Below are 72,089 nucleotides of genomic sequence, written 5' to 3' on the forward strand. Positions count from 1 at the left end.
ATTGAGTGTACTGATGTTTTCTTAGACCTTTGATGTTGAGTTATTAAGTTATTGTATTAGAGTTGAGTTATTTTTTATAAGCATTGTGTATTGGGATTTCATACGTGTACAAAGAGAAGCTTAAGTCAGTTGATTAATAAATATGTGCGATGTGATGCAAGCAGCTTTTGGCCACTTAATTTTTTCCCAACCCAAGTAGCTCTCAGTTGAAAAAAGGTTGGATACCCCTGGTTTAGATATGGGGTATGTTACACATCGTCGGAGGTTTCAAATTGTCGGACACTTAACAGTTAAGTCGAACGATTCTTTAGTACTTCAACCAAAGACATCAAAAGAGATTGTTATGTAATCATCACACATTTTTAAATAATCCTGTAAAATTTTGAATCGATTGATGGTATAGTTTTTGAGGAACAAAAGTTTAAAGTTCGAGGTTCTAATTTTTTGTAGTTCAAATTCAACACTTCTGTGATAATATGAAGATATATCCTCTCCATTTGGTTATATTAGAACAAAATTCCCATGTTTGAGTTCAATAGGAGTTTTGACATTAGTATTTCATTTATGTGCTGGATTTTTGTCATATTATTTGCAAAATAATTGCTGTCTGATAATATGAACCAAATAGTTGACAAATTCATATTTTTGTACAGTTTTTTAAATAAAATAAAATAGCAAATAGTTAACAAAATACCCTAAATAAATAGCTAGATACAAAAGTGAAAATTATTCAAATAGCTGTAGATCAGAAAGAAGAAGAGGAGGAAGAGACGTAGAGATTCAACTCCCTCATGCCTCACATCAATCATATTAGTAATTAATAAAAGGGATCAAGTTTATATCCGTGCATCCAACTCCGTCTTGGAAAGGAATATAACGGATACACTTCGGCAAGATAATGTCATTTATCCCATGGATACCTCCAATACATATTTGATTGGCGGTTAAATCTCTCTCCGAATTAGAACTGTCCAAGTATCGTATGGAGTCTCAAAGTTTGAGTCGCTTCACTCCTACTCATCACCTTGGGAAATTATCAACATTTCATTTTCAAGCATAAATAATTGTTATGAATCCCCTAACAGGTGATCATACCAACATTAAGTTTAACTGGATTAACGGATAACTTGAAGCATTGTCAATGTGGGGAGTTGAATCTGGAAGTCATTTGGATGAATTTTATTGAGGGAACAATATGAGAAGACGACAGAAGAATCTTCAACCATATTATGCTCCACCTTTGCCAATGGTTTATTCCCCAATCAAGGGGATATATTCGGACTAGTTAATCAATTAAGAACTCAACTTAATTCCTTTATGAATGGTATATTATTAGATTAATTGATTAATAAAACAATAAATTAGACAATATGAAAACAATCTTTAATCATTGAATCAATGAGAAACTGAATTTAGCAATAACGGATTGACAAATTGTAATTTATTAGTTCCTTAATCCTGTTGGAGCCCAACTTTGTTTTGTCTTCTTAAATACGTTTGAGTTATCGAGGTGTGAGGTAGTCCATTGACTTCCTCGCTTATTAATAAATCGAACATAAATCTTCCTAGTGAAGCCTTCTTAACAAAGAGCATTACTTGGATTTTGTAGAACGTTAATGCAAAGATGTCTAAAGCAGATAGTGATGTTGTAACTAATAATTAATATTGATAAATGTAACCATAGAATGTAAAAGGCTATTAGATCAACATCATCTATCGGAATATAAATGATAACTCTTGATTGTTGAAGGATTTAGAGTTAGAGACAATTCCTCTTCATAATTAATTCAACATATCAGGATTATAATATACATTTTGACATGGAAGAGTCTCAATGAAATATAGGATCGTATTGGAAATGAGGATTTAATTTTCTGGAGTTGACGATAGCAGCAAACGAGATACGAGAATTATAGCACATCTTTGCAAAGTTGATTATTTCCCGAGGTTCCATGAGTTGAAGTGAAGCAACTTGGACTCCAAAAGACTCTATAGATACTTGGCTAGAGTTATAATCCGATTAAAGATTTAACAGTAAATCTGATATTGGAGGTATCCATGGTATACATTGTATCATATCACAGAACTGGGCCCCATTATATTCTTTCCCGATACAAAGTTGGAAACACAGACATTATCTTTTATAAATTATATAAATTATTAATAAAATAAAAGAGTGAGGATTCTCAAGGATTGCCAAATAATCAAGGATTCCCCTGCGTTCAAGAGTAGGTACGTTGAATTTTGAATATTATCTACCCAAGAGATAAATATTCAAACAGCATTTGCACTCTTATGGATATTTAACTCCTCTTTTTTTGCTATTTCATGCTGTCTGAAATTAAGAAACATGATTCGAATAACGTCCAAAATTAAAATTTTGATTTGAAACTTGTCCGAATTTATGAATTTTGGGCATTTTTTGATAGTGTTTCTAATAAACTTTTTATTCGATATTTTAATGAAAATATTTTGATACAAAACTTCTTGCTACCATATTTATCAATGTGTTTATTTTAAAAAAATATCAAATATAACGCACGATGTCTATGTAAAGTATATGAACATAAAGACCTCTTCCATGTGTTTGACGATGCGTAACTTACCCTATATGCAGATAAAATCAGACGATATGAATTCTGAACTAATTGAAAACTGCTAAACGTGTAGTAACTGCTTCACGCTTTAAGTTTAAATAAACAAATTTTGAAGATATAATTAATATAATCAAAGGAAAGTAATCAAATAATGCTTGCATGAATAATTTCCAAGATTTTGACAATTAGATCTAAATCATCCCTAACATAATGTCATTGCCCTAAGATTTTAAGAAACATCTCAAGGACTGGTATCTCTGCTAGCAATGTCGAGCTAAAAGTCCTATCTTTTTAAAGAACAAAAAGTAACTCACCAAGAAAGGGATGAGGAATTATTTAATATAAAAAAAAAATTATAAAAACCAAGAAAAAAAAATATATATGTATAATCTAGCAGACGCCCCGACATTATTTGATGGTTCCGAGAAGAAAAGGCTTTTGTTATTAACCCAAAAACGGGACTGTCTAATATAGAATATATACATATAAACACATATATATGCTTATATATAGGTACATGCCTTCAAGGTGTATGAACACACACATAATTAATGTTACCTTACCTCCATCCCTCTGGTATTGAAGTTATTTTTCCTCCATATTATAATTAATTACTACTCATTTCTCAACATTCGATTATGAAAAATAATATGTATGTACGCATATTACATTGTATGTTGGTAATTTTCCTACAAGTTAAATAATAGCTTCGAATCCAGCTATAGGTATTTTCACTTTTTTGGTGAAATTTTTTTTGTCATTGGGGTATATCATACGGCAAAGCAAAAAAAAAATTATTGTTTTAGGAATAGCTATGGATTTATGATATTTTTTCCTATAATTTAATATTTGAAATATTATTGCAAAAATTCTATTTTTTTGTGAATAGCTATGGATTTTTGAAATTTTTTCCCGAAAAATATTATATTTGAAATATATTTTTGAATTTTTCTTCTAAAAAATTAAACATTTGAAAAAAAAAATTCCAAAAATTAATTTGTTGTAATAAATTTCGATTTTTGAAATTTTTTTCCAGAAAATTAAATATTTGAAATAATTTTCTGTGAATACCTATGGATTTTTCGATTTTTTTTTCCAAAAATTAAATTTTTTACGAATAGCAATGGATTTTGAAAAAAATTTCTAAAAATTATATATATATTTTTTTTTTTTTTCAAAAAAATTCCAAAATGAATTACTAAAATTTTTTAAAATTTAGATTCTATATACACACTGCCCAATATCTAGGGACCTTTAGATCATTTATAGGCCTTAATCTCAAACTTCTTGAATGAGTGGAGATACCTAAGAATGTTGCCTATAGTTCAAAGCCTTAATTTGACTTATGATAATTAATTTGGTCCTGATAGGGTCGCTTTTAAATAAAATTGACGAAAATATTTTGAAAACCATCCTGTAAGGTTAGTGGGACCTGGGCACGTTGTTGATATCGACGAGTCCAAGGTCGGAACGACGAAGTATAATAGAAGTTGGCACCAAGCAGGGCACCACTTAATCTTACAGGATGGTTCTCAAAATATTTTTTATAAATTTCCCGAAAAAAATTATACCAATCTACAACTGTACGTTTAGAAAAGCAGGTTTGGTCTGCTGTAGTAGAAACTGTTGATTATTTCAACCAATAATAAATGATCATAATAGAATGTTTAAAAGAAATGTGACTCTTTTCAAAAAAAGTTTTTTTTTAAAATTTAATATCCTGGCGTACGAACAAATCACGAACGATGGAAGGAGCCCTGAGGCTGGAAGCCACCCAATCGTAGCTTCTTCGGATGCAAAAACATTGATGACATCTGCACGCATGTTTTCTTTACTAAATTCACGAATAGAATGAGACTACGGAGAATTATGAGTATAGTAATGACCGTTGGTGTACTTTGACCGATCCAGATTATCATTTAATAATTATCATGGTGATGTATTTATGTATTGTATGATGCATTTTAATATATGAGGTTCCTGTAGGAGTAATATCAAGTTGATTTTATGAAGAAAAAGTTCTAGGTATAGAAAGAGAGAGAGAGAGAAAGGCAGAATAATTAGAAAGAGAAAGTGGTGATGGTAGATTTTAGTAAGACACAAGTCCAGATTCGAGCACTGGTCTATACATATTTCAATTTCTAGAGCATGAATATAAAACTCAGTTCGGAACTGGAGACAGTTCAAGACCATTTAAACTCCTGTTGGCGAACGTGTAAAAAAATAGAAAATAGGCTTTTATTAATGTCGCAAGTATTTTTTTAAAAAGTGAAGCAGTTAAAATTATATCAGAGGCCGAGAACTGAGGACTTTAAATATTTAACAAAATGCCCCTAATATGAGTCAACCAGAAATAAACTAACCCCCTGAGCACGGAGAATAATTAAATTTTTAAAATTTAAATTTATTAACAGCTGATTATAAATATAGGTATTTTTTTCCTATCCGTAATTAATGAAAAGTTCAACAATAAATAAAGTAAATAATTTTGTTATTTGTTTATGAAATTCCTTAATACATAATAAGTAATCGGATTCGGTTTCGGAATCGTACATAAAGGTAGCACTGGAATCGAAACCGGCCGAAAATTTGGTATCAGTACTTTCCTAAATGAGATATTGCATGTAACTAGTAGAAAAATTCTACACCTCGGTCCTACCGGGTTAATCTGAGTAATTTATTGATCCTAATCAATTTTATGAAAAAAACAAAAATAGTTTCTGATAAAGTCCTTCTATTCGTACCTTGCCTTAGTGCTAACGACCACAGATAGATTACATAAATAAACATTTTTGGATATTTTTTTCAAAAAGTTTAATACTTGAAATTTTTTCCCAGATATGTAATAAAAAAAAATATTCCAAAAACCAAAAAAAATAAATATATATATATGTATAAATATAATCCTGCGGACGCACCTGTTATTTATTTATCCCTCGTGTGAGCCCTATTCTTCTTTTGTAATTCAATATTTCCAAAACCTTAAAATTCTTCAGTTTTGATGCACTCACAAAAAATATATGGAATTGATCATCTTTTTTTCCGTGACCAAGTGAGCGTACATTGTCCTTCACCACCTTCCCGGAAAAATATTGGTTCTTGAAAGGATTTTTTCTTTTCTCTAAAAAGATTATTTATCTCTTTTGAAAATTGCATTACTAAAATTTATAGTTAATTATAACACGTTTTTTCCATCGTGTTCAAACTTTTAGAAGTATATTTAAATGGAATCTTGCATTACACAAGGTACGTTTACTTTGTCAATTATAACTCAAAATTTGTGTGTGTTGTGTATTATATGTACAAATAGTATCATTAAAGTTAAAGATAAAAGGTAAGTCTTGTCAGATTGAAAATATTGTGCATAGTTTGCATAATGTTGGAATCATCCAAAACAATATGTTTTCATATATTTTTACGTTTTAAAAGTCATCCTGCAAACACATTTTCAAAAAAATTGTAAATCAAATGTTTTGTTTTACAATCTTAAACCATTTCAAAGGTTGAGTGCCCCGACCCTCACTCCATCTCCCTTTTGAAATACAACAACAATAAAAAGATGCATAATTACCCTGAGAAAAATCCAAGTCGAGTTACAAGTCTTAACCCACAAGTAAAATTCCTTGAATATTTTAATCGTGTCCAATTCGAGTCCGCAGAAAATAATTTAAAGAGTATTTTATATTCAGTGAAAGTATTGAAATGACTCTCGAGTCAAGTTGAGTCGCGAGTCTTTGATTGTGCGAATCGCAAGTCTCGAGTTGAAGTCCCTAACTCTAGTGATGATCAATGTAAGAAGTCATTACTGGGTGGTCCATTCAAATGTGACCCCTTACTAATTCAATAATTAATGAAGGTTAAGTGATTAAAATTCGTTCATATTTCGTTATATTAAAGAATGAACAATTAATTACAAAGCAAAATAAACCTGAGCTCTCTAGCTTACGTATAAGTCAAGAACATGAAACTTGAGCGTGATTAACGAATTTCCATTTGCACACTTCAAGCAGTTGGAGGTTTCCAGTCTACACTGTCAGCAAGTCCAAAACGTTGGAGAGGAAGAGGGGCTCTGTCAAGAAGACCAAACTTGACACGGAGGAGTGAAAGAAATCCCCTTAGGCCAATCCCCTCAAGTCCTGAGGGACCATACAAACGATATTGGGATTTCACACCAGATTGTCCAAAGAGATATCCAAAAAATTGGTGGAAAGAGCTTTGTGAGAGTAGAGAGGCCACTTTTGACAACAGCAATGAAAGGAACACATCTCCTCCGTTGTAAGATGATTTCAAATGAGTCTTTTAAGTTCTTTTGAACTCTTCTTTGACACTTTTGGGCTCATACAGCCTTGATGCCAAACCTCTCGACTACACATTTTGGGTGCATGCCAAGGGGAAGGTCTTTAGTATCCATCACCCAAACACATTAATAACCTCATTACTACATTAATGATTACGAGAGTAGTATACGAGTATAGTATAGCAAAGTTCTTCAACTTTAACGATTGAATCAGTTTCCTAAACCGTTTAGTAACTTACCCTAATCGTTTTTGGATTCTTACATAATTGAGCTTTTATTATAGTATTTATTATTCTTATAAAACACGGTATAGATGGATTGACGATGATGTCACCGGCTGACATATATGATGGCATTATTTATCAAAGATTGTTCTATGGGAAAACTTTTGTGTCCGATTCGAACGTGTCCATAAAACATATGACAGAAAATCAAAACATTTAAAAAAAGTCGATATTTTTACATTTGTATGCAGATATTTATAAAAACCAGAAACTTCAACCAGAAAATAAGTGATAAGTTTTTATATTTCGGCTCATTCCATTTTAATTATATTAAACATAATAATAACTTCAACCCAACCTCTATTTGTACCCCTCATCATAATACTTTTTTTTTATTTTATAAAAAAAAAAATTCAAATAGGCAAATGTCTGTTTAAATCAACCTTTAGGGGATCTTCTCTCCTCCTCCTTTTCTTCCATCTATCCCTCTTCCCCCCTCTTATCTTCGAAATGACGAGGATAGATGATACTCATAAATCTATGTTACTCATATAAACAAATACATATTGTAATATGTACATACATATTTAAGAAAGCTTCTGGCGTTTATTTATTTATTTCCATGCATAGATCTTAAAAAAACATTTTCTTCGAAGAAAACTAAAAAAAAAAAAAAAAAAAAAAAAAAATACATCTGGAAGTTTAACTTGAAACCATTTGCGATTGGAGAAATTAAGTAATTAATTATTATTTTGGTTTAGACCATATTATATTTAATACAGGCTGAGGGGCCCAAAAATTGCACTACCATGGCTAAATTACGAAAAACGTGATTTTTATTAAATCGAGAGAATACAAATCAAATCCTATGCGGGATATATTTAGCTATACTTTCTATTGAACATGTCCTCCTTCACAAGTAATAACAGCTTTGACACGCCGGTTTACAGATTGATGACAACTCTTGACGACAAAGGTCGTGTTCATGTAGCACCACGCTGTCATGATGGTAACGGTCTCGGCAGCCTTCTTGGTATTTTCACCGCACAGAGAAAATCAAACATGGTTTGTCTTTTTTCTGTTGCTCCAACCAACATTTTTACACTTAAATACACGGGATACGACAAAACTGTGTATTTTTGTTTTTGCTGTTGTTTGCTTGTGTTTTAAAAATTGTAGTTAAAGATAAAATCGTGGTTGAATGTTACTTCAAGTTTTGTACTACAATATAATTTTATAGTCTAAAACTATAAAATTAGTAATAAACTGTATAGTCTGCGTCCCTATAACTTTTCAGTTTGTAGTATTTACCAACTTTATTAATGTTGAGTAATTCATAGTCACATACTCCAATCATCACCCCCACGCCTAATAACAAAGTTGTGATTACAGCACTGCTTATATAGACATGAAATAGGCAGATTTAAATAAGAAAAACCCAATGATAAGCCTAATTCAACACATATCAATTGTATTAAGCTCACTTATTAAGATAAATGGATCATTGTTGGTTGAGTGGTAGTGATATGGTTCTTAAGATCGATATTGATCTCGAATCCTGTAATTTATGGAATATGTAGTCAAGGCTAAAATAAAAAAATTATATAAAAAAAAAAAATGTAATTTTTATTTTGACCTTGATCTTTTATAGTGTTCATCTTTAAGGTAGTCTTGGTAACAGTAGTATTTAGTGGAATTATGACAATTCCACACTGGATGCGGTACATATTTTAATATATAACATTCCTAGCTAATAGATGTGCTAAACCGCCTGTAACAACGAACCAAATTTGATTTGTTAGGATTTTAAAATTAATTTATATTACTCAAATCTTACATAACGGGGCCAAACATTTTTTCAATTGAGATATTGAATAATATGTTACTATGAAAACCACAAGTGACCTAACTGTTCTACAATTTGCCAGTTAAAAAAGTGTGCAACATGTAGAGCATATTCCAATCAACTTGTATAAAGTGTAACGGCTAACCAGGGGCATAGATAGCAGTGGGGTGGGGAACCTGAATCAACATGACATTTTCTCTTTCCCAAACAAGAAAGCTTTTTAATCAGAGAACCTGTTTATTCTGACAGGGAGAGTTGTTGAGGTTTGAAGATTATAAATTCAAAGTTAGGGGAAATAAAAGTGCATGTACACCTTACATATATATAAAAAAAGTTAGCTTGTTGTAGGGATGAATAGAAACAAAGTATGAAGTTAGAAGAAAAGAGACAAAGAGAAGAATGTAAAAAGAGACAGAGGGAGAAGGAGATAAAGGAGGTTTTATTTCGGTGCAAAACCGGCTTTTAATGGCATCGGAAGCTCAAACAAATGCTTCGTTATTTTATACGTCTACTGTCTAAATTTCAGATTGGTCTGTTGGAACTTTTTGGATTCCCTGTGCGACAACACCAAAAATAGTCTTATAAATATATATAAGATATATGCTCCGATAATAAATCTTGAATTCATGCCCTCCCGCAAACTCCACCTATGGTTGTAAGTATTCAAAATGTGGACTCATATCCAAGTCAGTACGCAAATATCGGGTCCAAGTCTCCATATCTGATCTACATATATTAAGATGCTGAGTTATTCCACGTAACTCAGTAAAAATGAATAATAAATCATTCAATTAAGATTTATTGTATATTGATAATAAATATTACCTGATGATGACAACTTAATAAGAATAAAAGAAGAGAGGAAAATGTTTGACACAATGATTAGTGTAGTATCTCAAGCATATTTCATTGAAGATAACTGCTTACCTCTCTCTCTCTATATACAAATGTAGAATCATTAATCATTATTTAAATGATATTTTTAACAAAAACATATGTACTATGTACCTTTAAAATGTTGTGATTTGTCAAATAAAATGTACAGTACGATTAGTGATAGTACAGATCACCGGCCAGAAAAAGCTTGCAAACAGCTAAATAAATAAAGCCCGTTTTTCAAAATACGTAAAAAAATTGGATTTACAAAATGAGCCGATTCAAGAACCGTTAATTTTTAACGCAAAAGAATGAAGCGTCATCATTAGGGATGTGAATATTAGTTAAATTGTGCAAATTTAACAATATATAAAATTTTATTATTGAAATTTTTCTATAAAAAATTAATTTTTCAAATTTGTGTCCAAAAAATTAAAACTTTCAAATTAAAAAAAAAAAGAAAACGCCGAACAAATAGACATACAAGCCGGTGACAAGTTATTTACCAGATTAAATAGCTCACGAAGGTGCATCTCTTTCCTTGGATTCATCTACCTAAGCCTTAGTCTAGAGCACAATATTCATGAAGAGTGCACGTCTATTCAGAAAATACAAAGGTTGACATAAACAATCATCTTTAGTATATCTACATAGCATTGAAAACTGCTTGATTTTTTAAAAGATTATAGGTAATAATCTAATTAATTATTCGACTAAATATTTATTTATTTCTACCAGCGGCGATAAACAAAGCTTATAAAGGTCGACTTATTTTATAAAATATAAAAAATATCGTTTTAATAAAAGTGATGCATTTATAATACAAATATTAAAATATAAAAGACAAAAACATAAACAAAAACAAAAAACGTGACGTGCAGAAGAAAAAACAAAAACAAACAAGTGTCACACAAAAAAAGAATTAAATAAAAATCTCTTGAGGTCAGCCCCCTTCCCCTGGCGAAAGCAGAAAGGTATTTTGTTCCAGAGAATAATTGATCTGTAAAAAAACTATGCATAGAAATGTCACTCTTTCTTTTTGGTAGGTAGATGGTGTTTTGAGTGGAGAGTCTCGTTTTGTGGAAGAGATAGTCTTTATTGAGTATCCAGGCTGGGGGAGATAGGTTAATATTTTTGCTTAAAATTCGGTGTAGTGTAGTTATATGTTTAATTGCACGTCTATGAGGCAAACTGATGAGGCCAAGTCGTTTGATTTTGGATTGGTAGTTCTCGTTATCTCCCGATGAAGGAAATAAACGACACAAACCTGGCTTGCACCTTTTCTAAGGAATCAATCAAGTAGTTTCTTGTAGGATTCCAGATCACAGATCCATACATTAAAATAGGGAGGACATAAAGTTTAATAGTTTTACCATAAACAAAGGGTCACGAGTTTTGAAGCTTCTTTTAATAATTCCTGGGTTACTATTGGCCTTATTTATAATGTATTGTATATGCCTCTTAAATTTAAATCTCGAGAGATGTAGATTCCTAAGTCCAAGAAATAATCTACCACCTTAAGACTCGTGTGGATGAACTCTTTTTTGGAGAAAGGAAGCAGGACACATTTATTAATACTTATAGGCATTCTCCAAGTTACACTCCAGTTAATAAATTTGGTATAGACATCGTCGACAGAGTTTAAAACAGAACATATGATTTTTGTATCATCCGCGTATAAGAATGTGTCTTCTGAAAAATTCACTACTAAGTCGTTAATGTAAATGTAAAAGAGCGTAGGTCCAAGTACACTACCTTGTGGAACTGATGAAGTAACTTCTCTAGGCTCAGAAACTGTGGAATTGATCACTACACTATGTATCCTATTCGTCAGCAAGGAACTAAGCCACTGTAACAACCGACCCTTTATACCGATGTGAGACAAGTTAAAGAGAAGTTCCCCATGAGGGACTTTGTCAAAGGCCTTGTGGAAATCAAAGTATATAACAACATAGTCAATGTGATAGTTACGACGACTCACGATAACATCCCAGAAAGAAATTAGATTCGAGACACACGACATATTAGGACGGAATCCGTGTTGCCTACTAAACGACTTTTTATTTGTGAATCTATCTCATGTATTCATGGACAACATTCGTTTGCCAAGAGGAATCCATACATTTGTCTCCTTGCCTCTTTATTCGTTAAAGAATCCTCATTTAATATTTTAGATGATCCTTTTTTCCTACGCTACGTAATTTTGACTTGAATTATTTTCCCTCAGGACATTTTGCCTTAAAAATTTTTACTTAAAGGATATTTTGCCTTAATATATAAATGAATGAGATTTTTAGTGCGATGTAATTGTTTATTTTCGGTTAAAATTCATGTTCCCTTCGAATTTTCTAATCAAAATATGAAATGTGTATTACTATTAAAGACATTAAAGCGTTGTTTGCTGTTTGAAAAATAAACTTTTAAATTCATACACCAACCCAAATCTCACTATTTAATGAATTTGAACCAGAGACAAAATAAGTAATACAATTAATATAATAAGAAAAACAAAGATAGACAAACACTGCAACAATTCGAATAGAAGAAAGGCTAATCACTTCTACGTTAGTAATTATTAGTGATGTCCTACGAGCGAAAACTCGTAAATTTGGTACTCGAGTTTTATGAAGTAAATAAAAAAAAGTACACAAAAAACTTGGCTCGTGGGCCTAAAAAGCTGAGTGTTACTCAGAACTCGTCAAAATCTAGAAATTTGAAAAAACTCCTAACCCTTCATCACCTAGAAACTCGTCAAAACTTGGGATTCTTTGTTCGTCCTTTTGGAGCACATAAAAAAATTTAGATCTTCCTTTCTCTGTGAAATATAAAATTTAAGTTTTCGCACAGTTGGATATATGTTGATTTTTCTGCAAAGTGTACTCTTAATCCCATTTTGTTTTAAAAGTAATATTTGTTAGTAGGAGTACTCAAATATTGCTGTGTTGACTATATATACATTGTTGTATTACGCTTATGATCACGATTCTAATAATTTAAATTAATTTTTAGATTAATTTGAGCAACATAAATTACAAAAACAATTTTTAGATGACAAGTTCCAATAATTCAGTAAGAAAATATGATTTCTTTTACTGTCAAGAAAAAAATGGTTAGTGTGAATAACGAGTATTCAGGTGAGTAACGAATATTCAAGCGAGTAACGAGTATTCTAACGAGTAACGAGTAAAGCTCATAATTTCTCTAGTGTTTTTTTTTTTTTTTTTTTTTTTAGAAAATCGTTAATACTCATACAGCAAAATTCAGCTCGTGGTACATGACATTAGACATGTCATTCATATTAGAAGAAACGCATGGACAAGCAAAATATGAGTCAAGAGCATAATTCCATAATTATTCAAACTGAAAAGAAACATTTAATGTATTTTATAGTAATAAATATTACACATTTTGATATAAAAAAATTCAATGGCAACATCAATTACAACAAAAAATAAGCAAAAAAGACTTTAAATTCTTATTTATTTATATATTAAGGTTAAAAATTCCTTTAAGCAAAATGTGCTCAGGCGAAATGGCTTAAGGTAAAATGCCCTGAGGCATTTAGTCTAAGCCTAAATTTACGTGTACTCTTTTTTATAACTTATGGACTCGAGCTTTCCGTTAGCAACTCGGATCGGTTAAACACTTGACTCAAGTCGACACAACACTATAACAGACTCTATAGAACAAAAAAAAAAAAAAAAAAAAAAAGGAGTGAGTGGTTTTGCCTTTTTGGTCATAGAAATGACTTTATATGAAAAATAATTTATATTTTACAAAAAACAAAACAAAAAACAACAACTTCCAAACAGGGAACTATTTATTGTTATTAATATAATGATTAATTAATATTCAAGTTTCTATTATGATTATGATTATTTTTTTATTAGTCTTGTATTCTGTCATAGAGAATTAAAAACGAATTAATTTTTCAAAAAAGAGAAAGAAAGAGATTAATGAACATGGATTACATAGAGATATTAATTGTTCTTTTACTTGTGAATGAAGCTGTACACTGAATATATATGAAAAGATAATACTATGAGATAATACATGGATCAAATGATTTTGGATGCCTTTATGGTGTCTTTTTGAAAGCAAAATTGAAGAACTTGGTTTATTATATATATACAAAGTAGTCCAGATAAATTGGGAAAATCTTTAACGGCTTATAACTAGATGGACTAAAACCATAAATTTTTTATTATGTGAAGACGGCATTTAATGACATTCACTTACATATTTATAATGAGATCCACCTCTCATGATATCCTCCGCTACGCAGTGCGGAAGCTTTGGTATGCTCGGGCGACTTTCTGCGGATCCAGCATTGCCATTGAACAGGTTTTAGTTTTGCGATTTTAATTTATATTCCCTAGATGGATGGAGTAGCCCAAGGAAGGAATTAACTACCAACAAGTCAGTACACCAGTCCATAAGGCCAAAAACGTACAAAATGTATTGGCTACAAAATGTCCTTACTTATCGAGACGATATTTTGGCCTGCAAACAGCCCAGACCTGAACCCATACAATGTGTATCTCTAGAGTAGGGTCGAGCATGAAGCGTGGCAAAGTATAATTCGTAAGGCTTTGGAGAGGCCCTTACAATGGTAAAGCTTGATCCGCACGAGGTCGTACTGACCTACTCATGCTTCCAGCGCCGTGTGGCCGAGATTATCAATAAATGTAAATTTCATTTTTAATAATTGAATGTTATTAAATGAAGCTTTCAAATAATACAAAAATTATGGTTCTACCTCATCAACTTTGTTCGTTATAACCCTTTAAAGATTTTCCCAATTTATCTGTACCCGGGCAATTCCTGGACGAGATAGTAAAAATGAATATTTTGAACTTATTTATTTTAAGAAGAAGAAGATAAATTTAGGACTAGCATTATTCATACAAAAACCCTGGGTGAATTGGGAGTACTTGCCCTTGTTATAAAAAAAAAGATTGCCATCAATGCAAAGGATAAGATCCTACATTTTTTCTTTGTAAGAATAAGATTCAAAATTAGTATATGCTTTTTACATTAGAAAAATCCTTACAAAAATGATTTCCAATTAATTTATAATATGTATTTATTCATTTTTTTGTAATATGAATTATATAAAAGAAGCTTATACTATGATATTATTTAATGAAAGATTTCTTGATTATTTTTTGTGTGTGCAAAGCTCTAAGAAATCCCAAAAAAAAATAAAAACAAAAACAAGGTCGTGAGATCCCAGGAGATACACCCTAGCTAATATATACCAAACTAAAAGTCAAGTAACATGGCCAATTGGATCTAACCCATGTTAAATTTCATCTTCTAGTAAATTGATAATTAATTTTAATTATAGTAGTTCTAATATTTAATTATAGAATATACATTCAGTAGAATTCTGGAAGTCAACCACTTCAGTACCCCAGATATTCTTTGTAAGCAAAATATAGCTTGTGTTTGGGTCACCTGTAGCTAGTTCGTGCAGTTGTTACTCCACATTCGTGTTCACCGATTCAGTTCCTTAAAGCTCAGTTTTTAAATAAACACAGACAGATGCAGAGTATTTTCCTTCCAGCTGTATTTCATTAATTTTCATAAGTTGACTCTTGTATTATTTAAAACAGCTATCTCTACGTATTATGAACTAAAAAAAGAGTATTAAATAGGATTTTGATTTATATATTTATTTATATTAATCAAGGCCTTCATTTAGAGTTCTTGTCAATTTATACTCTGCCATTGATAAATATTTAATAAAACTATCTATTCAATGTGTATAATAATTGATAACTATTATCTCGATAATAATTAACAGTTGGTCACAAGCAAAATACAGAAGGGTAGTTACCATATGTTTGTTTTTTCAAATTTTTATGGGGATAAAAAAGCTAGTCCTGCTTATCAATGTTATAGTATGTGTCTTAATATTTACTGTTTTAATGATGACTTTATTACTTAAATTATTTTATTTCATTCTAAGCATATTTCGCTGAAATTTATGAATAAAAAAAAGGCAAGAGTATGGTAAAACTATATGGTTCAGTTATCTCTTATTGAGAAAATTGCTGCGGAACTCAACTGCTGCATCGCTTTTAGACGCTTCTTTTGGAACGAATTAGCGTTAAATTAAAAAAAAAAAAAGTTCCTTTAATTGGTCAGATGGAGTTGAACTGATTAAGTATAAGTAAACATTATGATAATACAACTATTCTATATGACCTAGGAATTGTCTTTCAAGTCCATATATGTACATTAAGTATATTTCCTTTTCTAGGAATGGCCCAGACGCAATAGAATAATTTCTCCTAATCGCGTTTTTCCATTGAGCTACGTCGTTCCATTTAAAATTAGGTGTTCTATTATATAAGCCTAATAACTAAAGGCTTGATATTATGACATATAGTCTATGCTTCATTATGAACTAGAGGTGTGATATCATGAAACATAGACTATATATATTTATAGTTGTTTCTCATTGGATAATAAATTAAGATTAAAGTTAAAGTAACTCGACAAAAAATATTATTAAATGAGGTACAAAATCATTCACTCCAATAATATTGAACTTTCATAAGTAATCGTCCATTCAAAACAAAAAATAAAAAATCGTTAATGATACAAATATTATAAATGAGATATTCAATTTGGACTAAAATATTAACCGTAAATCTGCTATTTGTTTAACAGCAAATATTTACCAATTCGTACATATTTTTCATGTATGCTAAAAAAACCAAAACAAACAAACAAATGCAATTTGCAAAGACTATCGTGAATAAATATTTGTAGATAAATGGCCATTAGCAATATATTTTCTAAAATTTTATATGACAATTAATTCTATAAATAACGCAACATAATTATTTTTTAATTCACGCAACCCATAGCATAAAAAATCTATCTCCCTCGGCAATAAAAAAGTAGGCTAGAATGATTGTTCTTGAAATTGATTGTGGATTACATTTGTATTCCTCGGCAAATAATTCGTCAATTTCTATCCACAAATTATTCACCCTTTAAGTGTGGCTTGCAAGTTTCACTTACAAATAATAGCTAAAAATGATCGTCACAAAAAAATTATTTTATTTGATGGTACCATATTGTGGCCAATATAAGTCTCTAAATCAAAAAAAGGTTCCAAACTATAGATATAATATTGGTTATTTTAATTTATTCTAAAAATTTGACTAAAATATATGAAGTAAAAAATTATTGGGATTAATTATTTCCTCCTTTTCTTGATTTTTGCTCAAGATGGTTTTATATTGACACGCCAAATATATTAAAGGTATAAGTAAATATGGATTTGAGTTATAACTATCGAGTTTGAGTAAAGAAAAATAATTTTCAATGTAATAAAAAAATCTAAGTTTAACAATTAAGGACCAGTATGAAAGTCTTAAAAAGGAAATCAATTATGATAAATCAAATAATATACATTTGTAATTTTAGAAAATGTTTGTTTGCAAAATAGGCAATTATTTAAATGATTTGAATCTAGGTACAATCACTACAAAGTAAATAAATTTAGGTTTCCTTGGACATAAAGCTATTAACATCTCAGCCTCATCCCTCACTTTCAATTATATTTCTTCGATTTGATGTAAATTTGATTTTTGAAAAGATTAATTTATACTCGGATATTTTGCGTTTTGATCTTTCGAGTTTAGGCGAGTTTTTCAAATGAATGAGGTGTAGTAAATATAAATCCATTATTTTTAATGGATTTTTCCCCCATTAATGTTTATATCCTTGGCAATCAAAACAGTGGTTACATGATGATCGAAATCGAAGATTTTGATCATTTTATCCATATTACAAACAATTAACGGAACAGAATCGACAAAACCAAAATACCTTGTGATTACCTGTTACAGTATCAATCCCATAAATACTATTCACACGCCTGGATTACGGTTTCGCCTTGTACTAAGAAAAATTGTAAAATAAGGCGTATATCTCTTTGCTGGTGTCCATCTGTGACGCACGCACTCAAGCAATACTGAGTCAAATAATCAGGAAACTCCCTTAATTTCGGCTTATAAAACGCAAGATACGTATTACTAAAGCCATTTAGTGGAAAAAGTGTTAATTACTTTGTACTACACTTATTATTTCGGGATAATTGGCGTTATTTTCAAAGAATTGTCGACTTTAATACTCATGTTCATTTTTCCTTTCAAATTTGTACAAAACTCGAAACCAAAAGAAATTATGTATAAGACATCCAAATTTTTTCGAAATAACTGGATTACAACTTGATGATATTGAATACTAATAATAATATTATATATTATGATAATAATATTGATTAATTAAATGAATAATTTTCATCACAAAAATCATAAGAAAAAAAAGACGAAATTATCTAGAGTAATAATTACATTGTTTCGACACGACTCCGGCTGAAAAGGTTGGGTTTTGGAAGAAAAAGGGAGGACGAGAATGACAAATTGATGATCCGATGATGTTTTTATATAAGATGAAACAATAATAAAATATTCAAGTATGATTTAAATCTATTTACGCTCAGTAGCTAATTTGTTTTGTGGGATTTTCTTAGAAAAAAATACGAAGATTGTAACATAATAAGATGTTGTGTTTAATATTACTAAATTATTGTCAAGCTCTGAAATATTTGAAAAAAAAAAAAAAAAAAAAAAAAAATTGGGGATAAATGAACGAAAAGAAGGGAAAAATAATCTTATTTTAATGACAAAATAAGACATTTTCTGTAGGGTAGTATATAAAATATGGTTTTACAAAAAATATTGAATTGAACTTATTATTTATTTCACAAGAAAAAATATCAGATCTCAGAAAGACTCCGGGTCGTTTTTAAATTAATGAGATAATTTATAGTGTTTGCAACTTTTTGGTGATGTTTGATGGTTATTGTGGAAGGGTTGGGTGATGTTCGTAATAATTATAATTGTAATAATAATTAATTAATAATAATAATAAAATATTCTTTAAGAAAAAAAAAAAAATTATGATAATGATAATAATAATAATTAATAGAGGGACTTAATTAGGGGTAAATACTCAACTAAAATATAATATAAAAAATCGGGAAGAAGTATTTTTTTGATTTTTTTTCCTTTCGCATAATAATTTTTGAATTTTTTCTTTTTTACAAATTGGTCAATAATGTTCATTGTTCATTTCGATCGATAGAGTGAGGGAGTTCAAAGAGGAGTGATGTGTCTCAGCTGTGGATTAGATTTGAATTATCAATGATGACAAAGACTACCTAACAAGGGTCTCTGAAACGAAACACACTCCTCTTGCCGATTTCCTCCGCCCTTGTTTGTTAAAAGTATTATTATATACTAATAATAATTATTGATGAATACTATATCTATCAAACTGCGCTTTGGCATCTGGATGCATATGATCCGCTGCCGCCGCGGCATGAAGTCCAAATTGATGCATTCCCATGGCTTGAAGATGTGGATGATGTTGATAAGCAAGAGCGGGATGCATTTGATGCATGGGCATGGCGTTCATTGACGCCATTTTATGCTCCTTTTTCCACTTCATTCGACGATTTTGAAACCAAATTTTGATTTGCCGTTCCGTTAAGCAGAGAGCGTGAGCAATTTCAATTCGCCTTCGTCGGGTTAAGTATCGATTAAAATGGAATTCCTTCTCCAATTCCAGGGTTTGGTAGCGTGTATAAGACGTTCTCTGACGTTTTGTTTCACCGTTTTGGTTCACAGCATCTGAAATACAAATAATATTATATTAATATACAAATATGTCAATTAGAACAATGTATGTTAACATAAAAGAAAGCTCAAAAAATAAATCAGAATTAAAAAAAAAAGGAGTCTTTATCAACAAGGATTCATATTTATCTATTGAAAGCATATCAAATTACCCGTAAATAGTAAAATTCAATGTCAAAAAATGAAAGAATTAGAAACAATGTGATTTAATGTAGATGGGACCATATTAAGGGCAAATTAACCTTCTTAAAAACCAAATTAAGGTATTCAACTATAGGTAACATTATAGAGTATCTCAATTCGTCCTCAAATTTTGAATAAAAAGCCTATAATTGATCAAAAAAGGTCTGTAAGATGTACTTCTTCAACAAGATATTCTTCATTTTTATGAATTTTGTTCAAAATTATTTTTACTTTAACTTATCACATTTATAGATTTTTAAAAAGACGCAACATTTCAAACAGTTTTAACCTCACAACCTCAACTATAACGTTATCTTTTTTATAAGAAATATAATTTTAATATTATAAATGTTTATCTGTCTCCCATTTCTTCATCTTTTTGAGAATGAATAATGTTAGATAACCATTTGTGGTCAAAGCTTAATTTATTTGGTTAGGGGGGAAGGTTGTAAAAATGACCAAATATTATATTGGTGCCTTGTTCTTTTTCTCGATATAAGTAAGTAATAATAAATGGGGAGATCTGACTACCCATAATGTCTTTCTGACGTTTTAATAATTTATCAATGCAAAAAAATAAAAATAAAAGATTCCTAAGAAAAATATGGTAATCAATATCTTCAACATCTTTGATATAAAATCTATCAGGCCAAAGCTCATGTTTCAATATCATGTAGACAGGTTCTTAAATTTGTTTTTTCTTCGTGGAAATGTCCAAAAATGTTTCTTTTCATAAAAATGAAGAAATATAAAGGTAGACCCATATGGATCAATGTTTAGAAGTTAAGTTCAGCCCTTGAAGTTTCGTAATTTTTACATCAAAATAGTCATGGTATAATGGATATAATTATTTCAGATAAATAAATCACCTTTCAAATAGTTTTTCCTAAAACAATGTTAAATAATATAAATATTGTTGCATCGCGTATAGCACACCCTTTTCAGGAACTATACATATGCTGTGTACAAGTTGCGAGGTCTGTACAAGTTTTAACTTGTATAATAAAATCGTACAAGTTCATTCCTTTAATGCATTGTTTAATTACAGCATTGGTTATTCTAATTACCGAATACTAATTGATACTATCCTTTCATAAATATAAATTAAAATTGCATGGTTATTATTTATTTATGAGTGACATAAATGTGGTCATTTAAACTTTATAATGTGCCACAGAATACTTACATTTGAGTAATTGTTATTGAAATAGTCAAAAATCAAAGCATAACTACATTGATTATCCATCAATATTCAGTTATTGCATTATTCTCCCATCTCAAGTACTCTAAATATATTTAATATCTTAAATATATTTGAAAAGCATTTTCAAAGTAAAACATTTCATATTATTATGAAAATATTTATTTTGAAAAACGCTTTTTAGAAACAGTTAATCTTTTTTTATAGGATCATTTTATCACTTTAGAGGAAACAAAACCTAAACAAATTTAATTTTTTTAAATAAATTGCTCTATATTGAGCTTTGTCATGAAAAAATGCAAACATACTTTTAGAAAAGTAGGGAATTGAATTCCAAAATAAATCTTTCATTGGGTCAAATAAGAAAAAGATTAGTCAACTTAGATGAAAATAATTAAGTGAATCGAAATAGTTCCAAAGAAATACAGCCAAGGTTTTTAGTAGTACGGAATAGAAAACTAAATTCAAATGGCAGAATTATTTTTTAGTTAATAAAAAATAAAACTTTGAATTTTCGACGCTGCATAAGGTTAAGTTGTTAAGGTTTTTTTAATATGCTCTACTCATTTGTGGTGGATACAAAACTTGCATTTAACCCTCAACAAAGGCAAACTTGAGAACAGTTTAGATTTAAGATGCTTCTTCTCCAGTGTTAGAAGAAAAATGTAATGAAAAATGTTTAAAAAAGTGGCCAACTCAAATATTCGACCAAAACTTGTTGGATCCCCTTTTAAAACAAAAATACGCCTTACGAGCTGCGTTGTAATACAATTTTGGAAATCACTCCTCTGAGGATCGATAAATACGCCTCAAACTTTAGTGGAAGTATCAAAAAATATTGGAAGTCTTCATTTCGTATGAAAAATAACATTTTTTGTCGTACCAAATTTTCGAAAAAATACTGAAATTTAAGAGCCAGTATAATATAAATATATGTTTGACACAATGGAAGAAACCTTTGCTGAAATTTATGTTTACATAAAATAATATGTATTAAAATATTATATTTAATTTGTGAAAAAAAAAAAAATATATATATATGAATAAATTTATATTCCTTTTTTTCAAAGAGATGTTTTTATAATTATCATAAAGAAAGACATTAATTAATCATACTTTCATAGTTCCGCTCCCAGGAGTTTTTTCTCCCTCTCTTTTTTTCTACGGGGTTTTATCATTATCAGTGTTGATTTTTTAATTAATACAACAATTCAGTTGTTTTTATTTGTCTTTCTGTCTTAATTACATGTCTCTTATCATTTACCCGTTTCTTCGTTCGCTCTTTATGCAGTAGTGAATAATATACCCTGCACTAAGTGGCAAACAGACACAAACAATAAGGAATTTCAATAAACAATGAGCTTCTTGAATTGAGAGAGTACACGAGAAAAGTGCCAACAGAGTACAAAAGACACTATCATCATAATGGAGGAATAAAAGAATCTAATCTGGTCTTTAGATCAAGGCGTTATTCTATTCTTGTATATAAATGGTTTTTGACTCTCTGAAATCATGATGATGGTTAAGAGGAATACGAGGTATCAAAAGAAAAAAAAAAGTGATTAAAAAATGTTCTTGAACAGAGGACAAAATGCAAAAAGGTGTTTCTCTGAAATAACGGTCCAAATCGGTCAATAAAAAATAACTTACGACATCATTTGCGAAAAAAATAAAGTTAAACACTAACAATTTTTTTAGGAGGGACTATAGTTCCTCCAGCTTCTTCCTTGTGAACACAGAAGCCTTTATGTTATCATCCATACATACTTATACTTCAAGTGAGAGCATTATCTTCTAATGCTATATCATAGACTGATACAAGTATATAATCATTTGAACAAGAATGAAGAACAGCCCATTAAGTCCGTTCTTAAATCAAAAGACAAAAAAATAAAAATACTTATCAACAACATGGCAAGTTCAATTCAAGGACAAAGTCATCATTAAACTATGAAAGTTTTTGTTTCGAAATTATATATATATATACATCTAGGTATACCATGCAACCAACTCATCACAAAACAAAAACCAAAAAAGCCAACTACTGGATGGAAATACCTGCTGCATTGGTTTGACCAATGAGGCAATCGATTTGTATAGTTAAATATATGTATTAAAGTGATCACAAGTTTTTTGAAAGGAAATAGTATATTTATTATACTGATATTTAATAAATATGATATTAAAAGTATAAATGAAGTTTTGAGACTAAAAAGTAACAGTTTTCAATTCATTGTGCACCGTTCTATTATCACACTCATTACTCCCATATTTATAACACGATTATTATTTTATTATCTGGCAAATTTTTAGCTCCTTTACTGTTGCCGTTCGTATATTATTCAAAGTGCAAGGACAAAGTTACAAATAAAACCAAGAATAATAGACTTAAAATATTTCATCAGTAAGTTATTTATTATGTAACTTTTTATGAAATAAATTGAGATCAAAGTTTCGTAATGGAATTCTTACTATTCATGATATTGATAATTTTGTAGCATTTAGGGACGGAGTATACAAAGTTTGTCCCCCACAAGAGCAGCAAATGACTACATTATACCTTGTCCTTAGAATCTTAAAATGAAAATTCCTAATTCATCAGATGTAGGGATTTTTTTGTGATGATCATATCAAGCTGTTAGGGCTCCCGAAAGGGGATATTAAATTCTCTGAGAGGAATTAAGGATAGCAGAAAGTTTATTGCTCAATTGCAAATTTCATCTGGAATAATTAAGTTTTTTATGCCATGCAAGGATTGCGGTAAAATTTTTAATGATACTCTACATGCTTTCGTGGATTGTCCCGCTGTGGGTATTTTAAAGTACATGGTAAGGCTAAATATAAAAGGATTAGAACATGTTAATACTAACGTTGCGAAAGGTATGGTTTTGTTCGGGATTTCCAAAAGGGACAGAGGAGTGTCATCTGAAACCAAGGCTTTAGATTTTGCTTTACTAAATTCTAATGTCTTAATAGATAACGGATAATGATATGTTGCATCCTCAGGAACTGAGAACAATTTTTATTGCTGCGGCAGCAAGATATGCTTCTCTTTCCATCAAAGTTCCGTCTCTGGGGAATAATTTGTGGACTTTGGTTTGGAAAGAAATTAAGTACCTTCTTCCAACTTCAAGACACTATTTAGAGGTTTTAAAAAAGATTTTACGACAATCTAAAGTTTTAACTTGATTTTAGTATTTTCATAAATTATCTTTGTTTTATTGTGATTCCCACATTTTTTTACCTCCGATGGTATTAATTTTATCCGTTTTATGTTCGTTTTTTTGTAAATTTTAGTAACATTGCGATGTAATCTTGCCTCGAGCTTTAACTTTAAACTAAAATGTTTATTTATGCATATATTTTACGTAGCTGCTTCGGTATTTAAGTGTAAGAACGAAATTTAAAAAAAAAAGTTTCGCAAATACACCGAAAAACTTACTATTCATATCTTAAAAATATGGTATTGATTCTTAATACGTTTCAAACAAATTCACGTTAAAAAACAATAAGAAACAGTATACCAAACAAATCGATAATTCACATATAAATTATCAAAAATTCAATCAAAAACTTTGATAAGGAAAAATCATTCCGGGGTGCTCAAATCAAATTAAAGCAAGATTAGTACGTAACCAAAACTTTCAAATATCATTGGTTGTTTGGGGGTTTATTTAAACATTTAACAATGATTAACTATCAACATAATGAACTATTGTTCGAGGTAAATTTAAAATCAATATATTTTTTGTAAACTCAGACTAATATAAGCCAAAATGTTTAAAATAGCCCTGGCAAGTTTTGGAAAGAGTTAAATTAAAAAAAAAGCTGTTTTTGCAATCTTTAGAAATTTTACATACATACAATAAGATCCTTTACACTATTTCATTTCAAAAGAAGTGCCCATATATTTAAAAGAATTATTAATGTTCATTTTTTGAGAAATATACAAATATAAAAACCCTTATATTTTGTTATATTTCTAATAATGAAAAAATATGCCAAATGTATTTTTTGAAATTTGTAAGATAACTAATGATGGTTGTATTTATGACGATGCGTGTCTTTGTTGTCAAACCACAACACGATGATGCTGATAATGATGGCCTGTCTAAATAATGAACCAAATAATTAATTATTAATTAAATCCAAAATAAATAAATATAAAAATCACTCGCTTATATAAATTTATATATATATAAACCAAAAAGTTAAACTAATCAGTACACATCTAAACTGGTTTTGTTATTATTAATATGTATATATATGTATCTATCTAATACCATGCTCAATATAATCTATTTGTGATTCGTCTACACAAAAACAAGGTTGAATGTTTATTCTCAATATTGAGTCTGGATTAAGTACATTCGTATTATTCAATGAATAATGATCGTTCATTTCTCTATCAGGAAGTCTTAAGGGGGGATTTCCACATCAAATCATGCGTGTACACATATATGAATGTATAATTTTGAAGTGTGCCAATAGAGAGTATATTTCTATAAACTTTGCATAGCATAATCTTCAAATCTCTGCGTTCTTCCTTTCAAAATAAAGAAGTTTTGGATTTAAAATGTTTTTTAAATTGTAAGAGTAAAAATCCTACAATAAACTAAATTTTGGAAGGTCCAAAATTTTAAACGAAGTATTTTTGTTTTAAGAGCCATTTTAAATAAAAGAACATCTTTATATTAAAAATAAGAATGATTAAGGTTTGGAGACCATAAAATGCAAAGTTTTTTGAAATAAATCACTTGTACTTGATAGATGTAGTAACCCACATTTATTCTGATTACTCCTTTGGAGGCGTCACTGCAAATTACACCCTGCCCCTAAATTGAGCTAAATGTAAGCTCAGATTTAAGCCGTTACTTCATATTACTAATTTTAGTGGTAAGTGGCAAAAAATCATCCATTCACTAAAAAATACAAGTTGATAGATATTATTTACAAAGCCATAATATAAATACCATCGGTAGAGGTCAACACAAATGCAAGCTAAAACAAATTTTAGTTAAATTTGAGTCTGGATAATTATATTTGTATTATTGTACAAATAATTATATTTCATAATTATTATTCAGATTAATCCTTTAAATTATCACAAATTGCACTTAAATTATCAAAAATTCATCCTCAGAAAATAGATAAACTTTTATTTGATAGGACATATCGGGATAAAATGAGATTTCATAAATCAAATGAAGACTTTATGGTATAGATCACACTCTTGAGTATCTTAAATCATCCCTAAAATTTGAATACTTTCCAAATTATTGAGCCAAATAGTGTGTCTAATAAATATTTGGCTGTATATTAGTATAAATGATTTCAAACAATAAATTGAACATTTATATTTTTCTTCTTGATTTGGACTCAAGATGGTTTTTACTAAAAAGAGCTATACAAAAAATGCACGCAACCTATTTAGAGTATAGTGTCATATCCTGAGTAAACAAGTTTGAAATCATTTTTTTCTGTGGCACAAATAGGAGAGAGAGAAAAATTCGTATAAGATCAACTTTTTATCTGAATAAAATCAGTCATACGGTATAGATATATTATGGTTCTATTAGGGTTTGGATCTTAAGATCTTCTACTTCTATTTTACAGAGGATTCTTTTATAAGCAGCATTCATTTTCCCATGTGGAGTTGATTAAAGTCTATAGTTAGTAAGAATTGCAATATTGTAGACGGATCTAAAAAAAAGAGTTGTTTCAACTCCCTATAACACACATAAAAAACATACGACCAATGAGAAGTGAGCAAAATGGGCAAGATAAGAAAATAATAACAATAAAAGAAAGAAAAATAATAAAAAAACTCCCTCCTTCTAAATAGAAGTAGTTGAAAAAGACTAATAATTAATTTTTCCATTAACCAAAAAATAAAAAAAAATATATATATAATGATTAATTGACTAAAAAAATGTAGATGTGCGCGTTGAGTTGATTCGGCTATGCAAAGGACCCTTATCTCGCCACATATTATGAAGTATCCCCCCTCTTCTCTTAATCAATGCAAAATGTAGATATTTGATGGAATTTCTTTAAATACACATATATTTTACATAATATTTTTTTTGCAAGATTTTCTGATTATGACTTTTTTTATTAGTATTAAATTTAAAATATTCTTTTTTTTTTTTTTCAAATGTATGGATGTATTATTCTAAGGAAGATAGTTATGCTCAAGTAAAATATCAACGATATTTTACTTGAAGTTATCATATTTTAATTATTTATATAGTTAGTTTGTCAACATTAAAGCAAGCTAGTACGACTTTTCCCCCAAAATTCACTCAGGATTACATTTGGGTTCTTCAAATGTAATTATGTTCTTGTTTCGTTAACATTTTCCCAAAGTTGACTCAAATTTTGTATTTTACAATTAAAAAACTTCTATTTCTTTTTATAAAATATATTGATAAATCCTTCGGAGGCGCTGCAAATTGAATTTAATGTAGTAAAAATTAAATCATAATAATTACAAAATATATATATATATCATTTTTCAAAGGGGCTTTATCGGAGGCAAGTAAAACTCCATTAATCAAAATAATGTTTTACACCGTACCTAAAAATATTGACTATCTTTTCCTTTAGATTTGAATATGAAGACTATAACAAAACGAAATATGGCTATCAAATATTTGGCTATATATATTTATGAAACTTCAATTAGAAATGATTTCTTTTCTTGAATTTTTTGTATTTAAGATTGTTTTTTTCTTGAAGAACGGTTTGGAGTAATGATCCTGGATGACATAATTGAGATGGTATAATAACTTGTTGGTTGTATTTTTTTTTTACATAAAGGATTACAACTTAATCTACACCTGAACATATAAATAAATAATACACAACCTTAACTAAAAAGTGTATTTATGTAATGTTCTTAATGATACCATAGCACGAAGGTTTATTTCATTTTAAAACAACATAGTTCGTACATCTCTTTGTCAGAGCTAAATTGTTTAATATGCTTGTAGATATCAAAAGAAATCGTCTTGAACACAAAATTGTACATATATTAATACAATTAAAAAATGGTAAAATCCAAACAATGAAAAAAGGATTTACGCGTGTTAAAGTCCTGGGAGGGTATTTAATTGAATGTATCGAACATGTATCGATCATAGCAATACACTAATGATTATAGAATTATTATCTAAATCTTTACTCTGTTAGTTAGTCAAATCATAGACTTGGGTAAATCATTATAATGTCTTTGTTCAAAGGTGTTATATATAGACAAACTTATTTACTATTTCTTAGGAACATATCAGTCCCCTCCTACATTTTCAAGACGTGTCCAATTGTGATGCAAAAGACATCCGATAGGCACTTTTTAACATCTGGCACGATTTGTTTGCCGATACACGGTGCTAGTTTTGCAGTAAAACTGATTTGCAACGAAAAATATGACTAAAAACAGTATGAAATGTGAAAAATCTAAGCTCAAAGCAAAGTTTATATTACAAGAAAATGATGCCGTGGAGTCATTTGAATTTTTCGACAAAAGTTTGACTACCTCTCAGGGAATAAAATTGTAGATCTTGTCAAGTTTTGTTTGGGTAGAGGGGACCCTAGTGGCTATTCTTGTACATCAAACAGTCGCTATGGTCCGATACAACCCCAGATTATTTCTTTCTCAAAATAACCTTTGTATTCATTCAATACAAGAAGTTTTTGCAAAAAATATAAATAACTGAATTGTAACACTCATTAAAATATTTAATTAATATGTGTTTGGCTAAAAACAATACAAGAAGAAAAAAAATAACAAATTATACCTAAATGAAATTGTGTTATTTTTTTCTTCTTGTTATTTCTTAAAGTACATACATTGGTACATGTATTAATTAATTAACTTTTTGCCTTAATGACTTAAAAGGATTGTTATTTTTATTTTTTTTGTTAAGAAAAGGCTGCACACACAAAAATGTTACTACATTTTATTATAAAAGTAAGAACGAAAAAGCAATAATCAAAAAAATAAAAGTCATTTAAGGTTGCAAGGAGTAAGTTGCTACAGGATTTGGTTATCAGGGACTACAATCATGGCTACACCAACTGGGAGGGAGTTGAATCACACGACGTATTATACTGAGTATAATGAACGAAATTTTGTCCTTTTACGGAAAGTAAAAATTAGTATGAAATACTTTGTTTTTTTTGTGTGAGTTAAAAAATAAGAACAAAGTATTGTTTTTTATAATATACGTCACTTAAACAGTATTTGGGGTATTTTAAAAAATGTAAGATAAAGAAACAAAAAGAGACTTTTTGACGAAATTTTTATGAATATTTTAACACAACTAGGGAGGAAGTACTTTAATGAACCATCGATGATTCCTGTTGTTGTAAAACCATAAACTCTGTTGCTTCTTCTTCAGGAGAAGGAAAATGACAAAAACGTACTTTCTTGAAGTCTATAAACGCTTTCTTATAATACTTATATATAAGTATAGTTTTATATACTTGAGTAGTGTATGAAATGAATTGAGTAATAATAAAAAATATAATAACAATTCTTCCGGTAGTGTCCGGTCTACTATTACTTTTGACTACAAACACAACCTCATATGCTATAAAAAAGAAAGGAAAGGGAAGGATTGAGATAATTGAAATTCTGGGACGTTGTCCCGGTCATATTACTATTACATATAATACTATTTAATCAGTAAATTAAAGTGCAATTTTCTTTCAAAATGTTTGAAAAATGTATTATTTTTGAAATAACTTTTAATATATATATATTTTTTGCTTCATCCAAACTTGATTCTTTGAAAAATTATGTTATACTGTAAAAAGCTGATAAGATCGTCATCACAGACGGTAAATAGTACAGTATATACATGTTACGAATGTATATACTTTAAACCGCTTTTAAAAGTACATAATATAAGTATATATATTCGTTTGTGCAACTGTGATATGAACAACACTGATGGTAAAAAAAGTCCATAGTTTCATTCCACATAGAATTGACATATAAATGACATTTGATCCGGCACAAACCGGTGCAATACATACAATGACGATCTTATTCAATTTGTCATAGGTATATTTATACTTTTTTTTATTTATAAAAAGCTAACAGAGGAGATGGAGCTACCACAAAAATGTAAATGTCAAAAAATATCTTCTTTTTTTTCAATTTTTGAAGAAAATACACACATCACCTCAAAAGATAAAAAAAGTAAAAAAAAAATCTGCTTATGAAAGCAGCCAAATATTTGATACTTGAAAAAATAATAACTAATATTTTTTTCCCCTGTTGACATAACAATTTTGTCTTTCTTTTCTTTGTTGAAGCTCAGAAATAAGAAACTAGGGGTTGGCTACTTTTCCAACATTTATAATTTGTATATTTATATATACAATATACTTTGTTAGAGGTGGATTATTTATAATTTAAATAGTAAGATATACTGATAATATAACATTTTTTAGAAATAGTTTGTTCTGGCGGAGTGTCCGGGAAAAATATGTTTTTTCAATATTTGTTATTCCTTAATCAAAACAATGTTTTGTTTTTTTAGATTATGAATCTTGAATGAGTTTCTGTGGTTAATATCATCAAAAAGTACGTTTATTGTAAATTTAAAAAAAATGTGGATCTCTTAAGAGAAAAAACCCTAGTTCGTTATGGAAGTTGCCTTTCGTCATAAAAAGGAGGCAATAATAGGAAGTGCAGAGGTAAAAGCGACTTTTGTACTTACTCTGACCAAGATGCACCCTTTTCATCCAAGGGTAAATATGTGGGGGATTACTCCCGGACCCTCCTGGTTTTTCCCCTTTGACATTTGGTGCATTTGCTGGGGAAGAGCCCGTCCCTGGTCCGGACGGAGATGGGGAGGTTAAGGGTGAAGCCGTAGTTGGATGACTGTCAGGAGTTTTTGGTTCTCGCAATGGTGTTCCACCCCCAGGGGACGTTGTACTCAGATCCTGTGGAGATCCCACATTCGAATCTGAATATTTGAGGTTGTTGGAGGAGGCCACAGCAGCCGCGGCTGCCCCTAACGAAGACTGATGAAGTTGTTGAGCTACAGCGGCTGCCGCCGCCGCTGCGGCAACATTGGAATTATTGCCGGTATTGCTGGGTGTGCTATTATTATTTGTGTTAATGGGACTATCTCCTCGGCGAGGATAGGGGTCACAGCTGCCGCCGTTCGGATTAACCATCATTCCTCCTAATGGACCATAACCTCCATATTGCTGAGCTGTTGCGGCGGCTGCATTGCCTCCTTGGCCATGACTATTTAAACTTGGGCTATAACAACTGGGATAGTTCATGTTATAATAATCTTGATTATTTGGCGGCGGCTGAGGTGGGACCCCACCTCCACCTTGCTGTTGTTGTTGCTGCTGCTGTTGCTGTTCAGCGTAGCACTGAGCTAAAGTATTGACGAATTGATACGAACTCATTTTGGTGGATGACGAAAATTGGCTCAGTTTTGGAGAAGTAGAATAATTTAAATCACAATAATTATTTTTTAATAAAAAAATTTCTAAAAAATTATAAATTCGCTGATGATTTGGTTCTTGATCTAGTAAAAAAAACAAGAGCTGTATTTTTTTCTCCTTCCAATTCTAAAATGATTATTATTTATTATAGAGGATGATCACATATTCACGGTTTGTAGAAATCTTTGAGTTAGAACACATCATTAAACTTTTGTATTCTGTTGCTGACTGTTGGTTTATTCTCTAGTCTAATGGATGATTTTTTAATTATAATAATAATACTTATTAATGAAAGGTCACCACCAAAAAAAAATTATATAATCACGAGTAAATAAAAAAAAATATTAGTATTTATGCACTTGAAGTTACTCCTTCGTACTGAGAAGTGCTCTAAGAAGGTATCTGAATAACTACTCTATAGAAAAATTGTTTCGACTAAAAAAAAGAAAAAGAAAAAAAAAGAGAGCGGGGAAAGAGAGAGAGAGAGAGAGAATAATAATAAAAAAGAGAAATAATCAGCTGCTTACACGCGAAAAAAATCCGTTTCTTCTTTCCCGTTTTTTTAATGTACATATTTATAAAACATATAATATTATTTATGTATTTTGATCGAACTTATATATATATGTTATAGGCATAAAATACAAGCAAAAAATGAGGCATTGAAGTAAGCCCAAGTGTAAGGCAGCAGCAACAAAAATAAAGAAATTGTCATGCCATTTTAAAAACCCTCTAGAGTACTTGATTATTGCTTCTTCTTTTAAAATTCATTAAACACATGGTTAAAAAGTATAAAAATTTTGCTTTTTTTTTTTGACATTTTTTTAGGATTCTATCAAATTTGATGGCACTTTGACATGAAGTGTCTTGTCTCCTTTAGAGTCGTATTTAACCTATTTTCCACACATGGGTAGAAAAAAAGAAAAAAAAAAAGGATTATGGCAAAGTGTATATATATAATAAGGCTATAATTGCTGGTTTTATATATGCAATATTCGGATAGTTTTTGAGGTTTTAAGAGTTTTTTTGATAGATTTTATACCAGACCGTAGCACAGTAGTATAAAAAAATCATTCAACTACTTTAGATCACCATTCTAAATTGTCATAAATGACAATAACAATAATAGTTAAAAAAAGCCTTCTAATTATAAATTCAATCTTCTCTCTTTTTTTCTTCTTCTTCGTTTTTTACATAAACGCTTTTCCCCGAGTTTATCTCTTTTATTTTCCATTTAAAGGCATCTAATTGTTAAGAATGTTTTTTTTTTTTTTTTATTCTTTATATTTCGAGTGTCTGTGGATAAGGTTGATGGCACAAGGGATGACTACACTGCTGGTGTCAAATTGCTATTTTGACCCTATTTTTTTTTTTTTTTTTTTTGCCTACTCAGTTATGATTGAACATACACAATTATCCATTGATTTCAATGTAAGGGATTATATACATATATGTTGTGTTCAAATTGCGATTTCTGCACCAGTTGTAACTTGTATCAGGATATTGTACAAGTTCCAATTAAACGTCTTAATTTAACTATTGGAACATCAATTATTTTATTTACCATTTATACATTGATGTAATCATTTAGTCAAGTCATTTACGAGTCACTTACGGTATTTGAACTTTACAATGTGCCATAACTTATTTGTAATTCTCACCCAAAATAGTCTACACCATTAATCTATGAAATATTCACTTTTTTCATTATTTTCATCACTAATTATATTGTAAATGATTACTCATTTCATTTTCTTAGTACAATTTGTAACTTGTACAGTATATATCTTACAACATACAACCACTTAATTCAGAAAATGATTTAACTTTATTTATATGTATAGACAAGAGGCTAAATCTATGTACATTTATAAAAAAAATCTGGAAATGATAAAAATGTAGATAAGAATCGTTTTTTTTTTCTATTTTTCATTTCTTTTTTTTCTCTTAATAATCCATCGGTTAAATATTGACCAAAAGTACAAACTAAAACCCTGCTAGGACTTTGGATAAATATGTCGTGTAGAACTCCCCCTCCCCCCATATTACTTATATATTTAGACCCATTTCTTCTCAATTTCCTCCCTGGCCATGACTGTAGTTATGTAGAATATAAACAATTAAACCGATGTTTATGCATAGACAAACATAGATTGGAAAGGCTGATTCTGTTAGACTCTTTAATGACAGATCTTTTCAACACCTGTCTACCCTGATTTTATATTTACATGATACCTAAATACTTGGACTAGCTATCTAAATAATGTGTAGGATTTGGGGAGTTGATGTCTTTAGGGACAGACAAGCCAGCCAAAAAAAAAAAAAAAAAAAAAATTGGCCCTCGGTAACTTAATCTTAAATATACCTACCTACCTGAACAAATTGAATACTGTTTTACCCATTATATAATATATAGCATTTGGAGAAAGGGATATTTAATTTTGAAGACTATAGATTATTATATTTAATAAATACATTATCATTATCAAGCAAAACGTTATTTCATACAGAAATAAACATCCATCTCCCTCTTTCCCGTATTGAACGTTGGGGGTAGCAAATAGATTATAAGATGCATCAAAAATATGCTTTGAAATCTCTATAATTATTAATTTCAGAATTTGCTAAAATCTCAGAAACTAATAAAATATCCTTCTAACCATTTTTGGATAGTGAAAGAACATGATACAGTAGAGCAAATAAGTATTTGATCTCTTGCCAATTTTGTAAGTTTGTCCAATGATAAATACGCTCTATGGGATTCAGGGCCAGAATATGCCTCTTCTTGAGACATTCCTTTGTTGTGATAGTCGTATATTTTAAGTGATTTTCCTGCTGAAAGACCCATTTTTGGTGGCAATCCATCCTATTTTTTATGTGGTTAAGTAATTTTTTATCCCTAAGCAGAAAAAAACCTAAAACGGTCCTTTGGGTTGTACTCGGCATTTTTCTAGCACCAAATGTTTTATTTTTTTAATGTTAAGATAAATCTACTATTAAAATTATAAACCGTTATTTTCTTAATCAATATGCAAATTAACAAAATCACCAATTTCATCCACTTTATATAATTATTTAAGGAAAAAATGATAAAAAAAAGTACAACAGTGATTCTGGGGTTTATAACTACCCCAGGAAAGTAATAACTTTGAATTGCAACGCATATTGTTGAAGGAAAAAAAATGGCTTTAATAAAAATGTGTTTCAATTTATTTGTGGCCATATAAAAAAATAAATAAATATTTTATTATCGTAGGTAAGTCTCACACACATTAGTTTTGATCGCAACCACATTATGAATGTGAAAAAACTTTTTTCTGTTCGCATACATAAGATAATCAGCTCATTAATAGTTCAAATGTACCACATTAGAGAATGATGAAATAACAGTTACAACACATAGTTACGTCATAAATATAGAGATGACTCTACTATAATTAATACTGCTCACTAGTGTTGTCATGTTATCAATATTTTTGTACTCGTTCCATTACAAATATATAGGTCCTTTCCATACTTTCTTGAGACAAACTATACCCCCTCCAAATATCCTTGTTTCCAAAAAAAATAATTCTTCAATTTTTTTTGCCAAAAAATTGTATTTTTTGTAAATAGCTATGGATTTTGAATTTTTTTCCAAAAATTAGATTTTGAAATTTTTTGTTAATAGTTATGGATTTTTTAAACTTTAAAAAAAACAACAACAAAACAATTGGGGAGGGGTAGGGCAATAGACTTGGACTCACAAGTTTCTTGGAAGGGGAATGGCTCATAAATTTGTTGAATAAAAAGAATAATTTTGTTTGGAGGTCAGAACTTTACGTCATGGGTAGGCCAAATATTTTATGACGTAGTAGAACTACAAATACCGATTCCAATGACATCAATTTAGTATAGTCACATTTTAAATGTTTAAGTTCCCGTGAACTACCACTATAGTATTGTGTCTGTCTAATCCATGGCCACAAATTTTGGAGTAAGGGTGGCAAATCATATCATGGATTTTATTATGTTATTAAAAATACATAAATGTATATCTTTAAAAGGTTGGAAGGAAGCTAAAAAATCCCTTTCCCAGCTGGAGTCACAATCAAAAAGATTTAAAACTATGATAAAAAAGATAGGTTGCGCTACTACTCAAAGATCAACATAGAGAGAAGACCTCCCTCCTCACTATATGTAAAATTCATTGTCAAATGCAATATAATGTATGTTTTTGAATAAGCCCTGCATATTATATGACGTACCTATTAATTGGCTGCTCCTAAGGTTGTTGGTTTGATTGTAAGGGAGGGAAGGGAGAGGGGGATCTCCAATATGGTCGACACACTTGCCAAAACAGGAAATGGGACAAATTCATCATTAAATGTGACGTATATATTAATAATGATCCTGTTGTTCCCCCGAATGTATTTATTTTGTTGGAGAAGGAGTAACCGAGTTTCTATTTTGCATAATTTAATTTTTATTATAGGAAAAGAAAAACAAGAATAAGGAATTGATGTTTGAGACATCAGGGTTCTTGAAAAAAAAAATACAACAAAAAAACCTATATTGAGGACATACAGTACACCATGCTTCAATATTAAGAGCGTACCTACATATTAAATGGAAATTTGTAGATACGAATAAGTTCATAAAGGATGAGCTTCCCTGTTCTTATACCACATATTGAATACTACTTTTTAATATATGTATAATTTTTGTAATACCGATGCAATTATGCAGTTCAAGTTCGGTCTGAACCCGTCTCGTAGTAAATAAGAAAATGACGTTTATAGTATAGTTTGTGTGTACAGGGTTTTACTTGTATCTGTAGACTGTGCAATTTGTGTGTCTTATACTAGCATATTTAATTAATGTGTTGTGTCGGTACATATTTATTCGGTCCAGTTCAGTCTAATCTTAGGACTCGTCTTATTGGTTTTTGGGATCGGTCCTCAGGACTGTCTTGAGTACTGAAACGGATTAAAAAGAGAAGAAATATAGTTTAGTGACATCATCAAGAACAATACTTTATAAGTTTTTAGGATTAAAATTGACAGAACTGCAGTTTTTATCCCTAAACAAGGACCAACACACCACTAAGCATAAGTCATTTTAATAAGTAAACATTTCACTTTGACAATTACATCATCCATTTATCAACCATCGAAATAATGTTCAATTATTGCATTGTCTGTATCATGAGATATCCTGTAAATTCTTCATATAAGATGCTTCATCTCACTTTTGGTACTTGCAGCTTGTAGAATTTCCAACATGAACTATGTATTTACGAGTAATATATCTTTGGGTTTTTGAACTGGATATTGTGCCACATAATAATTATAATTTCCACTCAAAATAGTCCATAAATACAGCAGTAATTCCATCAACCATTTAAGGATTTCATTATCCTCATTACATGTATAAGAAGTTCCTTATTAAAAATCATTCATCTCATTATTAGGTGGCAACTGTATACCATTTTTTTAAGGAACAAATGTCTCACAATGGGATTGACGGTCAATTATAATATAATAAATTTAGGTAATTTGGAAATCACCATCATTTCGTGGGAAAACACAAATTATATTTATAATTATGTACATAATACGATTGACGAACTGCGTAGAGTCATCCCCCCCCTCTTGAATAACTACATAAAACAAGGTTGTCTAGTATATATATATAAATAGAAACAGGCAGAAAACATAAGTATATAGTAAAAACACAGAGCGACATCCCCCACTCACTCTTTTCTCCCTTTCTCTCCCTAGGTCGCACTGCCATGATGACATGTCAGCCACTTACCTTACCTACTACTAACTATTAACAGAACACAATCGACTACTCACTCCACCACAACAGTAATAAGAAGAAAAGGAAAACGGGGGGAAAAGAAAGAGAGAGAAAGAAAAAGAAAAAGAAAGAAAAGGGAATTAGTAACTTAACAGTAGAATGAAATGAAGTCCATAAAACCTTAACCATCTAAAAACCTTTTTTTCTTCCTTCTACTCTTTTCTTCTTTCACCAAGGGGTGTTGACTAATTCTTCTTGACCATTCTTATTCTTCTTTCCCCCTTTTGGGGGCTTTTTTATTATTATATTCCCTTTTTTTCTTCCCTCCGTTCATTCTTATGTACTCTAATTAGGGTTCGTGGAAGACCATATACTACTACTTCGACCATGAACGTTTGGCTTGAAAGGTCATAAAAGGTAGGTAAGGGGATTCCATCCCTCTCTTTGAGTTCATCATCGACGGTAGGGATCAAAGAAAGTATTCAACTATTATGTAATGCCGAATAAATAATTTAATTAAAGAATAAGAAGTTTTTGGAAGGAACATTCATAGCAAAAGAGTACAGTGGTCTCTATGGCTCAGCTGACCCAAGCCAGCTTAAATTCAGTACCATTATGAGTTCCTAATATAGCGTTAGGCTGATTTTGATCAATCGGGTCATAGAGTCAAGTTTGTACATGAGCAAAGTTTTTTATACAGTTGGAGTATCAACTGTTTTCCTTTTTCACACTATATAATTCTGATTATAGTATTTTAGGGAACATAGATACACATAAACGACTTGGAAACTAGCCTTAAATTTATACTACATCGCTATAATCATCAGGGGGGGGGAGGAGGCTTATACACCTTCAATATTATTCTATAACGTCCCTATTAATGAAAGTCCTCCATTGTCACTCCCCCCCCCTTCCCAATAATAAAATTGTGATTACGGCACATTCTGGTGTTACTCGAAATAAGTTGAGTTGTGTCAACCAGACTATGTATAGAGTCAATTTGTACAAGATCAGAGTTTTGTTAAAGAGTGAAGGGAGACCAAATGACCAAATTTCTCAGCAAACTTGTCCTCTTTTTATATCTTATCCGAAAAGACTTGCACTTTTTTTTACAAATTCATGATATGTCTATTTATGTGGGCTTAAATCGATTTTTATTCGACTCACATAATAATAAAAGTTAGTTTCAAAAATATTGAAACAATTCTTACAGAAATTATGCTTTAAAAACGAGATTCAAAATTTACAAAATAAAAAACTATATGTAAATATTTTAGATATTCTTATATTTTATTAATGTCAAAACATTACCGACCCCCCTTCCCTCAGCCTCAGCTAAACCTCTAAAACACGGGATACCAACCTTTTTAAATCTGAGGGCTACTTTAAGATTCCCAAAAGGCTGGAGGGCTACCAGTTTCAAAAATATGTATACATAAATCAAGAAATCAAAAACATACAATATTTTTAGAACAAGTCTACCAGGCAACTAAGAAGAAGCCTACGGACGACCAATTACACACAGCATAGGGTTGGTGACCCCTGCTTTAAAGCCTTCACTTTCCGGTCACGTGATGTGTTGTTTTTAAATTGAAATACGGGCTCCTAATTTAAGATATTCCTGCACTTAAGCTGATTTGAATCAACCAGCCCATAGAATAGGGTGACTATGTTGATTGCGATAAAAGAGGACACGTTACTCGATCAGTTTTAGGGATTTTGATTCTTTAAAAAAAATATATATATACTTGGGATCTTAGTTTGGATATAAACTTTTGTCTCTCTTCATTTTGTTAATTTTATGAATAAAATGCCCCGTTAAAAAAATGGGACATATCCTTGGTCATCCTAGTATAAGAGCAAACTTCGTAATAGAATAATTTAATTTAGTAAACAAATTTTTTTACTATCCATAATAAAACAATTTTTGTAACTGAGCAACTTTACACAGATTATCAAAAGGAAATTTCATAAACAATAAATTATATATTCATTAAATTAATAATATTCACAAATTTATACTCAAAAATACTCTTGAGAATTTTTTTCTACCTCACCATTTCCTGTTATACTGCCTTTAAAACCCGTCCCACTCATACACAAATATAAATCCAATAATTTCACAATCATGGAAATTAAAACAAGGATCTTTAATCAAACTTTTTTTAGCAAAAATTAATTAATAAATATAGTAGAAAATTAATTAATGTTCAGTTATTTGAATTAAGTATGTACACTTGACACTTTAGATATAGGTAAAATAAAAGTATAGATAATTGCAATTTTTTATTATTATCCGTAGTTGAATGTAATAAAGCAGTGGTTTCCCTACTCGGGATCCTCGGAGCCCTTGTACTCCATGAGAGATTACATATATAATAATAAATAAAATGCTCTAAAATGTTTATATTATTTAATGTATCCAGCATTATTTTATACCTAATTGTCCTTCCATTATTATTTTAATTGTAAATTTTTACTCTTCCTCAACGAAAGGAAAATATTTAAAAAAATATATATATTTATTATTTTACAAGGTAGAAAATAACTTCCTTTTTTGTAATGAGTGGCCATAAGGCTGTAGAATAATAGCAAGTTGGCTGAGGCTTCATTCTAGAGACGAGATCCTAAAATTTTCCCAGAAATACAATAAGGCACTATCATGCTTTAGTGTAGTAAGGATTGCACGTTTCCCGTCGAAAATAAGTTAATTCCTTCAATTTCAAAAACAATTTTTTCAATATATATTCGTAATTTGATATTTGCAAGATTCTTTGAACCCCAATTACTCCACTAATCTTAGAGTTATGCAATTGGTGCAATCAGATTTGGTATCATGCCAAAATTTGAAATTGGGGCAGTATGTTCAAATTGGGTAATTGAAGCCGGATTTATTTTAGAAAAACCAACACTTTTATGACCTTTGCGTAATCGCCAATAAATAACTATTTAATCAAAAATTTCCTCAATTATACAAAAAATGAAAAAATCACCGGTTATTAAAATGTGAAAAGCTCATTATATAAAGAATAATCATTATACCTAACGTATGTCTTTAAAACGGGTCTTACAACAATTGTAGTATAAATAATTTCAATGTTGCTTATTTTATTTTAATGTTATTAAGATAAATTATTCATTGAATAATTATTTGATTTGATTGTCAAAACTGTGTAATACAAAATTTTAAATGTGTACAAAAGTAATTTGTGATTTATAAAACTTTTCTGCTTTTTTTTTAAAGGAAGTTATATTGCTACATCCTGTATATAAAACATTTGGAGGATCCCTCTTTATACGACGCAAGCTTGTTAAAAAATGTCATAGGTAGTTTCTTGGGTTCAAAAAGTAAAACTGGTGACTCAACTAGGACTCGTAAGTCATTTATTCCTCTTTTCACTGGATATAAAGTACTATTTAAAGTATTTTTTTATTTTTTGTGGACACCTCAAACATGACACGATGATTCAAAAACTTGAGACTTGAATTGGATTTAATGTATAAGGGCTTATTCTAAAAAATACTAAAGTGTTCTGCTGGGAAAAAAAGGTTAGGAACCACTGTGATAAAGTATGAACAAATTAGCAATCAAATATACAAGATGGCGCAGAGATCCTGAGCCCAGGTAAACAACTCGTTTTTATTCTATTAAAAATGGTCATTAAATTAGGAAGAGATGCAACATAAAACATTTTTCTTTTAGAAGGAAACATTATTACTTCTATGAAAAAGTATTTTCTCATGCCTTATTTTCTCAAAACAAAACTTCAAAACATGATAAACAATTCATAATATTTTACTATCATGGCAAATTGAACTATAAACAAAACAAAATAGGTTCAACTACTCCCCCCCCCCCCTCTTCTCAACAAATATACATATATATGATTAATCAAATTTGTTTTGAATCAACATACTTATTATCAAGCAAATAGATACTTCTCTGATAAAACAATAAAAGGGGAAAAAGTCTATGTATTGTAAATATATGAGAAACATCACATAAAATGTTTTAAATGCCGTGATGGTAATAGGGAAGGCTAAAAAACCATGTAAATAGGAATAATAGCGTCACAACTTATTTTGAGATTCGGTCTGAAAATAGTAGACCGTTATGATTGTTAGTGGACACAACTAATTTGCTCCTGTAATTAAATCTGGTCTGGACCGATATCAAACAAAAGTTATATCTGGGTTGGTCATAAAAAATGGTATGGATCAGTCTTATTAAAAATTTGGTTGAAACCGATTCTATAGATGAACTGCTGATGACGTCATGTGTGTTTCAAAATGGTTAACATGGGTACATTAACGTCTTATGAAGTTCAATACAGGGATGTCCGCAGGGTTATATATATGTATACTTTTATTTAATTTTTTTGAGAGGTTGTTTTATTTAATTTTTTTTTTAAATCTCAATTTTTTCCCCCGGGTCTGAATTTGATCTATAAAATTAATTTACCCCTGTTTCTATAAAAAGTCGTTCTATAAAAAACCACTTCAAACCCAATCAGAAAAGAAAATTTGGTCTAGTGTTGAATATCGTTATGGAAGTCATAAACTGGTCTGAAACCGTTATAATTTCAACTAATTTAGTCAAACTTAGCTCTGGACCAATCTTGTTGTAAAATTCGGCCTACAAAAATCATCAATCTTGATTTGATATCACAATTTTTGACGGTCAAAAATTATTTTTATAAAAGAAAACCAAAAATTATGTAATATTTTTTTAGTTTTTCGGAAAAGGAAATTTCGGCTTATGATTTAATATTTGTATAATTTTCAGTCTACGGTTTGAAATTTGGTCTGGGGTGATTTGTTGGTCCAAATTGGTTCTATTTAAGTATTCAAATATCCATACGTTGCCTTAATATGTTCGTCTGATTAAATTTAGCTATAAAATAGAAATTGTTTTGTTTTAACTTATGTTTGAATTCAATTTGGAATTTGAATGATTGGTCGACAAACAAATAAAATGTAACTACTTTTGTATTTAGCTCGAGATCAGAGGCTCTCACTAGTTTTGTGTGAGATGAGAAGAAGATACCATTTTACAGCCCACATTAATGAAACACTGGCTTTAATTTTAATTGAAATACTAAATCCATCTTAGAGGAAACAAACACATACAACTATGTTGATTCGAACATTCTACAAGACCAATTGTTTTACAAGCTCATATCCTAGTGGAACGCAAATTCAGAATTCTTTAGTAAAAGATGATGACTTGAACACGTTCTTCAATTCATTATTTGATTGCAGGTCAATTAACTCAAGTTGCAGTCCAGTAACATTTTCATAGTTTACATATTGATGAATACACCCATTCTATACCCCATTAAACAGATAAATACATCATCTCAATTATCAAAGTTATGAAATCATTGATGAAATTATTTGATTAAGCCTTCGAGTAATTATTATTTATTTTATTTTTAAATAATTTTCGCAGGCTGCATGTTGAGAATTCTTGTTCTAGACTACTCTCATAGTTTTATTATGTAAAATGTAGAAACTCAACGAAATGAAAAGTCATAAAAGTAAAAGTTTCTATTTTAAGCATAATAAACCATAAACTGGTCTTTCCTCATTATAATTTTATTACAAAGATGTATTTTGTATCAAAGACAAATATAAATTTATAAATACTAGTACTTGTGCTTGAAATAGTGTTCTAACATTTGGACAATGGTAAAAACCAAAATTTAGGTTTGATTTGACGTCTTAAAAGTAAAAAGTTGACTATTTAGAAGGGTTTGTTTTGAAAAATGAAAAAATCACATATTTTCCATTTATTTCTCAAAAGAAATCACAAACAATACAGTCTAATTTTCATTCTTTATATGGGCTTTTTCTATAAAACTTAAGATCCACATAGCTAAGATTTATATCAATCGTAGTTATTTTTTTCAAAAAGTTATCCAGACCCATTTTATACCTTAATTTACTCTTGAACTTGAAGAAAAAAAATGCAACGAATCAGGATAAACTTTTGATTTTCACAAAAACTATACTGGGTGTAAAAGTTGCCCATTGTAGAACGATCAATCATGACACACATTGCCATCTTTATCATGTATGTTTGAGTGCATTTTTGTCGTATTTTTTTTGGGAAACAGTTTGAAACTTAAATGTTTATTTATAACTGTGTAAATCCAATTTTTCTATACGTAATTAGATTGATTTTCTCAAAAAAGGTCTAGTAAACAATTGAAGAGTATGAAGCTAGCTTAGAAAGTTTTAGTACCTCACATCAAACCATGAACCTCATTTTATAAAAAAAATTAACTTTTCCCTTTTTCCAAACTCCCTTTTTGAAACCTAAACTACCCTTGAAGTTGAGAAAAACAAAACATTTTTAGTTTCAAAACTCCAAATCAAAGTGTTTTAAATTGAACGTCATAATTAAAAGAATGAGAAATTGATTGATTATATTTGAAAGGGACCATATGGGGGCCAATATAAGTCATAATTAAAATTCTTGGGTATCATCATTTATCCTATAAATGCATATACAATGCTTATAATTGATACAAATATGTTTATGAGTCCTAATGAATATCTGAAGTAAAAAAAAGATTAATTGACATTTCCAACATTTTTTCATTTTTTCTCAAGATTGTTTTTATGTTAACGCACCACATTTATTTATATTGTAAATCTTGATGGTCAAGAGATCCCACCAGATCCTCGAACAAACTCCGTTTGTGAACTAAACAACGCGTTTAGGACATTGAAAAAGATCAAATCTGTTTTTTTATTCTTATTTAAAACAAAAGAGTTTTTATATTAGATAACTTTTCTCTTCTCCTTCCTAAATTCTCTGTCAGTGGATGTTTGATGAAACGGAGGGACATTCCCCCCCCCTTTCCTCATCCATTCAACCATTGCTGATATCATCATTTGTCAAAATGACTAATGGATACTATTATTATTAATATTAATATATATTTAAATTGATTTTTAAATAAAAAATGGGGATCTCAAAATACTCTTACCTGAGAGCTTCTTCGTTCTTCATCTTCAGATCACTTCGTTGCCTCTTTCCTGTAAGACTCTTCATTTGCATTTGAGCCTTCTGATTGTAAAACAAAATTGTTAAAAATGTAAACAACAAGAATTGCTGTTCTTGTTGTCGTCAACAACAAACATATTCACTAATCTAGGACACAATGCTTCTTCTTCTTTTTCCACATGGGACATCTCATCACCACTTAGCAGAACCTTTTTGTTTCTCTCCCTCTCTTTTATGACTATTTTGACTTAAAAATATTCACTTTTTTAGGGTCGTTTGATGGTGGTCATTTCAAACTATTAGCAGCATCATTTATGTGACTACAGGAACAACAGCATCTCTTCTCTTCTTCCTTCCCTCACTTTTGTGAAGAAAACTTTCAAGAAAACTGGAGTTCCAACGTATATTTTATATTGTGTTATGTTGTAGGATTCAAAAATCAGTAAGTTCTCACTATCAATTTGTATTAATCATTTATTAGTGTGTGGTAAGATCTCATGCCACGCATTAAAACTACCTTTCCTTCATCAAAATGAATAATACTTAGTTCTATTAATGTTTATTAATATTCTTTTGAGGGTTTATACCCATTCAAATCATCATATAATCTTTTCAGTCTCCCAGAAACACGTTTTGTTGAAAGGTAGAAACGATGGCAAAAACATTTTAGATCAAAATTAGAAATTATGTGTAATGTTGTATCAATCCTTATTTATTCGGTCTAGTCCAGTCTTTGAACAGATCCAAAGAACGTCAGTCCTTTGAAGTGTCAGTACTAAAACTGACTAAAAAAAGTGATGTCCATGGCTGAATTTTATAAGTTTGAGGACGGATATGTAGGGCTGAACTGAACTGGATGGGATTGAAGTCTTCAGTCCTAAATAAGGACTGACACAACCCTAGTTATGCGCATGGCTTTAATATTAAAAAAAATATATATTACTGTAACAGTTTTCTATATGTTAATTTGTCATATTGTTTTGGGATTTCATGATTTTTTTTTACAATTAGGCTCTATGATTTATATAAAAATATGATTTTATTGCCATGTGGTTAGAAATCCTGCCGATCTATATTTCCAATATTGTTGTAAAAAGTAAAAAAAAAAAAATAATGGTTATTTATATCAATATAAAAAATTTCAGATGAGTTTGAATATTTGTGTGAAAATATTCGGCTTGAGTCAAGTAAAGTTTTTTGCAAGTTCGTTTAATGGTCGAATCTAACACTAATAATATATTTATATATATTTTGATCCCTATTGTAAAAAAAGATATCTTCGATAAATCATATAAATCAAAGGATTACGATGTCCATATTCTTCATTTCACTATCAAAGGTCAAGATTCCCTCCCTCGACCTTGACTATTAATAGGTAAGGATGGGGGGGGGCTCCCATAAAAAACCTTACGAAATCACAAAATAACATTGTATCAAAAAAATTCCGTTGTATTTATGTAACTCCCAAGTTTAAAAATATATAATGTATTGAATAAGTTACAGTCATACCCCAACATACAAACTCCTTTTATGACGAAACCGATATAAAATTATTATGTCCCTTCATTTAATTGTTACTGGAGGTTGAGTTAACTTTAAATACTGAATCTTTAGGCCTTTATGTGTTGTGAAATTATATTTAAATATATTTATTTATATGTTCTGTACAGTTTGCAACTTGTATAAGCAGATTGTACAATTTTATTTGATTCATAATGTCATATTATGGTTATAACACCAATTACCATCTCTTAATTGATGCTATCATTTTATTTTGATCTGTGGATATTTGAACTTTATAATGTACCAACGAATACGTTTTATCAATTAATAATTGTCATCAAAATAGTCAAAAATTATATCGTGAATGTATCAAACATTTATTTGATATTCAAGCTTGGCATGATCCTCATCCCAAGTTGGTTGCATATGTACAAATTGCAGCTTCCAAATAACATATATATAATAAGTTTAGAAAAATAAAATCCATTATTTTTCCAATAGATATTAATTTGTATGTCGATCCGTATGAGAGCGATCGATTTACGCTAAATAGTATTAAAAATATAAGATTTTGTACTAAAAAAATCTTTAAAGACAGTTTTCTGATTATTTGAGTGGTCGTCAAATGTAGAAACCAACAAAGAGAAAATACGTCATATTTTACCATTTTTCTTCGATAAGGGGAAAATGCAAGCCAAGCGGATAAAAATGTGAATAGTGTTTATCGGATGGGAACGTAACCGCCCATCATGAGGTAATTTGGCATAGTTAATTCCGTTTCGGTAACTTTAATGTCAAAGATGTACCATTTTTTGGAAGGCCAATTGTCAAAAATGTGGATAAAATAATGGAAATCTTTGAGTCCGACCGTCATTTCAGCACCATCTTGATTGCCCATGAGAAAAAAACCCATTCACAATAATGAGTTTCTTTTTATCATACCTTATATATCATTACTTGTACCGGTTGCAATTTCAACGTTTCTTAACATCTTATTTAATTATTATATCAACACTAATTACCAACGGTAGATTGATGTTATCACTTAAAACTTAGATCTATTAGTTTGACTTATGTATTATTTTATTTAGTAGTTATGAAGATGTTGGCAATTTTATATTTTCTAATAAGCTACAAATCCCATCCTGACAAAAGTAATTTTCATCATAAAAGTTAAACTTTAAATACTAACAAACATAAATTGGGTTGGAGTTGGGTTAGGTCTGGAAATCCTAGATATTTTTTGTTGGGCAGAATCAGTTTGGCTTAGGCCGATTTTACAGATAAATTGCTTATAACATGACATCATATGTTTTTTCAAGTACAATGACGTTATACGAAGTTTAAACAGAGATTGCTCAGATTAATTTTGATCCCGTTGTCTCTTATATGTATACAGTATTTGTTCTAGAACTTATCGTGAACTTCTGATATTTTTTTTTGAAAAAATGAATGACTGTTGATCTAGAAAAAAAATTGGTCTCTCATAATCAGTAAATAAAAAAATCAGTCCATAAATTGAGACCGAAAAAAAATCGGTCCATAAAGTGAGACTCAATCGAAATCGGTCTACAAAGTGAGACCGAAAAAAATCGGTCCAAATCGGTGTAGAAATAATCACTTAAGACTGAAGTAAAATACCAAATATCTTATTATATAAAGGTATTTATCACATTTTTTAGAGATTGGGAACAGTTGTAATAATTTTGTGTATTGTCCAATTATTCAGAGAGAGTCTGACTTGTTAGTCCCATCAAAATTTAACATAACATACTCAGTTACATATGTTTGTTATTGATAAAATCAAGTTAGATATCATTATTTCACGAATGACATATACGTATATGAGTAACATCAAATTTATAACTATTTTCATATTGGCAAATAGTAACAACGCAGTTTTGCAATACTTTTGAAATTAAAGAAACATAACTTAATACATTAAAGAATATTTTTTTGAGGAATAAATCTTACTAGTAAGGTCTTGAATTATTACTTTTAATATATTAATACCAAAATTAAAACTGATTACGTTATCAAAATATTGCCTCTTCAAAAAAATTACTTTCACCCCTCAAAATCCGTTTTTTATCCAATATCTTAAAGAAAAATGCACAAAATCGTTAATATTTTTCTCAAATAATTTGCATCAATTCTAATGTAAATTTAACTATAACTTTTTTTTTTTTTTTGAAAAAAATGTATTTTACAGTTTCCTCTTAATAATAAACTCTTAATTTACAATGCTTCATCTCATTTTTTTATTGCAATATACAATGAACTCGTGGAAAAAAAAGTTCAAAAGTTAAATATCAAGAACTAAATTTAAAATATTAAATTTTTTGAAAAAAATATTTCAAAAATCCACAACTATTCACAAGAAATTAAATCTTTTGGAAAAAAATTTAAAATAATAAATTTTCTAGTAAAAAAAAAAATCCTTTATTTGTGGTGGTCCACAGCCCATTTAGCCCACCTCCTGCAGATTCTCCTACTTGAACATAGTATAATATAGATTCTCATAATAATTCTATATCCAAGGAGGGGAGGGGTTTGAATAGTGGTTTAAAACATTTATCCTTCAAAATTTTATAATGCCCTTTTTGAAAAGCTCAAAATTTGAAATAAATAGTTTTTATGACTTTTTTTTATCGGAAATATATCCACTATTTTTGTTTTAAATTCCCCCAGTATATTAAGAAATTAATTATTTTTTAAGCACAAAAAATTCGAATTTAGTCAATATTCTGTAGTTTTTGTTTACAGTTAAGGATTACATTTATATTCATGGCCGTAATCACAGGAGGTGGGGCAGGCCTCCAATAATTTTATAATGAATTATATGAATGCTGAGTACTCCTAAAAAATACCACACCGTGATTTGGGTAATCAGGGTTGTCTGCAAGGGGTAGTCTGGAGAGGCAGTACCTCCCCCAAATGGAAGTTTTGTTTTTACTAGACAATTCAATATTTGAAAAAATAAGTTTTTCTAATTTATTTTCAAAAAAATTTAGTTTTTGGATTTTTTTCAAAAAAATTCCACAAATCGAGACTCCGTTCAAAAAAATAATATATATATATATATAATCCTGGGGTCACCCCTAGTAATTATATTTCTTAAGCATCACCTTAAGGATAACGGCCTTAATGCTCTTTCCCTTCTCCTTCCCCGGTAATAATGATGTATACTTCATTACATATAGGGTGCTTCAACATAAAAACAATTTGAGCAGAAATAAAAAAGGAAAAGTCCCAATTTGTTTTATTTACTTCATATATGGGTACATACAACTCCAAATTTCATAGACATATTTTAGTTAAAATATTGAAGTATTTTCTTTTTTAAGTTCCATTAATTGGTCAGATTTGCAAGGATTAAGTATAAGTTTTAATTTAAATGATTTATACTCCATCTAACATAGAAACTGTTTTTAAAGTCCATAGACATTAAGTGTATTTAATTCTCAAAGAACTACCAAGTATGGAAGTTACATTGGAACATAAACTAAGCATTTTAGCTAGAGTTTATAAACTTTATTTGATTTAATAGATACTAGCCATAATATGACCTCTGTAATACAAAAAAAAATAAAAAATCATTCGTTAATTGAGTAAATCAATTTTGGCTAGTTTAAGTGCAACTTAAGACACACCCATAGGATGAATGAGAACAATAATTTGTCGAAATTTTACACTAACTAAACACTCCATTTTGAGAAACAATCTTCTAGTTTGTTTTTGTGTTGACGGCAACATGTAAAAACGTGATCCAACACTAATTCTTGTGTAATACTCTTATAGCATAATAATAAATATGCATAAGCGAACACAACCAAAAAAAAAAAAAAAAATTCTTTACATAGCATTCTCGTGTTCATTTTCATTCCTTCTTCTTCTTCTCCCTTACATTCTAACCTGACTTGTACGTATACTACATAATAATGTAATGATAGTAACAAACAGAGCTCCTACGTACAAACATACATTGGAATAATAAGTTGTAATATGTGAGTGTGTGTGGCTGCTGTTTGTCTACAGACATTTCTTTACTTCTTTTTTCTTTTAAAATAAGAAAAGATAATAATAATAATAATAAGAAGAAAAAGTTAGACTTTTAAGAATAATAAACAAGACGAAGAGGAAGATCTCTTCACACTGTTTATGAAAATAGTGATGCTCTTTTAACTATACATACATAGTTTGCTATAATCATATTCATATGAGTCTTGAAACTCAGTTTAGGAACAATTTTTTTGCCTTCAGACCGGAATTTCATACAAATATAATTGTTTTCAAATGGGTGACCTATAGACTGATATTCTCCACACTCCTTATTTATGAGCGTAGAGTTGTGTTGGTCCCTATTTAGGATCTTGGACCTCGGTCCAATCCCACATGTCTGTCCTTAAAGAAGGTAAAATCGATCCCTCGTGACGTCAATGATGGTGTTTTTCCTCCTTTTCATTATTCTATGATTTAATAGAATAACTTGTATAACAAAGTAACAATATAATATGTTCGTATTACATTATATTATAATGAAAAAAATCATATTTTTTGCAAGATATGTGCAATAATCTTAATACATATTTCATATATCTTATTTGGGTTAATAAACCATCGATATTTTTATGGAAAATTCCAAGGACGACAGTCCTAAGGACTGGTACCAATGATAGACAGTCCTATGGATCGGTGGTCCTAAGACTGGAATGGATTGGACAAATAAATAGGGACGGACACAACACTGAATTGTTGTACAAATATGATTTATGCGAGTAATTTAATTTCATATGTAGAATCTTCACAATTTTAAAACACACATTTAATCTATAGAATCATTGTAGAGCGAAATTAAAATATGACCGATTTTTTGATATGATACATTCGGAACCGATTTTTTTTTGGACCAATCTTGCCCGAAACTCATTTTAAAGTTTAAAAAAAAATTAATTGGAATACTACAAGTAAATATTATATATTCGGGCAATCCAGTAAATCATTAATTTAGACACATTAAAACTATTTTTTTTAATACTTCGGTCTTAACGAATTTTTCAAGACCGATTTCTACCGATATTTTGATCCAAACTGCAATCATAGGCCATAAACCGAATTGTAATGGTTTTTTTCGTTTCAATATAAGACTAATTTTTTTCTGTCTAAATCTATCGATAAATTTCACGCCTATCCACCTGATTTATGGGTTATACAAACATGATATATGCAAGTAATTTAACTTAATACGAAATCATTGTAGCTTGATATTCACAATTTTGAAACAAAGATGATGTTATCAACAATTCATCTAAAGAATAGGTCAGTACCTATTTTTACAAGAGATCGATCTACACCGACTACTTTGTGAAACAGGTCCAGGTCAAAAAAAGAAAAATTTGGGACCGATCTAGACTGAATTTTTCTATTAACCAGAAAAAGTATATAAAAAACCAGAAAAACAATCTAGGTAGTTCAGATGAATTGGCAACCTTCTTTTGTAGTGTGTTAAACAGCTGAAATTCAGTTCAACAACTTAATATAAAATACACACCGTTATATTTATAAATTCTTTTACAAATATATTGCTCGCTCCTGTCTTTCGGTTGACGCGTTGTGTTTCTAGTTTTTATCTATTTTCTTTGGTCAAAACCGAACTTATTTAAATTCAAATTAGCTCAGTCTCCTAAAAATTGTCTTAGTCTTAGACACAACTAAGATTTTCAGACAAAAACACACAATAATTTATATATATGTACTCCCCGTTTTATTTTAAAATCGCACGCTGAGCTTCAGCTGCACACCCTCTTTTTTTTAGATACTACGTAAATCAAAATATTTTGGAATTTCTTTTTTTAGAAAATAAAATTTCAAACATTAAATTTTTAAAATTTCAAAAAAATTTTTTTCAAAAAAAATCCAATTATTAAGCTTTCTAGTAAAAAAAATAATCCGTAATTGGGGGGGGGAAGGGGGTACACCCCCTTTAGTCTACCTCTCCAGACGCCCTTGGGAAACAAATAAATAAAGTTTCGTTTATTAACATTGATATTTAAAAATAAATTGTATATTATTGACTAATTTAATATGAAATAATAAGTAACCTATCAACACAAAAGCAAGTTGTAAATTTTTTCACAAAAATGTATCATATTGAAATCAGTGGCTAAAAGACAGGGAGAACCAAGGAAGCCTGGCTCTTATTTGGACAAATATTTCAAGGGGTTGAATATTATAAAAATTGCATTTTCTATTTATATTTAAAAAAGATTATATTCTTGATAAAAAAAAAATCCATTTAAGTTCCTTTAATAAAAAAATCATTTAAAAAAGAAAGAAAAATAATAAGGGTGGTAAGATATACCCATGGCCCCCTCAGTTAAAGTTGTGCCAGCCTGCCAATATATTAAATACATATTTATTATTTAACGTCCATTTATATCAGGAAGGATTATTCTGTTTAATCCTTTCAGAGTGCGGGAAATTGTTAAACCTCATTTTCACAATAAAATAATTATTCGTTGATAGATATTGTTTAATAGTAACGACACCCACCTTCTAATAAATTAAATAAAGGTCCTAAACTATAGTTGGCATTCTTGAGTTTCTAAAACTATCACATAAATTTGAATAATAAGCTTATAATTGACCAGAACATGTCAATGAATTATTGGGTTGTATGTTTGTATATATGATGTATACAAATAATTGGGCATTTTCCTTTTCTTCTTTATTTTTGTTCAAGTTTGTTTTTATGTTGACGTATTATGTATATTTCTTAATAAAAAAAAGGAAAATTAACCCATTAAAAGGTAAGTTCCTTTTTTGAGAAAACCAAACAAATATGTATACATGCTATAGCTTATAAAGTGTATTGCAAAGTAATAGAAAAATTGCAAACTATTATTGGTTCTGCGAAATGCTTTCTTCTTTGTTGTGGGATTTCCCATTTTTTTCATAGAAATATTTTAGTTTATGGTTGCTTCTCCTTTTTCTTATTTTTGTCCTATAAGGTTATTAAGCGTCATTTACCGAAAACACCAACAAAATGATATCTACAATACATTTTGATGAACTTGCAGCAATATTGAATAATACTATATGTACCCATAAATTTTTATCAGATAAAATATAATTAATTAATTAATCGTTTAAATTTTGAATCATAGATCATGAATAAAATGAAATATTGAAAAAGCTAAGATTCCTTACTTAGGAAACATTCATAGAGGGTGCAGTAACCTAATTTACTTTTTTTTATAATGCATGATTATCAGGATGTAGAAGTAGTAGCGGGGTGGGAGTGGTTTCATTCTAGAGTACATGTCTAGGACTCGAAAATTTCAAAAGCCGTTTTCACTTCTACATATTTTTATTTCGTGCCGTTTCTATGGCAAAACTTTGCAGCAAAAGTTGGTAATTCAACAATTTTCTATACTTTTTATTCAATATGTCCCCCTCTAATCTGAATGAATGGCTTCAATACGGGAACGAACAGAAGCACAGCTGGCCTTGATGAAGTCCGAGGACAAGTTGATCCTCTCCTCTGTAATTACGGCATTCAGGCTATTGACATTCAGATGATAAGTCTTGTTCGTCTCGCTCTCAAAAGACATTCCAAACAGTAAAGTTCAGGGGTATCACGTCGGATGAGAACAAAGTCCAAAAGTCTGCTGGCCAGAAGGCAGCCATGCTCTCCCTACAGAAATGCTGCTGCACCTTCTTGGAAGTGTTTGTCAGGGCGCCGTCCAAAAAAATAATTTGATTTTCTATGAAAAACCATGGATTTTTGATTTTTTTTTCCAAAAAAGTTATATATTTGAAATTTAATTTATCAATTTTTTTTTTGTGAACAACTATGGTTTTAATTCTATCAATGTTGCTGTGACAGATATAAAAAAGATCAAAGTATGAAACATACGTATAATATGCTTAATAAGCCGAAGTCGAAGTGTATCAAGCTCGGAAGAGAAAAATTGAGACTCATTGTACAAGCCTACACTGAATTTGTTCTATTTCTGTTCAGAAACCTCTCTTCCAGAACGAAAAAAAAAAAAAAGCCTAAATTATGTCCATCCGTCATAGGACTCCAGTGACTACGCTGGATACAAACAATTAATTGTTATAGTACATTATTGATCAAGTTTTTAAGACAGATGGCGACGTCACAACAAAGTATGAAATACTTCGCTTGCTCAGTCATCCTTTGTAAATAAGGTCTCATTCCGGAAGGAAAATACTTCAAATTAGCTGTACATAGTGATAAACAGGTATCCGTTGCATAAATCATATGCCAAAACTTTTTTAAATTTAACATACTGTCGAGTAATTACCCAAAGGGTCTCATTTTTACAAATATTGTGTTGTTTTTTGACATTGGTCGTCTGGGTACACATTCCTAGATTCTAGAGTCTGGTTGCACAAAATCGACATACATTTCAACTAATAGCTTATGACGTCACTAAATTTAAGTAGTCTAAAATTGAAGCTCGGCCTGATGATCCGACATCGAATTGAGAGGTGACATTAGCCTACACCTTATTATGTCTAACCCTCAGTTAAGACGTTGTAAATGTCCAATGTGTAAGGTAAAGATGTATTTTGAGTGTTCCAGATACAATATTGGGATACAACCACATTGTTTCTATAATAATCACAAATTATAGTAATCATACAAGTAATCACGGTATTTTTTCTTGCATATACAAAATGAACATATCTGAGTATATTTATATAATTTTTCCAAATTGAATCCAATAATTTATCAACAAGCATGTCTACAAACTATATTTCTTCTTACATCTCAATACTACTGATACTGGCGATATGTTAATTAATTAACTGGTATTATCGGAGTCCCAGGATGCATTTGATATTTTTTTATTTGTATAATTATCTTATTTGAGTCATTAATAGATAAATTATGTATATCCCTGATTTTTCCCCCAAATAATTACCACATGTAAAGGGTTAATTTAGCAAATCTATTTTATTAAAGCGAGTTTGTCCATGTGTCGACGCTTAAAAACCCTGAGCAATGTGAATTAGCACAGCTAGTGTATAATGTAACATAAAATCTGAGAAAGGAATAAAATATACACTAATTATATATATGTAGAAATGATTCGTGGACAATTTGTATGAATGACATAAAATAAAGCGTCTACATATAATTATAATTAGTGGTGTGTCGGTCCTTGTTTATTTGGTCCAGTTCAGTCCAGTCTTGGTCTTTATAACTGGTCCTTAGAACTATCATTACAAGAACTGATAGGGTTTATCTACTTTTCAAATCCATGTCAATTTCTTGGGGAAACAAATTCTAAAAAATAACTTTTTTTTTTGTGAAATAAACACACATGGGATAATATAAAATAATATGGCACCCCTGATTCCTGAGAGACAAGATATCAGCCGTCCAACTTTGAATTTTGTGTGAGAGGGTTGAGGAAGAAATATCATGAAAAAATTGCTCAAGGGATCCTGGATCAGGGAATTTATCAATCTTCTGAAAAGACTAAATCTATGAACCCCTTTCGTTCATCCCTGTTGTAATCATATATGGATTCACATTGTCCAAAGAGTCCTTAACGCATCGTAATCTTGGCTTAATCTAATTTATCAACTTGAAATATGAAGGACTAATTGTTTTCAATTCAACTGGTTATCTTTTCCAGTACTCTAGTCCCAGCCTAAGTTCGCTAAAATCATACCTCTATTATGTTACATAATCATTTCACCCAAGACGTGGTGATATCGCGTCTGCCACAAAGAAAAAGTAGAAATAGAAACCGAAATATATCGTTTGAAATCCGTTAAAGAGTTCAGCAAACAAGGAATGCAGTTGAGTGACGTCATAAAGGACCCAATTTTATAAATTTTACAACTGATATATGTACAGTACTGAACTGGACCAGACAACAGTCTTTCGTCTTAAATTTAGGAAAAATACAACACTAATTAAAGTTAGTAATTACCTTTGCACTCATACATTATTAATAGTGATATTTGTGTACTAATAATTAATTGTTGTGAGTTTAAACAAATGAATCAAGACATATGCTACTGGCGGTGAGTGCTCTATCTAAGGATATTCATCCAACAACAATATAAAATATAAAAACGGTTCAAAGGGGTGTGTATAGTAACAACGAAGGCTGCATGTTTTTTTTATAGTACTTTTTTAATTTTTAGACGGAATGGTTGGTTTCTATGCTATGCTACTCACTTAAATAATATAACTACAATATACAAAGGTACATTTTTCTGTGTAAGTATGTATGTACCTACCTTCAGATATGTAATCAACGTTTTCCATCTTTAATGTAAAAAAATATATAAAAAAATGAAGTAACAATGAAATAATAAAATTAATGGTAATGTTGACGGTTTGTTTATTATTATTGTTATTTTTATTTTTGGTTTGTGTGCATTGGAAGCATGCCCTGTCATGTTTTTTTAAAGGGTAGTAGGAGTAGGGCTCAACATGAATTGAAAAGGGACACCAAAAAAGGGTTAAACATATGTATAATATATGAATACACTTGATTGTCCATTAGAACGGTTACTTTTCAACTTTTTTCGATTATGAAAATGACCTATGCAAAATTCCACTCTCTTGCAAGGTCATCTTTAGGCTGCACATCTCAATCAAATTATGAAAAATAACATAAACTCTTTATTTAGAGAATATAGATACTAAGAAAACATTTTTAGTTATTTTAGATGGAATAATTTGTATAGACATTTTTTGAGTATATAAAAAGTGGTTAAAAAGTATTTGTGTAAAATAGTCTTATGTAACAAAAGCAAAGATAAAAGTGAAAAAATTTGATAATCACCGTATAACATTTTTTTACAATTTCAGAAAGGAAAGATCAAAGTATCTATTATTTCTCCATAGTGTAGCTTTGGAAAAGAAAAACTTTATTCATATTTGAATAATTTAGAATAATGTCTATGATAATTAATAAGTATAAAATAATGATTAATGCTGTATTTTAATATTTATTAACAAAAATAATAAACTTTAGTCTCCTTTCAAACTTTGAATTAGAAGTCAAGATTCATCTAAGAGTAAATAATTTGGCAAATCTTATTTTCTTACCGGAAAACAACTTTTCAGAACTAGTCGTAATCGAAATTCGAAAAAAGTTTGTAAAACAAACCTATTTTGGTTGAGCTTGCTGTCTCATACTGTGGAATGAAATATAATCATTTTTTTATCCAGGACCGATTTTCTCCTCGTCCTAATTATCGAGTTGTACACAAGCAAAACACTTTAAAACGCATATTACAACATTATGTGCTGTCCTTAATTACAAAATATCCTATACTAGGGGAAGTATCCCGCAATTACTGGAGCTATTAGGTGTCGACGAACAGACATACTATGATTTTTTTAAATCTTGAATTATTGTATTTATATGCTTTGAACATAACTCCCCCCTAAAATTATCAGTTGTACTCGCCATTTTTTTTAATGAACGTAATTACTCAATACTTAGATGTTGTCTCGTCAAAATTGAAAGAAAAGTTATAACATTATGTAATGAGTATATTAGTCTCTACAGTCTACGAGCTTTACCTACATACGCTCGTGTTGCTAAACCTCAACTAAAGTAACATTCGGGTTTTTTAAATTTAATGTACTTCCCCTTTTTTTTTAATGAGCTTTATCTTACCGTGTAGAGTTGTATTAAAAATGAGTTGAGTTACAAGTGCCATTTCATTCATTTTTTACGTACCGTTCTTATACAACTCTCTATATACATATAAACTCCCTTCTCTAATATGACACCAGGCTCAATGTTATATGCAAACCCTATGATATTTCGTTAACATGACGTAGTTGTTGTTTCTTGGATCAAAAATGGCTATATGGATTACATGCATACAGACAAAGCTTGCTTGATTAAAATACAAGATGAATAAACAGATTGTAAAATTTAAAATTTCAACTTCTTAAGACGCCTTATTTAATCCTTTAACTATTTATATAAATTACTAATATTAATAATTTATGAAAACTATCATAGAATTTGGATCCATTAATATATGCTGTGTACGAGTTAGTGATGTCATGATGCCAATATTTTGTACTGATTCCGACATCAATAAAGATATTGATATTTCAATCCTTTTTGATACACTTTCGACAAAAAAAGTTATAAAAACGACATTAAGGACAATTGTCATACACTTATAATATGCATCTGCATAAAAAAAATGAGATAGGAGGCTAGCCAATTTTAACAAAATTTGGATTGGGTATGGGGTGGGGGAAATTATTAAAAATTAGGGGAGCTACGCCATTGGTGGAATAATTTGTTTCATATATCGTTATAGCTCTATACGTACAAGCTTTAAAACCAATGTATAAGAGAACTTTTTTTTAAATCGACAGTAATATCAAACAACACTATTAAAGAAGTTAAACAGATTCTATGGGCTACGTTTTCTACGTCTCATATTGCTCTATTTAATTATAACATTGGTCATTTTAATTAACAACCATTAAATGATGCTATGTATTATTTCATTTTAATCTATTAAAATTACTAATTTATTATGTATTTACGAATAAGATACAACTGTGTGTATTTGTATATTAAATGTGCTGCAGAAGAGATATAATTAATTAGTAGTGTTCATCAAAATAGCCAATAATTAGAATATTCATATATCAACAACTATCGTGTAATATTCAATTATTGAAGCATCTTCGTCACAATTACTACTCTAAATTTTTCATTTTGTATTAGAAGTTGCAACTTGTACAGTTTTCTTACACAAGTTGCAAAGTGAAAAATTTCCTTATACAAGTTACAACTTATACTCGACATATACATATATTTAAAGGTCACAGATGATCCTTTATAAAGGATGATTAATATTTTTTATGAGTGTTGTCTATTTAACTAGAAAGTTTAAAATATATGCATTGGTTATTTTATAACAACAATTTTGCAAAATCTGGAATGTAGATAGGACAAATGTAAATGAATAACCCGCTCATATCAACATTGATCAAGTCATCTTTTTAGATTAAAAGCTATGTATATTTTCTCCAAGAACTGATTTTAATTTATCATTTCTCTATTATCATAATTGAGTTCTTATTCTATATTATGTAGAGATTGGTTTTTGATGGAATGTTTTTAAAAAGGACATAATATATCTATGAATATGTGTATGTATGTACGCAATGAGGATGAAAAGTGAGGAAGAGCTCTGTCTGTGTGTGAAAGTGAGAGGAGTAGGAACATTGTAGAAAGGGTTGTCTTTACTATATTTATTAAGTGGAATATACTACCTTTGTTGAAGAAGAAAAATAGATGTTGGATTATACATGAATAGACACATACACAAAAAAGGGTCTTTTCTTCAGTTGGGTTCATAAACCAATATTGAAAACCACTACCAAGAACAAAGAAGTAGACGTTGTTAAAAAAATGAGGATATCTTAATTGGATATAACATGTCTTCTTCTTCTTTTTTTTTTTTTGGTGTTACTTTCAAGAAGGTTCCCTCTCCTTCAATACGGTTAATGCACATGTTAAACCAATTGCAATGTTAGTAACAGACAATACATTTTCTACTCTAACAAATATGCATTGTCAAATATCAAATATCTTATCTGAACTATTTTCTATTGGAGTTAAATGATTATACATAATAATTTGAGAGAGTTATGAAATGATTTGTTCACAATTTGCTACCAACATTACCTTTAACTTTCCATTAGTTGAACTGCATTAGTACAGGGATAATTATGATATATATTCGCAGGAGTACTTTGAGTTATTAGGCGTCGATGAACAGACAACAAGATAGACATACTTTTCTGTTAATAATATACAGGGTAGGAATTTTAAATCCGGAACAAGTTTAGACCTCAGTATCTTGGCAAGCCTAAAATCTATTTTTATGAAAGTGTACTCATCAAATTTAGCTGAAAAAACTGTATTAGTTAAAAAAAAACGACTTTAGATACCCTCCATACTCTGTACCGCCATTATTTTGTGCTTCTGTCCCAGTTGCACGCCCTAGGATATTATTGAGTTAACAAAGCTACCCAAATGAATTGTTTATGATGTTGGCAAGGCTTTCGAGAGTTTCAAAGAAGACTTAGGATCGTTTTGGGTTAATAACTGATGATAAATTAATGGATTTTATGATTAAAATGAATGAGGCCTCCTAGCTCGACGAATCTGAACCCTTTGGATTTCATTGTGTGTTTGAGGGGGGAAGAAGGTGTTTGGAGAGAGAGTCCAATAAACATGTACATATCACTGTGGACTCCTAATGGGCTTCCGTTCTCGAGGCAGAGGTCAACATGGAAAATAAGTTCCATGCTGGTGACAGGTTCAGGGCCATGTTGGAGGATGTGTTTGAAGCTGGAGGTGGTTGGTTTGAGTGATTGACTTTACTATAGACTCCTGCATGCAAGTGTAAAATATTTCTGAACTATGGAATTAACTATGGGAAAATAATTGCTATATATGTACATTATCCTTAAATTTTCCTGATTTAAAATCCCCACCTTATACGAACTCACCATTTTCTTTTTCAATATGATGCACTAAGCTTTATCTATACACGCTCGTTGCTATGTTGTTATTTTTTAAATCAAGTAGTCATGCAGCTCTAAGTCATTAAGCACACTCTATACAATGACCTCATCGTTTAGTGTTTGCTTAACTTTGCTTTATTAGTTTAGATATTATAATTTTAGCATGTGTTTAAAAAAAGGAAACGGGAATTCTTTTATCAGAAAGAGATATTATCACCACGATGATCTAACAAAGAATGAATATGGTTTTAAAAAAGAACAACACTTCCAACAGTTTTTCCTTTTTAAATAACATAACTGTATTCTTTCTCTACAAAAATCCTGTACCTAGTTATGATACATAATATTATCTTAACAATCGTATACAGGGTAAAGTATTCCAAAGCTATGAACTATGTGGCGAAACGACGACAAAGTGGTCAATTTTTGTCCAAATATAATTGGCTACGAGGATATTTTTTTGCCCGTTAGGGTTACTGACACAAATAATCAAAAGACTATATTGCTCCTTGCTTGCGGATACATTTGAATTTTCAAAAGTGGGGAAAATATTTAATATCTTGCTTTTAGAAACATATACTATTTCTAACAGCAATTTAGTCAATATTCCCATCCCCAGTGATAAGTAGGGTTGCAACTTTGGTCATGTGAGTAAGCATGTCCACAGTAGTTGGCTCCTCTGTTTTTTTCTATGAGCTACTTGTTTATGACATTAAATTACCTACAACACTTTTAAAAATGACGTAAGTACAAGTAGAAATTGTACCTTTCTTTTCTCTTTAAATTTATCTGTATCTCAATATTTTTTGCAACCCTAATTATAATTAATGCAAAATCGACTTTGGGATACTAGAATGACCCAAACCAACACAAATGGGAAACAAAGATTGCATCTGTTGGTCACGACTATTGTTTCATACGAAAATACTTTTTTGTTCTCCATGGAGTTACAAATCTAATGGCTACATTTTATTCCAAAACTAACTTTGCAACCTACATCTATTTATAACAGTATTAATAACAGGGTGAATTCTGCGGAGGGAAGAAAAATTATGTTGTCACGAGGGGAAATAATCAAGTGACGTCATCTGAGATGATATATCAATAGCAATATTATGAAGGTAAATAGTTTATACTTAGTCAAAGATATCTCTTTAATCTAACAGGCGCGTTTATTTACTATGTTTTATAACTTTAGAGTGATCATATTTGGATTTCTCAAAAACTTTGGTGTTGATTGCTCTTTTTTTTCAAAGGAATATTTAAAGACCTTGAATTTAGGATTTCCTTGTATATCTTTTAAAGAAATAGTTTAGGATTTTTGTCTCTCTTTAATTATAATTTTACTTTCTATTAAGCAGATTTTCTACATGAGTCCTTCACATCTAGATATAACTAAACAAATCATGAATTTATATTTAAAAAGCCTCCAGACGCTTGGGATAGGATGTAAAAGGAGGACATTTCCAGGAAATGAGGACGACTGATTCTTCTATAACATAGGTGAACAACCTTTTTTCCAGCAAGGCATTCTTCGTTTGAAGTACCCAAAATACAAATTCAAGGGAAAAAACCTATAGTTTATTTTTATTTTTAGAGGAGAACAGCTTGGAACAGCTCTGCTTTACATGCTAGACTATGGGGGTATTTGTGTCCATATAACAGAAGAGTGGTGAAGAAAAATAAATAAAAATATACTTTTTAATGAGGAATTCTTTAGCCAATGAGGACTTTTGTAAAGGAACTTTTAAGAAGGAAAAAACATACAAAAAGAAAAAGAAAAATTCTTATTATTTTACGGGAAATGTCCTTTTTATTTTCCTTTTTTATTTTTCCATCTTCCCTTCCCAAACGTCAGCTGTTGTTCTTCCATTAATGTCTGTATGATATAACAAAGCAACGAATCCAATGTTCAAAAAACAATTTCAATTAATTCATTAAATTTTATGTGAAAAATAGTATGTGTATTTATATACATATATATTAGGGTGAATCTAATACCCCGACTTTCTTTATTCAAGTTTAACCCATTTCTGATTCTGCATATGGACCTAATGAACAAATTTGTTCAATTTAATATAAATAGTATGTGAAATTTTGGAAAAAAATTAAGAATAATTCTTTATAAATAATATAAGTTAATATAATATATAATAAGAAATATTCTTTTTTGTTAAATATTTGTTTTATACTATGATACAATGATTAGAAAATATTTATTACTAAAACATTGATTCCAATATTTCAAAGTTATATTATATTTTTGAGTCATAGTTGGTAGTGGGAGAGGGGGCTACGTCAGTGGCAGGACAATTTGCTTGTACTGTAATGTCGATGCAAGAACCGCTTCCAATAATATCAATTTAGTAGAGTACTTTTTTAAAAGCGTCAGTACCTTGGTACAACTTTAGAAACTATATAAAATTCACTAAAGCCATAAATTACATCATAATTCAAGACGACACTATCTTATGGGCTCATAGTCGGTATGTGTACTACATAAAATGGACAAATTTATAGTAAATCAGGATGAAACTTCCTCAAAGGCTTTAATAATATAAAAAAACTGAACACACATTGTCCACAATATGAAAATAAGATCGTAAACTAATATAATACCATATTTGAATACATAATAGGGTCAAAAATATAATAAAACTAAGCATTAGAGGCATAGTTTAGGGTTTAAGTCCTTGTTTATTTAAAAATCCCAGTTTGACAAACAATGGGTCACTATTTTCCTCAATATTAATGAAAAAAAGGATTTTACTGTTATAAAACTTGGTTGTTTAAGCTCCCAAAATGGCTGGTATCAACAATGCAGACGTCAGAGGAAAACACTATATACCAAACACAGGGGTGTTTGTAGAGGGTGGGCTGTAGGGGCTATAACCCCTCCCCCTAAATATACAAATATCCAAGAAATTTGACTTTTTGTCCATTGCTTCGGATTATTGTATATATTAAAAAAAAAAATTAATATTTAGAATTTAATTTTAGAATTTTTCCCCATATTTTTTTAACAACAGCTGTTTATTTTTTTGAGAGTAGATATGGATTTTTGAAATTTTATCAAAAAAAATTTAACATTTTTCCCAAAAAATCCTAATATTTTAATTTTATTTTTCGAAAAATTTAATGTTTTAATTTATTTTTGCAAAAAATTTGATATTTGAAATTTTTTTTTGATAAATATAAAATATTGAACTTTATAATTCTTGGGGTTTTTAAAAAGAAATTCCAAAACCAAGTACTCTCCAAAATATAATAATGTGGACGCCCCTGGAACAACACTAATTTATACGTCAAGGATTTAGTGCCAAATTGTTGTAACTCAAAATTTACAAATATATGTATATGTCATCCTAGAAGTCTAATATTTAGAAACAAAGAAATTTCGACTCTTAAAATGAATTTCTCAAATTCATTGTTTTGAACAAAATTCAAACACATTATCATTCATTATTCAGAATTGAGTTTCAAGCTTCATTCTGTATTGTAAATAAAGTTATTCTTAATTTATGTCATATACCCAAGTACTATTTTAGAGGCGGAGGGGCTTTATCCTCACCCTAATATATTTGTAGCCATCTTGGTATATTATTGATACATGGAGTTTTTTTTAAAAAAAACGTACAAATAATAACAATTTATCTATATTTTTGTCTGAGTATATTTTTAGTTGGCTTCCTAGATACGTGACTTGTCTTCTTCTTCTCATTTCATGTATGAAATAAAAGAAGTCCAATTGTTATTATTATTTGAAGAATAAGAGAACCTTTCTTCTTCTTTTTGTTTTTATGGTATTTACCTATGTACACATTGTACAAAGAGTATCTTCCTTCTCAGGTATCATTCATCTCGTAATAGTAGTTGTAATAATGTATATTAAAAGTTGTTATTCTCTTTTCAAAAATAAAAATAAAAGAAGGAAGAAAACAAACAGAAGGGGGATACACATGACGTCATCATTGTTTGATTACATCAATCATGCAATACCACACATGGCCACAAGGCATATTCTTTATTAATAATTTTTCTTTCTTCTTTTTTATAGGTAGTTCAGAAAACGATCTCGCATGTCCTTGTGAGAGACAGAATTCATAAGCAAGGCCGTATGAGACGGGATGACAGACTATGGAGGAAATAGTAATATTTGGGCAGTTAATAGGGTACATTAATTGTAAATATTTGGTCTTTTCTAAAAAAAGGTCATCAATAAATGTCTTTATTCAATTAAAGGTCATTAATAAATGTATTTTTATAATAAAGATCATAAATAAATACATTTTCTATATAAAGGTCAAAAAAGAAATGTTTTTTTTTCTATTAAAAAATGTATTTTCAATAATAAAGATGATCAATAAATGTTTTAAAAAGGAATCATAAAAAAAGTACCCAAAAAAATCCTATTTCTAAATATTTGGGCAACATTTGTTAGCCTACTTCAAAATCATCTTCTTCTACTCCCAGGTTCATCATGTTAATTGAATATTTTTACAGTAATATTCTTGGATTTGAAGTAACTATCATCCTTGTTAGAGAAACATTGGGTATTAGGGCGAACAATCGTTCTCTTTTGTAGGAACATATTCTTTCTACCCCCCTGATTGGGTACTTATTTAAATCCATAGAACGTCCGGTTTTATTAGTTTTATCAAGACACTTAGTTCTTCGTAATAACTATCACTCGTGTCAGCAGTGTTGACCTGGCAGAGGAGGTATGTCCCCTGATACTAATATTTAAAGAGGCAGTATATTCTAGTAGGGAAAATTAAAAGGATTGCCCGAGAAATAATAAAGAGAACAAATTTGTTTTACTTTTAGTCTTAAAAACGACCATAAATTAATGTTTGATAAAAAACGTTAACAAAACATAATTAAAAATAACCCTTATCCAAAAACATAAAAGATTCTACTAAAATAATAAGGAAGGCAATATTATGTACCCATAGACCACTTTGGGAAAATGGATCTAGATCACTGAATGGTGATGTGCCATTAGTTCTCATTAAACTAAGACTTGGACTCGAAAGTGAAGAAAGGTCATGATTTGTTTTAGACTCGAGTTGAAAAGCTTGAGACACAAACTCGATAAAAAATAGCTTGTCAAGAGCTTGGATATAAAATATAGGATATGAATGAACTTATGTAAGGAAATTGCCATTTCCTCACAGATACATTCATTTTACAAAATTGCATTCGAATTTCAAAACAATCGCAATCAGAGAAATTATTTTACACATTGAAACAACAGATTGGTTCAGATCCTAATAATAATCTTAATATTTCATAAATCTAATCCAGTTGTTCCCAAACTTACATACAAAAGCTCCTTCTATTGAATATTCAGTTTGGTCGTATAGACCGGCGCCAGAATGTATTTGCAAGTGTGGACCAAAATGAAGCATGTTTTTTGTTAGTTTAGGATGTGTTGTGTTTTTTTGACAGTTTTGACAGAATTCTGAACAAATATAAATAACAATATTATATAAAAAAGATAAATTTAAAAAAAATAGAATAAATTTCGAAAATTTTCACATTAAAAATTATTTAGGGAGGACAATATTTGGTTATCGCTATTACTATAAGAATTCCTCAAAGAGTGGGTATAATGCCACTTTGGACCTTATGGTCCTGGCGTCACTTGGGTTGTACCTATTTGAAGATGTTGAGATTTTTTTCAGATGGTATGCACTGTAAAAAAAGATTTGAGAACCACTGATATAGTGTAGCTTTTAGTATCAATAAAATAAAGTCAGCAATTTTTATTCTACACCATTCTAATCCGTGAATGAGTTATAGTAATCGTGAGTGAATTTCAACATATTATTGGGATGTGATAACTTCTTCATTTCCTGCGCGGACTCTTGCTCCTTCCCTGATTTTTTTCTTTGAATTCTTTGGCATTAAATATTATGTATGTACATTTAATATTAATTAACGTAATTAACAAACAAGACACTTCATTATTTTAAATTAAATAAAAAAGTAAGACATGTTTTTATATATCTGTTAATCTCGTGTAAAAGTTGTTCTTGTGCAAGCAGGTCCAAAATGCATTGTTTAATTGTTAAAACATAAGTCATCTAACTATAGATTTGATGTTATCATTTCATTTTGATCTATAGAAATTATTTATTTATTATGTGTTTACGAGATATGTGTATCTGATGGGATTTATACTGTATATTGTGTCACCACATAATACTTTATTAAAAATTTACTACTAGCTGAGAATCATAAGCCAAATGACAAGACCTAATATTCCTCTTCAAATGGGAATGAATTGTCCCGGGATTTATTTAGCTGAGAATGAAAAGGACAAAGAAACAATTTACATCCAGAAATGTAATTACAGGTCCTAATAGAATATATTTTGTGTACAAGTTGCATCTAATGTATAAGTTCTAACTTCTATAAGCACATTTTACAAGATGCCATTTCTTCGGCTTAAAAGCCATTGTTTAATTACAACAAGAGCCATTGTAAAAACTTTGATCTAATAAAATTATTTATTTATTATACATTATGAAGCGATGTGGACATATGATCTTTAGAATGAGCTAGAGAATATTAATCAATTTGGAGTCCCGTATCCAGATCTATATCTTGTGAATAAAATCGTGGGTAGGTTAAAAAAAATACAAATCAACATGGTAACTCTGAGAATTTTAAGAATGTTTTCGTTAGATCAGCTACATTCAGCTGTAACAAGGGAGGGGGGGGGTATCAAAAAATAAACATTGCCGAGAATTTCTCCGATGTCGATTCTCAGTTTTACTCTGAGTCCAATTACAATTATACTCTCAGACTTTTTTGAGCATACACGAATGTTCAATCAGGGTTTGAGTATAATTGAATATAGCAGAAAGGGAAATTCACTTCTCAGGAATTAAATTATGATGATAAATGCTATGGAAAAGAAAATTCATTCTTCTGATTACCAATTCCAAAAATACGTAGAATCTAAAAAATACTCACGATTTAGATCTAGAAATATATCCTAGGAAAGGCTTGAGCCTTGACAAAGATTTGTATTTCCAGGTGGACCAGCATATGATGACATTTTTATTTATGTTTTTATGTTTCACATTTTTAATGACATTTTTTAATTGTCTTCTTATTTTTTATATAAAAGCCCAAAATTTAAAATGATTATTATTTTATAGAATAAACTCTTTATGTACCAATGTCAGTATATTATTACACCCCTCAGTAGCCACTAGTGCTCAAGGCAGGGACGCATATAGAAATTACGATTATCAAACACAATACAACACTTAGAATGTCGTCAAAATTTTGCAGTTATATTCGAAGACATTTTTAATTTTTATAAAATTTATATTTCAGTTGGGAGCACACGCGCCATTTAGCGCAAGTACGACCCTTTAGGTTTATCTCCGTATTTAAAGTACTCCCAATTAGTAATTTTGAATAAAAATGAGCACTTACATCATTAATATATCCACAATATAAAGAATATTCAATTTTTGCAATAGCCTCATTTGAAGTACTACTACTGTAAAATCGACATTTGACGAATTCTTCTCTGCATTTTTGGTGTTGCAACTTGTACAATTTGCTTATACAAGTTGCAACTTGTACAGTACATATAGGTAGAGAGATATATATATATATATAAGAAGTCAACTAAGACTTGTCAATCAAGTCCGTTGCATACATGTAATGACTTTGATTTAAAGTCATTTTCTTATTTTCTTCCTCTCTTCATTGTGTCTGGCTTTTATTTTTGTAACTTAGTTTTCCAGGGAGTAGGTACACACACCAAACTTCTTCAACCTGTTGAATAAATAAATATATAATCATCATCATAATAAAAAACACATTTTCATGTAATGTTTTTATAACCCTACTCCGCAGAGTCTACATAATATATATAAATATTCATTTTATTATAAAAAATTCAGTGCATGTCTTCTATAGCCTCCGTAGAGACTATAATTGCCTTTTCCATTTTTTCCCCCAATATATATATCGTCTTTATTATTATTATTTGCAAATATAATATTTTAATGTATTATTTTTTTCGCAAATTGACGGAGCGTTGTATTGATTCATCATAGTAAGTCTTTCCTGTAGCAGTAGCAGGAACAGCAGGGTCTGTTCTATAGAGAGTAGGTGAAAATCAAAATGGCGGCGCAGAAAGGAGTGCGGAAAACGATGGCGAGGCGGGGTGGCGCTAAAAACTACATATTTCTGCGGCTATTACAATCCTTATTGCTACATATTCATATATTTTGTAATTACATAATTAAAAACATTAAACCTTAAATATAAATATATATATATTTGTTAATCAATTCATTCTTTTGTTTTTATTTATTATTCTATGAATTTGACAAAACATTATTGATGTTATATTTATTTTGTATTGATTAATTTACACATATTGTTTATTTCTATATTTTAACTAGACAAATTAAATACTTTACTTCATAGAGTACAACTGTATTTTAACTTAAATAGGGATGACACCACAAACATCTCTCAAAGCTATTAATTAACCATTTGAATAGTAGTGGCTACAATGAATATCATTATAGTAATCGTACAAATATTGAAAACGTTTCTAATTATATGAAATTATAAAGGATTTTTCCTTCCCCCCCCCCCTATACCCCCCTAAAAAAAAAATTAAAATTAAAATTATTAATATAAGATCATGATTTTAATTTTTTTTTCCTCAAAAAACAAAGTTTCGCAGAATTAATCCTTGATATTAAAAAGAAATCCCTTAAAAAGTTGTTAAAGCTTTATTTTGAATCCATTATAAAAATTAAAAAGAAGAGAAGAGGAAAATAAGAAAAAAAAAGTATGGAAAGGAGGAACGAGGTTTTGTGAATTATAAACGATCAAAACTACCGTATTCAGAGTATCCATTTTTTCTTTTCTTTTCAAATATGAGAGTCATTTAATTAATGACATCTCATTTATTTTATTATGAATTTGAGTTTTTATTGTTGTTGTTCTTTTGTTCTTTTTTTTTTGTTATCTTCTTTCAATTATGAAATCAGGACATTATTTATTTTTGTTACTGTTTTGACAGGAAAATTGATTTTCAATGATTTGCGTGTTTTAGAGAATTTATTTTTGTTGACTATTTCGACTAGGAAAAATCTCTAAAAATAAGTTATGTGGTAGAGTTAATATACTTTGCTAATATAAGACATTTATTTAATTTTTAGAACCTTGTAAAACCTCTTTTCTTTATGAACAAATAATAATTTTTTCAGTTTATTCGAACTGAAAAATTAAAGAATTACATTGTGTTCTGTTTGTTTAACCATCAACTGTTCCTTTGTTTATTTTATAGAAACATCAGTCACTTCCCGTACACTTTTTTTATTCTTCTTAATATTTTGTTTTTTTTGGTGGTAGAACCACGCCAGGAATAATGAACTTTTGGATCGAATGAATCATATTGTTTGGCGAGACGCTTTATTCTTCAACATATCTCATTTGTCATTTCTTCCATATATATAAATATAGGCGGTTATATCTGGAGGGTGTATTATTATAGCTCCAGTGGTTAGAATTGACTAAGTCAAAAGAAACTCTAAAATATATTCTTTTAGTGCAAAAAAAAAAAAAAAACCTCAGAAAATATTTGTCGTTAATAAGTGCTACAATTAAACTAGTTGGTCTATTAAAATATATAGACGGATTGATGCTATAATTAACAAATATTTCATTTGTGTCAAATGAATGATTTGCCTCCATAAAAACGTTGCAAATTTGACTTAAAAGCTATTCATCTTTTATTTTTTATATTCTACTTATTAGGGAAAATATTTGTATTAATTTCAAATTCCCTGATCCTTTTTTCACTTAATGATGTAAGCATTTATTTGTATATTTTTGGGTGATATAAAGAAGAAATAATTTGTAATTAATCGTTCATTAAATTATATTAATCATACATTTTATGTAGTATATCTGAATACTACTTTAATCATTTCAAAAGTACAAATAGATATTATACAAATCAAAAATTCGTCAAATGTAGTTCCATTCAAGAAAAATAACGTATCTATGTATAGTGAAATTATCATCCTTTACCACATACTTAAGCAGATAGGAGTACATCCTACAAATAAAGCGTATAAAGGAGGTACACTCAGCTGCGCTGAGCTGATATTAATGTACATACCTGGAAATTGGTTGTTAACATAGGTAAAAGAATAGCCTCAAATAATATCACGTATATTTTATATATGTATTTTCAAACAGATTGTTATAATATCCGGAGATTTTATATATATATATATAATTATAATTTGGAGTAGTGGTAGATACAATAGAACGTTTTCCTGTGACGTCACTATATCAGCCGTCTTGAAGGCCTACACAACCAAATTTTAATAAAATAAAACATCTTAGATAATGGATCTAAAACATAATAAAGCCTAAAAATATAGTCATTTCAAAGGGATATTTGATTTATTTCAAATATCCTACTTTTTCTTTAATATCAGGTTAAATAAGGTCAATTAAAGTTTTTGTCTTTTTTTCCATTATAAAAGGCACTTGGCGAAGTTTCTTATTTGAGATATTTTACATTTTATATACTAAAAATATCGAATATGAGCCTTCAAGATGGCTTCACCTTCAATAATGATGCAATTTTCGACGTGAGTGAAAATATACTATTTTATGTATACAAAATGTCATAAAAGTAGTGACACTCATGTGTGATTGACTTAAAAACTTTTTATATTTGATTAATGAATCATGCACAATGTGTATAAACAAAGTGTACCGTGCCAATTAGAACTTCATAAATCCATTGTTACTAGCAATCGATGTTGGGTCATTAAAAAAAATGTTTTAAAATTTATCAGCTTTCATACGTTGTATTATTGGTTGCAAGACGTCAACATAAAACAGTAATAGGCAGAAAGGCAACAGAGTCCATCACTCTGTAAGGGAGGTTGTGAAGCCCTGGTTAGATGACAACTACCCAAGACTCAGACCTGGCCATAAAAACTCAAGCTTGGTGCAAGGAAAACCTCATTAATTTATGGCCTCTAAACTTGTGGCTTCCTACATTAGTGGTCTTCTCACCACTGGACTTTGAAATATGGGGCTTCATGTAGAGCAAGGTCTGAAAAGACTCCCCACTTTAGTATTGATCCCCCAAAAGGCTTCCATTGAGAATGAGGGGGATTATATGTCCAATGACTAAGTCATCAAGGTGTGCAAGGCCTCAACTCCAGACTAGAGGTAATAGTAGCCGCAGAAGGAGGACATTTTGAGTAATAATAGTTGATAATAAGGTATAATGTTGATAAATAAACACTTTTTATACTAATTACATGTTCTTCTTGATGAAGTTGGCTTAAATTTTACTATCAAAAAGGGGTACGATTTACCTACGAACACTGTATATGGAACGAAGTATAGGACTAAGTGAATCATTTGTATACTTTGAAAAAAAAAAATACTTATGTTATCATATATATTTGACATGATTAATCATCATCACCACTAATCATATCTTTATGTTTGTATATACAACATCATAATAATTATAAATTGATAGAAAGGATAAAAAAATAAATTAAACAAATCTATCATTAATTGATTTGCAGCAATATATGTGTACAAAAAACATATTTATTATTATTTGAGTTCGCGCTAAAATAGAATAACACGCTGATAATAACTTTAAAAGTTTGTGCCAAATAATTGATTAAGGGTAATCTATATGATATTTAGAGCCCTGTTTAATACAAATCACGTCAAAGTCTCACTCACACAAAAAAA

General features: G+C 29.7%; 1 protein-coding gene across 1 annotated transcript; it reads right to left on the minus strand.

The window, feature by feature from the left end:
• Positions 1-18,096: 18,096 nt before the first annotated feature.
• Positions 18,097-31,832, minus strand: LOC121120583 (uncharacterized). The gene is made up of 2 exons (XM_040715458.2): positions 30,681-31,832; positions 18,097-19,559 (listed from the first exon to the last, which is right to left on the minus strand). The coding sequence occupies exons 1-2, from the start codon at positions 31,384-31,386 to the stop codon at positions 19,177-19,179; spliced, it is 1,089 nt and encodes a 362-aa protein (XP_040571392.1). The 5' UTR covers positions 31,387-31,832; the 3' UTR covers positions 18,097-19,176.
• Positions 31,833-72,089: the final 40,257 nt, after the last annotated feature.

Source organism: Lepeophtheirus salmonis, chromosome 6 (genome assembly GCF_016086655.4).
Source record: "Lepeophtheirus salmonis chromosome 6, UVic_Lsal_1.4, whole genome shotgun sequence".
In the NCBI taxonomy this organism is placed as follows: Eukaryota; Metazoa; Arthropoda; class Copepoda; order Siphonostomatoida; family Caligidae; genus Lepeophtheirus; species Lepeophtheirus salmonis.

Excerpts from the sequence above, each read along its gene's own strand:
- LOC121120583 (XM_040715458.2), bottom strand. The coding sequence starts at position 31,386 with ATGAGTTCGTATCAATTCGTCAATACTTTAGCTCAGTGCTACGCTGAA. Across the intron at positions 19,560-30,680 it reads AAGGGTGCATCTTGGTCAGA|ATGCTGTGAACCAAAACGGT; the intron begins GTAAGTACAAAA and ends TTTGTATTTCAG.